This window comes from Pituophis catenifer, unplaced genomic scaffold (assembly GCF_029215685.1).
Source record: "Pituophis catenifer annectens isolate HBS135680 unplaced genomic scaffold, rPitCat1.0.hap2 SCAF_16, whole genome shotgun sequence".
Classification (NCBI taxonomy): Eukaryota; Metazoa; Chordata; class Lepidosauria; order Squamata; family Colubridae; genus Pituophis; species Pituophis catenifer.
The window spans coordinates 360,369-432,457 of NW_027256896.1; the positions used below are offsets into that span (position 1 = coordinate 360,369).

Genomic DNA, 72,089 nt, shown 5'->3' on the forward strand with positions numbered 1-72,089 from the left:
ATAAGGCTTATAAGACTATCGGAGTAATAAACAAAGTAAAACCAGAAAGAAAACTCTACCGGAACCTTTCAAAGACATGATCAATGAACTACACCTACATGACGTATGGAGAGAGGCAAACATGCAAACAAAACAGTATACATATTATTCGAACCCACACCAGTCATGGTCTAGGATCGACATGGCCTGGATGACCTCAGACCTCAGAGAGGAGGTTAAAAATATTGAAATAGCAGTGAACACCTGGGCAGATCATAACCCCATTAAAATAATATGGAAAGGACATCAAAAGCAAAGGAGGTGGATGATGGATACGGGAATAATAAAAGATAAGGAATATATACAGATGATCGAGAAAGAGGTTAAAATCTTCCTACAAATAAACACTAAAGAACAGACATCGCTTCAAAACCTTTGGGACACAATTAAAGCATACATAAGAGGTCTTACAATTGCGTATATGGCAAAAAAAAAATAAAGAGAAACAACAGTCAAGGAATAAGTTGTTAGAAGAACTTAGAATATATGAATTAGAATTGCAGAAGGAGCCCCATAACAAAACAATAAAAGGAAAATTAAATCTTATTAAACATAAAATCAATCTGATTACCCAGACAGAAATTGTACAGAAAATCAAATTAGCAAAACAAAAACATTTTGAACATGCAAACAAAACGGGGCGCTGGTTAGCGTATAAATTGAAAAAAGAAAAAGAAAGGAGAACAATATTTCAATTGCAGGACGAAACAGGACAAATATACCATACCAACCTAGACAAAAAACGTATAGTCAAAGATTTTTTTCAAAGTCTTTACAAGAAAGAAGAGATTCGGGATGAAGACATTAAAGAATACTTATGTAAAACAAACATCACAAAATTAGAGGAGTCCCACAGAGAAGCATTAAATAGACCAATTACGATGTCTGAACTGGTGGAAGCAAGGAAAAAGCAAAAAAACAACAAGGTCCCAGGCCCGGATGGAATACCAACGGAGTTTTATAAAAACTGTCAAAATGCAATCGATGAACTGTTACTCCAAGTCCTCAATGATGCATTATTAGAAGCAGAAATTCCCAAATCCTGGACTGAAACCATTATTACACTTATCCCTAAAGAAGACACAGACCCCACACAAGTTAAAAACTATAGGCCGATCTCATTGCTTAATGTAGATTATAAACTTTTCATGTTGGTTATAACGCAAAGACTGAAAACAATTATTCATAAATACATACATACAGATCAGAACGGTTTTGTTCCAAGAAGACAGATCAAAAATAATATAAGAACAATTATCAACATCCTAGAATATTACGAGAAAAGAGTTGATAAACAAGTGGCCTTAATCTTCTTAGACGCACAAAAGGCCTTTGACAATCTAAATTGGAACTTCCTCATATTGCAACTAGAAACCATGGACTTTGGTGCTACATTTTTATAATAAAAAATTTATAATAATGATATAATTTGTCTACAAGAAACTCATATTAGAACTCAAGATCAAAAATATTTGATAAACTCTAAATTAGGAACACATTTTATAGCTTCAACTTTGCAAAAAAAGAATGGTATGGTTATTTATGTAAACAAAAGATTGACAGCTAAAATTATAGAAGCAGATAAAGATGGTAGGTTTATAGCAATTGAATTGCTTACAGTAAATGGCCAAATTTTTCTGATTGGAATTTATGCTCCCAACCAACAACAGGATCATTTCTATAAAATGTTACACACTAAGATATTGCAATGGGATTATAGATCTATTTTAATTATGGGAGATTGGAATGGTGTAATTGATTCTAAATTAGATAAAAAGAGTTTGGCGAAATCTAGGATTAGACTACCACAGACTTTCTTTGATATGAAAGAAGATTTGGAATTAAAAGATATTTGGAGAATACACAACCCAAAAGAATTGGATTATACTTTTTTTTCTGATAGACATAGATCCTTCTCTAGGATTGACTTTATTTTGTTGTCAGATGATTTACTTGTTAAGACAAAAAGAACAAAGATTTTTCCAAGAACTTTGACAGACCATAGCCCAGTATGGATAAAATTGAGATGGGTAAAATTGAGAGACGATCATGGAGATTAAATGAAAACTTGTTTAGATATGAAAAAAATATAACAGAACTTAAGAAGCAGTTGAAAGAATTTTTTGAAATGAACTTGAATAAGGGTACTCCAGTTGAAATTGTGTGGGATGCGAGTAAAGCTTATATGAGAGGGGTACTCATTTATATGAACTCTAAACATAGATTGAATCAACAAAAGAAAAGATCTGAACTGGAAGCAGAAATAAAGAATAAAGAACAGCTACTTATTAAAAACCCAACAGATGAAAGAACACGTGGTGTTATTAAACTTCTGAAACATCAATTTCAAATGCTTATGGCGGAACAAGTTGCAACAAATTTACAATATGCAAGGCATAATACATTTTGTAACGCCAATAAACTGGGCAGATGGTTGGCCTATACATTAAGGAAGAAGCAGAGTATACGGACCATTGATAGTATTGATATTGGAGGGAAAGAAATCGTTCAACAAAAATTAATTAAAGAAGCTTTTGTGGATTACTATACTAAACTATATGCTAAAGACGATATGCAGAATGGACTTATAGAAAAATACTTAGATAATAAAAGAGTTACAAAAAATACTAATCAACAAAAGGAAAGAATGAATTATCCGATAACAGAGGAGGAGATAATAGCAGCAATTAAACAATTAAAAACAGCTAAAGCTCCTGGAACGGATGGTTTGACTGCAGTGTATTATAAAACTTTGCAAGCAGAAATGGTGCAACAACTCAGAGATCTATTTTGTAATATTCAACAATACCCCCATCTTGGACAACAGCTTATATTTCCTTGATACCAAAAGAGCAAGTAGGTCCTAAAAAACCGGAGAATTATCGATCAATATCTCTTCTGAATACTGATTATAAAATTTATGCAAAAGTACTAGCCAACAGGCTGATGCCAGTAATTCAAAAGGTGATTCATGATGATCAAGCGGGATTTATCGAGGGTAGATACATGAAGGATAATGTAAGGCAAGTAATAGACTTATTGGAATATCTTGAGAGGAATAAACAGATACCTGCAGTGCTGGTCTTTTTGGATGCGGAAAAGGCCTTTGATAGAGTGGATTGGAACTTTCTACTAAAGACTTTAAAAATAATAGTCAGAATGGTCCATTTCCAAAGAGATTATTGTTTTTCCTACTGAAATCAACTTTTCTTCTAATTCTTCAACCCTCTTTTCTGTCCTTTCCATTTTTTCCTCTACTTTTTGGATTCTTTCTTCATTTTTCCCAATCATCTCTTTCATTTCCTTTAAGTGTTGTTTCAAATCATCATGAAGAGACTGTATGAGATTTTTTAGTTCCAATGTCTCAGAAGTTTTTGTTTTTGTCAATGAGGGACTTGCTGCTGGATGTAGATGTGCTGTAAATTTCTTCATTTCAATGTTGTCAAAGATAAATTTGTAATCCGCTTATGTTTTATTTGTAATCCAAATATCTAATCCTCCCCGATGGTTGGATTAGAGAAAAATATAAGAAGAACAAAAAGAGAAAAAAAAACAGAAAAAAGGACAAGATTCAATCATCCCCTCAAAAACATTGCAACAGTGAAAAAGGGGAGAAAAAGGAAAAAAAACACCAAAAGAGAAAAAAAATTCCCAAAAGAAAAAATAAAAACAAAGATTTAATCCCAAAGAAGAAAAAAAATAAAACTTTTCTTCAGACTCTTCTTGTCTTAATCCACCTTCTCAACCATCCATTTCTTTTCAAATCCAGTAGCAAGAAACAGTAAACAAGAAGAAAAAAGGAATATCCATTCCTTATTCCCTTTATTGACTTATGAACAGTCCAAAAAAGAAAAAAAAGCAAAGACAGGGGGAAAAAACTATTCAGTACTTCTCCACCACAACAAAATCCAAAGTACTTCAAAGTGTTCAGAAAAAGTATATAATGGAATAAGCAAAAAAGATAAAAAGTTTAAAATATAAAAACAAAAGTAACCATCCAGTCCTTCTCTCTTGCACATATGTTTTCTTATCTTGTCAGTCCAAATTATCAAGATCAGACTTAGAGCTAAAGTTAATTCAAAGCCCTCTTGTCTTCTACCACTAGATGGCACTGCAGGCTAGTGGGGCAAGCCTAAGGGAGAGGAGAGGAGAGGCTTCTCTGGGGCTAGCCTGAGGGAGAGAAGGGGAGAGGAGAGGCCAATCATAACTACTCATTAATTTTCAAACTCTAAGTGTCGATTTATCAAGCCCAATCACATAGTTTCGTAGCGGAGCATGGTATTCAACTAGTAAATTAAATTAATTAATTAATTAATTAATTAATTAATTAATTAATTAATTAATTAATTTACATTCCCAAGAAGGTAGATCAAGATCCTATATACAGGATACATAGGCACCAGGAAAAAGGCTATAAACTAAGGGATGCACCCAGGCTCCCTCCCCACCAGAATGGCAGCATCCTGATAGGGATCAATGGGACCTGACAGATTGTCTCTGTGTCCAATCCCTCTCCCATCTTTATAGCCAACTATTGCAGTTCTTTACAAAGATGACAGATTTTACATTCTTTGTCCAAGCCATCCTTGGCTAATCTGAAAATCAGGACAAAACGACCACTCCAATGTAAGTACACCTGAAGATATTTGAACCTGTCTCATGGACTGTGGAAAAGATGAAGGCAACATCAGGGAAAACAAGAGGATGCCAAGCCATGTTTGTGCCAAAGTTAGCTCCAAGTGAAGAAAGAACTTAATCATTATTTTTGTCTTTAATTTCTTTAATGGATTACATTAAAGAAATATTGCAGTGGAATGGGAGGACAACTGAAGCATCCTGTCTTGCTAATCCATTTTGTCCCGGCCTCTTTGTGCATGTCTATGTGGAGCTAATTATTCTTACTTCTAACTCAACAAGAAGAAGTCTGTTATGTATATAGTTTTGGTGGGAGATTTAAACCACAATAGGTCACTTGTGATTGGTCAGCTCCCCGGCTGGCTGGGTATATAAGGAGGGCTGTTTGCCTGTAACTTTGCTGAAGTCTCACTATACATTAAAGAGCTGTTGTCACTACTTTGCTTCTGTCTCCTCAATCGCCCAATTTAACATTGGCGACGAAGGTGGGATTGAGGCACTGAGAAGCAAGCCGAAGAAGAGCTACCTACAGCAGATTTGGCCAGGCTGATGAGCCGTACACAGCAGAACTGCCACTATGTCTGCATTCGTACCGCCAAAGCCTTTTGACCCGGCTAGAGAGAAGTAGGGGTCATACATGATCCGGTTCAGCTGCACATTGGAAGCCAGCGACATGCAGGGCCTCCCTGGGAACCAAAAGACAGCCCTGTTCCTGAGCCACTGCGGACCAGAGGTCTTTGACATGGCGGAGTCACTTTCGGAACCGACTCCAGTCCAGACCATCTCGTGGGAAGTGCTACAAGCCACGCTCAAGGCACACTATGCCCCGATACTATCGAAATTTGTGCAGCACTAGGAGCTCCGGCAGCGAGTACAGCGTGAAGGAGAGCTGATCAGCGCGTACATGGCCGCCCTGCGTAAGGCACTGCGAATACCGGGATCTCGAAGACGCGTTCCTAGAGCAACTAATCTGTGGAGTGAGAGATATACGCTTACAGAGAAGGTTGCTCGCAAGACAGAATCTGACTCTACCCATCGTTCTTGATGAGTCCAGGGCACACGAGTCATCAACCAAGGCTGCGGAGACACTGCAACAACCAGCTAACCCAAAGGAAACCCCAAGGTTGGCGCTGGTGCACTGAGAAGCCACCCAGACCAGCAGGGAGGAAGAGTCGGAGGGGGACATCTTCCAAACTGAGAGGCAGACTCGGGGGCAGAAAGAGCAACATGGAAGCTGTTCGAGCTGCGGAGGGGCACACCAGAGGTTCAGGGATGCCATCTGCAGGCGTTGCGAGAAGAAGGGACATTTGGCGAGAGTCTGCAGGGCAAGCCTACCAGCCAACCACAAGCCCTGGGACAACTTCAGCCAATCAGAGCCGGTGCAGCACAAGCGGACCAATAAAGATGGCAACCAGAGGGAAAGGCGCGAATTTCAAAGCCACGAGATCTGCAGCACCTTGATTGGCCAGGCCAGCGCAACCATCGAGAAAAAAGTCCACACAACGGTCGAGATTGAAGGACAACCCTGCGAGATGGAGATCAACACCGGGTCGTCCCTGTCCATCATGTCCTGGGCTACCCTGAAGGCCGCCCTTCACAACATCAAGAAGAGCCAGCTCCAGATCCAACGAATCCGGCTGCGAGACTACCAGGGGAATAACATCCCTGTGGCAGGAGTCGGCACGTTCCAGGTCACCTATGGTGAGTACCGGAAGGAGCTACCCCTCACCGTGGTCAATGAGACACTACCGAGCCTCCTAGGGCTGGACTGGTTCAAGGCCCTAGGAATGGGATTCACCAGCATCCACAGCACCAGCGGCAGCACCCTGAAGGATGACCTCATGCAGGAGTTCCAGGACTTGGCGACCGGCTGGGCAAGTACATGGGGACCCCTATTTCCTTTAACCTAGACCCCAACGTACCTCCGATCAGACTGAAGGCTAGGCAAGTGCCTTTTGCGCTCAAACCCAAAATTGACTTGGTGTCAGCCTCCGCCTTTCCTGCTTTGGCTGCCATAAGAAATGGGAGGGGGAGAATTAGAGAGCGTGGGGGGGAAGCGTGCTAGAGGATTTTTGAAGAAACAAAACTTAATCTCCGAAGTGGCTATCAGGTCAACCGTCATCACGTTCCTGATTGATGACGATGCCAGACGTGCTTCCACCTGACCTCTGGAAGACCTTTGGATTGGGTGATTGATGATGGACAGTGGGAGGGGATGTTTTCTATATGCAATTTTCGCGCCTATTACTTTAGTTTCAGTTTTTCCTTGGTGGCGTTCACTTCATTTTCTAGTAAAAGTACATTACTCTATAAATAATGGAGTTTGGCTTATTCTTTCCTGGACTTTGAAGGAAACACACCTGACACTTGGAATTGGATAAGCTAATCAAGCAAGGGGTGTTAGTCCCAGTAGATCACACTAAATGGGAGACCCCAATAGTGACCCCGGTCAAATCAGACGGGTCTGTGCGCATCTGCGCAGACTACAAATGTACCTTAAATAAGGCCCTTCAGCAGAGCGCATACCCTGTCCCGATTGTGCATCATCTGCTCCATTCGCTGGGCCCTGGCAAGATCTTCACGAAACTCGATCTTGCGCACGCGTACCAGCAACTACCGGTAGATGGCGCTACTGCGGAAGCACAGACTATAGTCACCCACAGAGGTACATTCAAACGCACCAGACTCCAATTCGGAGTCAGCATAGCCCCCGGACTTTTTCAAAGTACCATGGAGCGTCTGTTACAAGGACTGCCAGAGGTAGTGCCCTACTTTGATGATGTACTCATTAGCGCAACAGACGAGAAACAGCTAGGGGACAGACTAAGGCGGGTGTTGGCCAAATTCAGGGAGGCTGGACTGTGTGTAAAACGGAAAAAGTGCATGATTGCAGTCCCCTCTGTGGAATTTTTGGGGTACCAGGTGGACGGATTGGGAATACACCCCACCGAGAGCAAGTTACGAGCCATCTAGAATGCACCCACACCAACAAACAAATCGGAGCTACAGGCTTTCTTGGGTCTCCTCAACTTTTACACCATATTCCTAAGAGACAAGGCCGTGGTCGCTGAGCCGCTACACCGGTTACTGGCCAAAAATGCACCTTGAGTCTGGGGGAAGGCTGAAGCTGCCGCATTCAACGCAGTGAAAAAACTCTTATCCGCAGACAGTTTCCTGATTCAGTATAATGCGATGCTACCACTTGTTTTAGTTTGCGACGCGTCCCCTTTTTGCGTGGGAGCCATCTTGAGCCATAGACTGCCGAACGGGCTAGAGGCACCCATCGCCTACTACTCTCGAACCCTGTCCAGCACGGAGCGGAATTACAGCCAGCTGGACAGAGAAGCCGTCGCAGCAGTGTCGGGGGTAAGAAAATTTCACAAATACCTATTCGGCCGACATTTCAAATTGGTCACGGACCATCGTCCACTTCTGGGCCTCCTGGCTGGGGATCAGCCCACCCCCGCTGCCTTGTCTCCATGCATGACACATTGGACCATCTTCCTGGCAGCTTACTCCTACCACCTTGTCCACCGGCCGGGACTGAGTTTGGGGTATGCTGATGCCCTCAGCCGCTGCCCACTACCGGACCTCTTAGAAGTCCCAACCCCGGAGGCACCAGTTCTCCTCATTGATGTTTTGGACTTGGGGCCTCTCACTTCAATGGAAGTAGTGAGAGCCTCAACTAAAGACCATGTGCTGAGAACTATCATGAGTTGGGTCATGAGGGGTTGGCCAGCAAAGACTGAGGGCGGGAAATTCAAAGCATTCTTTATCATTTTTTTTTTGGTATGATGCAAGGGGGGTGTTTGTTATGGGGTGACCGCGTCATTGTGCCCTTATGCTTAAGGGAGAAAGTTTTAAAGATGTTGCATGAAGGGCACCCCGGAATTGTGCGAATGAAGGGTCTAGCTAGAAGCTATGTATGGTGGCCCCAAACGGATAACAACATCATTGAGTGGGTGGGGAAGTGTAATCCCTGCCAGGAATCCAGGCCAGATCCCCTCACAGCACCAGTCAGGGAATGGGAGTGTCCCCAGGGGCCCTGGTCAAGGATACACGTAGATTTCGCAGGGCCATTTCACGGCCAAACCTTTATGGAGATCGTCGATGCCTTTTCGAAATGGCTCGAGATCATCCTCATGCAATCCACGACTGCTGAAGCAGTCATAAAAGCACTCCGGAAACTCTTCGCCACCCACGGATTGCCCTAGTATCGGATAACGGACCCCAGTTCACCCCAACACAATTTGAGGGGTACTTGGCATCCGGCACGCACTCTTGGCTCCATTTCATCCGGCCAGTAATGGATTGGCTGAGAGATTTGTGAGAACAGCCAAAGAGGCACTGGCATGGCTGGATGCGGGAGACTGGCAAGCCCGAATAGACAAATTCCTAGCAGTTCAACACACCACCCCTCATACAGCCACGGGGCACAGTCCAGCCCAACTCCTTCCTCCTCAGGGTAGGAAGCTCAGGTGTACCTTGGACCGATTACACCCCAACTACTCCCCGGATGGGTTTAGAGGAGCCGACCAGAGGTTACGGGGGTTTCAGATAGGGACACCAGTGTTCGCAAGAAACTACTCAGAGGGTCCCCTATGGGTGGCTGGGGTAATCTCTGACATCAAGGGCCCAAAATCATACACAGTAGACGTGGGAGATGGGAGGATCTGGCGTAGGTATATCGATCAACTGAGAAAGAGGTTGGCTGGACAGCCAGAAATGTACTCAGAAATGCCAAGCCCTGACTACCCAAGTTTTCCTATAACAGCTAGCTCAAGCCCAAGAAGGTCGGAAGACTTAGCTACAGAATCTGGGATCCAGCACCACCCCAGCGAGACGCCACTCCCAGCCGAGGAGTTCAATGCCCCTGATGTCCAGGAAGTTCCATTGGTGGAGCCAGGAGAAACAAAAGGCTCCTCCGACTGGCTCGACGCCACGCCTCAGACTGAACTGCGCAGATCAACTAGGGCCCGGACATGCCCTGGTCACCTGCACGAGTTTGTATACAAATGTATAAACTAAGTGCCTTCTGGGAGGGGAAGGGTGTTATGTATATAGTTTTGGCAGGAGATTTAAACCACAATAGGTCACTTGTGATTGATCAGCTCCCCGGCTGGCCGGGTATATAAGGAGGGCTGTTTGCCTGTAACCTTTGCCGAAGTCTCACTATACATTAAAGAGCAGTTGTCACTACTTTGCTTCTGCCTCCTCAATCACCCAATTTAACAAGTTCCTTGCTTCACTGTGTGCAAAAAGCCTTTCATTTGTACTATGTCCTATATACTATACCTAGGGCAAAAGATTGGCAATGGTATGTAAGCTCTGGGTTTTTCTAAAAGCCATGATGCTGCTTCTTTGGTGACAAATTATAAACCACTCTTGTCACCCAGCTGCAACAAAGAAAAGAGAGAGGTTTATGCTGCCTTGGAATATTTTTGTGTTTTCCACTAAGTTAATTACCTGGTCAAATTGTAGTTCAACATTTTTGTAGTTATTATGTGTGGTGTGGAAAAAGATAGTTAATCATCATTGGTTTACAAATCTTCAGTTCAAGAGGAAGACCATTTACAAAAATAGAATGGCTTTTTACAGAACCCATTGAATGTTCTGGTTTTGTACACAACATACATCGATCAATAAACTAACCAAATGCCCTGGTTTTACACAACACACTAAACACGAGAAGAACTGTTAAAGCCAACCAAATTCCACCTGCTGTTCAAATGCAACTGATAGGTTTGAAATTCATTTGATTATATTGCGTACAGAACCAGAGTGCTGACTTCATATGTAGGACAGCTGTATTCAGCTGGAATACAGCTGGATGATATTCAGTTCTGTTTTTACTGGGGTTTACCAGACTGGGCTGCAAAATTCAGAATAACTATCTCTAGATGGAAGCAACAAGTTAAAAGCTTCATCTTTCTTTGTTATCATCTTGTGCAGTCTATTTTTGATCATGTGAGTTGTATAATGATGGGAAGTGACCAAAAATTTAATACCAATGCACGTATTAGGCTTCCAGAAGGTCCTATTTTGTTTTAAACAAAAACAGGCAATATTTTAATATAGGAAATAGATTAGTGCTGCAGAGGGAATGCAATAAATGTTGCTTTTAGCACAGAATAATGAAATATTTGATTAAATAAATAAAATAAATAAATAAATAAATATAAGTCAAATTAAAAATAATAACTACTACTACAGTGAAATTATACACTAAATCTACCAATACATTAAATCCACCAGTAGCTGAGTGCAATGATATTAATTCATACTACAGAATTTTACATCTACAATTTTAGCAGCACACCTTTGGAGAGGAGATATACAATGGTATTAAAATTGGGTTTATCTGTGGTCTTCCCTATTTAAAGGAGTGAAATAATAAAGTATGGGCACCAAGAGGAATTGAGAACAAAGGAAACCAAAAAGCTGAATGACATCTACTGAGATGTCTGTTTGTACTAGTTCCTCTGTGTTTTGTAATAATGTTGTAACACGTCCTTGGGTTGATAAAGGATTGAAGGAAGCAAAGCCTTTGAAACAATCATGTCCCTCAGAGAAGCACTGATGGATGGAAGATCACTGAGCCATACAGTGAATGGACAACAGTGAATGAATAGCTTCTGTTGGGCTGGCCTCTCTGGCTGGAAGCCACATGCCTCCACCTTTTTTTCTTTCGTCCACTGCTGGCTCGTGGAAATTGGGGTCCATTTCTCAAAGGCTTCCTTTTCTATTTATTTAGCTATTTATTTTAGCAATTTAACCTGTCTCAATAGATAAAAGTATGAATGCTGAGTAATCTTTATAAGGGCCTTAAGAGCCCCTGCCTGTAGGTTTACAATGAAAAAAACCAGCATAAAGGAAGAGAGGAAGAACAGGGAATGGGGAGAAAAAAGACATCACAAAAGTCAATCCTATAAAAACTTTCATTTTGCTGCTGAATGTTGATGGTGAAACACAGTAGCTGCTGCAGTTTTACCAAAAAAGTCATCCCTCATGTTAATATAATCTGTGCAGTATATTTAAATAAAAACATTGCATATTCTATATTTAAATGAGTGCATATTTTAAGATCAGTGCATACTTGAAAGAAAAAGAAAAATCAGTGCATATTTTAGAATTAGATTAATTTAGATTGGATTACAGAAAAATCAATATATATTTTAAAGAACATTAAATCATTTGGCAAATAAAATATTTTCTGCACATCTATTATTATCACATGAAAGGATTCATACTAAAAATAACTCCATTCTTCTTCCCTCCCACCTTCCTCTCTCCCACCTTCCTCTCTCTTTACTCCCACCTTCTCCCACCTTCCTCTCTCTTTACTCCCACCTTCCTCTCTCTTTACTTCACAAGCAATAGAAAATAATGACACCAGTCCTAGATTTTAAAAGAGCTGATTTTACAAACTCAGAGAGAACTTGGAGAAGATTCCTTGGATGAAAATCCTTAAGGGGAAAACAACTCACAAAGTTTATGAAACTCTGAAAAATATGATCATAAAAGCCCATCACAGCACACAATAATACTGAAAAAGAAAAACAAGAAATCGAAGAAGAAACTAGCATGGCTGCACAAAGATCTCTTTGACAAATTGAAAGACAAAAAGGACAAGTACAAAAAATGGAAAGAAGGACACATAACTAAGGCAGAATATCAGCAGATAGCCAGAATCTGCAAAAACAGATTAACAGAGTTGGAAGCAACCTTGTATTTATTTTTTTATATATTTATTTATTTCATTTGTTTGTCAAACATGTACAAGATAACAAGTATAGGTATGAACATAAACATGAACAAAGGAAGTAAATACAGATAAATGGGGACAGTAAGACAGGGACGGTAGGCATGCTGGTGCGCTTATGCACGCCCCCTTTACAGACCTCTTAGGAATGAGGTGAGGTCCATGGTAGACAGTTTGAGATTGAAGCTGTGAGGTTGTGAGGCTGTAACAGCGGAGTCAGGAAGAGCATTCCAGGCATTGACCACTCTGTTGCTGAAGTCGTATTTTCTGCAATCGAGTTTGAAGCGATTTACTTTGTGTTTGTATCGTATGTATTGTAGGTCATCTAGTCCAACACCTGCCCAAACGGGAGACCCTATACCATTTCTGACAAATGACAGTCCAATTTCTTCTTGAAAACCTCCAGTGATGAAGCTCCCATAACTTCTGAAGGCAAGCTGTTCCAGAGCAGAGTGTAAGACTTTATTTTTCTCTGCAGTCCTAAATTGCATTAACAGAGGGATACAATCAAGATCAAGTGAGGTATTAATACCACTTTTTAAAGCCTTAGTAAGACCACACCTAGAATAATGCATCCAGTTTTGGTCACCAAAATATAAAAAAGATGTTGAGACTCTAAAAAAAAAGTGCAGAGAAGAGCAACCAGGATGATTAGGGGACTGGAAACTAAAACATATGAAGAACGATTACAGGAACTGGGCATGGCTAGTCTAGTGAAGAGAAGAGAAGAACTAGGGGAGACATGATTATAGTCTTCCAATATTTGAGGGGCTGCCACAGAGAGGAATGGGTCAAGTTGTTTTCCAAGGCACCAGAAGGCCAGACAAGGAATAATGGATGGAAACTGATCAAGAAGAGATTCAATCTAGAAATAAGGAGAAATTTTCTGACAGTGAGAGCAATCAACCAATGGAACAGAAATTACATTTGGAAGTTGTGGGAGCTTCATCACTGGAAGCTATAGGATCTGCTCAGTGGTGGGTTCCTCCTGGTTCGGTCCGGTTCGGCCGAGCCGGTAGCGGTGATGATATGACGTCACCGAACCGGTTCTCCCCCCCACCCTGCCCTTGTTATTCTTACCTTTTATTTGGTCCCACCCCCAATCTATTGCTGCCTCCTGAGTCCCAGCTGATGGCTAGAGGAAAAAAAACTGTTTTAATTCTTGCCGCGGGGCTTCAAAGAGCCGCCCTATAGCCAATGGTGGGATTCTGCCGGTTCTAGGAGCTGAACCGTTTGTTAAATTGCTGGCTTGCCCCGCCCCTCCGCACCACTATTTATTGCCAATAAATAGTGGTGGGTGAGGGGCGGGTGAGCCAGCAATTTAACAAATGTTTCGGTGTTTTTTTTGTAATTTTATTGGCCCGTGGAGCTTCAGCATAGGCTAATTAGCCCTTGATTAGATCGGCTCCCAACTCTCAACTGATTTGTCTCAGCTGTTTTGCTCAGGGCTCTGCTGCTTCCTTGCAAAGAGTCCTGGAGCAGATTTTTTTTCCCCTAGCTATGCTGAAAAACAAAACTGAAAGTAAAGCAGGCTGTTGGCTTTGCTATTGCTGAAACGTTGGAAAATTAGGCAGGCAGATTTCTTTTCTTTTTCCTCACCAAAAAAAGTAGGTGCAAACAATGGGAAATTTAGGGAAAAAGAGGAGAGTTCAAGATTTTAAAACACAAAAGAAAAAAAGCTCTATTTAACTAGGGAGTTGTAATAATTGAGATACTATTAATTGTATATTGTGTTGAAAGCAGAAATGGTTAAGTTGTGGTTTGGAGGAATATATGGGGGAAATTATTTGGTTTATTATTATTGGTAAATATAATTAATGGATTTGTAAGAAATTGGATTGCATGGAAATAATTGGAATATTCATGTTTATATTGATTAATATACAAAAAAGATAGTTATATAACTAATTGATTTATATTAAAATGTTGAATTTATATTAAACAACTGTAATATTACATAATTCACCAATGTGAGGATGGATATAAAAATAGATGACAATGGGAAGGGGTATAATATAGAATAGAAGGGAAAAATTGAATTTGATTAAGATTAGAGATGAGGATGAAGGGTAATATTGTTTTTTTTACAAAAATAGATGAGGAATAAATATGGCAAAAAGGAAATATAGAAATTGTAAATTTAAGTGAAATGACTAAACACTGTTTAAATTTGTGAACCGGCCAAATACTCTGTTCAAAGAAAATACATTGTATGTTTGTATGAGTCTTTCTAATTATTGTTATTTATTCATATTTGTTCTCTTTTATTCTTTAAAGTTTAACAATTCATTCTTTAACTTAATATCTTTATATTTGTTTGGGGTTGGCTTTCTTCCCTTTCATCTTTTTTATTGTACAGCAATCTTTCTCCTCAAACCTACCACCCCTCTCTTTCCTTCTTACTTTCTCTTCCTCCCCCTCTTCTTCTCCTCCCTACTTCCTCTTCCTTTCTCCTTCTCCTCCTCTCTTCCTCCCTCTCTTACCCTCACTCCTACTCTAATTTCCCTTCCCTTCCTTCATCCCTCTCTATTGCTGTATCCTTTTATGCATATGGACTACTCAGAGGGCTGAAAAAGTTATTTCTGACTGGTCCTCGCACTTTTGACCAGTCCTCGAACTTACGACTGTCCTCACATTTTACATTTTTGCCCTATCTTGTCACCATGGTGAAGAGAAGCAATTGTGAAATGAGTGACACGGTTGTTAAGAATGCTACAATGGGCTTCCGAGGAAATTGTTGGGGTAATTAAACAATTAAAAATAGGTAAGGCTCCGGGAACAGATGGACTAACAGCTGCTTATTATAAACATTTACAATTTGAAATGCTAGAACCACTTGAAATTTTATTTAATAAAATACAGGTAGGAGGAGGAGTACCAGCTTTTGGAAAACAGCTTTTGTCTCACTAATTCCAAAGGAGGATCAAAATTCCATTAAAACTGAGAATTTTAGGCCAATTTCACTTTTGAATACCGATTATAAGATTTTTGCTAAGATACTAGCTAATAGACTAATGCCAGTTATGCAACAAATAATTCATAATGACCAATCAGGGTTCATAAAAGGGAGACAAATGAAATATAATTTTAGACAACTTGTAAACCTGCTGGAATATTTGGAAAAAAATAACCAAGTCCCTGCAGCGTTTATATTTTTGGATGCAGAGAAGGCATTTGATCATTTGAACTGGCAATTTTTGTTTAAAATAATAGAGAAAATGCATTTTGGGGAATATTTTACACAATCAATTAGAGCGATATACCAGCAACAAACAGCACAAATAATAATTAATGGAGGTTTAACAGAGGTTTTTAGAATTGAGAAAGGAACAAGGCAGGGGTGTCCTCTGTCCCCATTGTTGTTTATCTTGACTTTGGAAGTGCTATTGAATAAGATACGTGACTCAGAAAAATTGAAGGGTATTGTAATTAGACATCAAGATTATAGATTAAGAGCATTTGCCGATGATTTGGTTGTTACCTTATCCCAACCTATAGAGTCGGCTCCATATATATTGGATATAATTGATCAATATGGGAAAGTATCAGGATTTAAAGTTAACTCACATTAGACAAAGATGATAATTAAAAATATGTCTATATTTGAAAGAGATGAACTAGTAAGAATAACAGGGTTTGAAATAGCGAAAAAGGTTAAATATCTAGGAGTGTATATAGCAGCCTCAAATACAAAATTATACAAAAATAACTATGAGGACCTATGGCAGAAGGTACAGAAGGATATGGAGAATTGGAAAAAATTACAGTTGTCTTTATTGGGAAGAATTGCAGCAATTAAAATGAATGTGTTACCTAGATTCTTATTCTTGTTCCAAATGATACCTGTGCTTAAGAAAGATGAAAATTTGAGAGAATGGCAGAAAGGTGTTAATACCTTTATCTGGGCTGGGAAAAACCCAGAATAAAGATGAAAATTATACAAGATACACGTGAAAGGGGGGTCTCAAAATGCCTAATTTAAGATTATATTACGAAGCAGCGGTCTTATCACAAATTAGTGATTGGTTTAACTTAACTGAGGGGAGAATTTTGAATCTAGAAGGTTATGATTTATTATATGGATGGCATGCCTATTTGTTATATGACAAAAAAGTGGATAAAGTATTTAAGGCCTATATACTTAGAAATGCTTTGTTGAGGGTTTGGAAAAAATATCAATATAAGTTAAATTATAAGATACCTGTATGGGCAAATCCTAGACATGCAATAGAAAATATAAGTATAGAACAAAAACAGGAGGTGATTACTTATAAAGAGCTTCTTATTGTGGAAAGGGGGGTAATGTATTTGAAATCTTTAGACACATTGAGAGAAGAAGGTATAATTTATACATGGTTTCAGTACGTTCAGCTTCAAGCTAGATGGAAGGAAGATCAAAAAACCGGCTTCGTGCAAAATGAGGAGAATTTGGTAAAACAAATTAGAGACCAAAAACAAATGCATATTAAAAGGCTGTATAATGCTTTATTGGAAATAGACTCTGAGACGGAACTGGTTAAAGATTGCATGATTAAATGGGTGCAAAATTTTCAAGAGCCAGTGATGATGGAGACTTGGGAAAAGATTTGGATTAGAAATGTGAAATTTACACAAGCACAAAATTTAAGAGAAAACTTTTATAAAATGTTTTATAGATGGCATTTAGATCCAAAAAAATTATCATGTATGTATCCTAATGTGCAAGCTAAATGTTGGAGATGTGACTGTGATGATGCAACTTATTATCATATATGGTGGACTTGTAAAAAAATCAAAGCATTTTGGATAAAGGTTTGGTGGGTGATGCAGAATATTTTTAAAAAAAGACTGAAATTTACTCCGCAGTTGTTTTTATTGGGTATAACTACGGACTGTACAGTTGCAGAGACTAAACTGATTTTGAACTTGATAACAGCAGCAAGATTGTTGATAGCACAACATTGGAAGAAGGACTTTTTGCCTACTATTGATGACTGGATATTGAAAGTAACTAATTTAGCTGAAATGGTTAAAATTTCAGCATATTTGAAGGATCACACACAAGAAAGGTATATACAGGACTGGAGAAGATGGATTGATTACATTCAAAATAAGTATCAGACTAAAAAATATCAAATAGCTTATGAATGATTTTTTTTTAAACTGTATAAGCGCTATATAAGTGATATTAGAAGGATTATGTTTAAGAAGTAGGATTTTATCTATGGGGGGGTTAAGATTTTTTTTTTTAGGGGGTGTTAGTTTAATGGTTGGTTAAGCAATTTAGTTTATTGTTAAAAGTTAATAGAAATACCTTGTGTTCTGCTCTGGGAAGTCGGGGAGGGGGAGGGGGGGTTGGGAGGGAGGGTTGTGGGGAAACTGTGTTTCTTTCACCAATAAAACTTTTTCAATAAAAAAAAAAAAGAATGCTACAATGGGCATAAATGATGACCAGTCATAAGTGCGAAGACTGGTCAAAAGTGCGAGGACCTGTCAGAAATCACTTTTTTCAGCCCTCTGGGTAGTCCTTTTGTGCACATGGACTACTCAGAGGGCTGAAAAAAATATTTTTGACTGGTCCTCACACTTTTGACCAGATCTCGAATTTATGACTATCCTCACATTTTACGTTTTTTGCCCTATCTTATCACCATGGTGAAAAGAAGCAGTTGTGAAATGAGTGGCATGGTTGTTAAGAATGCTGCACGGGCATAAATGTGAGGATGGTCATAAGTGTGAGGACCAGTCAAAAGTGCGAGAACCTGTCAGAAATGACTTTTTTCAGCCCTCTGAGTAGTCCCTATACACATAGCCATAGCCACCCGGTCACATGACCAGCTAGCCACGCCCACCCAGTCACATGACCTCCAAGCCATGCCCAGAAAATAAGCCATGCCCACAGAACCGGTAGTAAAAATATTTAGAACCCATGGCAGGTGGTTGGACTAGATGACCTACAAGGTCCCTTCCAATTGTGTCTTTTGTTCAGACTGGCTCAGACAAAGAGCTCTCACCACATTTCAGCCAACAGAATACTAAAGCAGAATTGCTTTAACTAAAATTTGCTGTCCCCACAGCTGATTCCTCCAAAATCATCTGTTCCGACTTGATACCAGGTGGTTGTGTCCTAATTTAGGGTTTGCAGGGCAATGCTGAGCAAATCCCCTGCATAAACTTTCTGGCTTGGTGGTCTTCACTACCTGCTAGCAAACCATCACTCCTGTGATGGGCAGATGAGGTTGATAGTCCTATAGGCTTTGCCATTTGCCCAAACCCAAACCCATTGTTTTGACAACAAATTCAGCAGTAATCTGCAGGAATAGGATAGAGTTTAGTTTACCCACTATCTGCTCATTAAAGTTTCATTGGCTTGTTTGTTGATTAAATATATATGCTGCCCATCTCATTATCAAACAATTCTAGGCAGCCTAAACCAGTGGTGGGTTTCAACGTTTTTAGTACTGGTTCTGTGGGTGTGGCCTAGTGGGCGTAGTATGGCTTGGTGGGCATGGCAGGGGAAAGATACTGCAAAATCCCCATTTCCTCCTGATCAGCTGGGACTTGGGAGGCAGAGAATAGATGGGGGCGGAGCCAATCAGAATTTTTACTACCGGGTCTCTGAACTACTCAAAATTTCTACTACCAGTTCTCCAGAACTGGTCAAAACCTGGTGAAATCCACCTCTGGCCTAAAAACTTGGATCCACATTGCCTAAATTGCCTAAATAGCTGGGTCCATGGACTTGGGGAGGTGATGGCTAGAACAGGAAAGTTCAGTTGGAAACTGCCAGCTTTCTAGTTTCCCAAAGCCAGTGTCTGTGGAATGGGAGTGCCCAAGGACCAGAGGAGAAAGCCCAGGAGTGAGCAAGAGGTGCCAGGCTCATCCCACTTTCATATGGTCAATTGTTCACGTAGCATCAGTGTAAGGACCAGCTTCTCCCCCCCCCCCGATCTTCCAAGAAAGTATGAACTCTTGAGAACTTTGTATTTCAAAAGGAACCTTTTATTGAAAGGGATGAAAGCAAGTCAAAATGCAAAGCAGGCTGGGGTCCCACAGGGCATGCAGTTCAGGATAAAGGAAATTAGGAGGGGTCCCCACTGTCTGATGTGGATTCCAACCAATCTGCCACTGTGAAGATGAATCATACCAGCTTCTCTGAGAAACAGTTAAGAAGAGCTTCTCAGGGTCATCTTGCAATCCACTCGGCATTCCTGGCACCAGGCAATGGTTAAAAATCAGGTTAATGTTTATACAAAGAGGACCAGGCAGGAAATAGGATACTTAGGATACATAGGAAAGAGAACTAAATGTAACAAATCCAAATCCCCCCTTCTTCTACGAAGAATGGCAGATACACGGATCTGACAATCAGACTATTGGTTGCTGGGGAAAATGCCTCTAACTTTGGAGAGCTAAGCATGACTATCCTAGCTATGGGTCAGGGATGAATTGAAGACAACACCAGAAACACCTGGCAGAAAATAAATTGCCAGGTGCAAGCATGGGAAGGTCTTACATATATATTTCTCAAGTCTGGGGAAGTCTGTTAAGAACACACTGAAAGTGATTTATGAGCCATTGCTGAGTCATTCAAAGTGCTAGAAACACTTCTGTCACAAACAGTGTGACATATGCCAGCATATACCACAGTGGATTAATGCCATAATTTAAAAGGCAGGGATGGGTGATTCCATTTTATCAATGTCATCTCAGAACAATACCTTAGAAGCCTGCCTTGTTTTCATAGAATGAGCAAGTTTTGAAATGTTCTAAAGATCAAACTTTCTGCATTCCACACAGGGGCAGAAGCGGAGTCAAAAAGTTAAGATGAGGGATGGGACTCTGCAATCAGAGCCCTACCCACTTTTTGTGACTGTGGTGTGCTTCCAAAGGTATAATATTTCATTGTATTTCATTTTCCCTCAGACCTCCTAATGTTTTTCTATAGCAGATACCTTACAGTTGGACTTTTCAAGGCGATAATCCCAATTTACATAAAATGAACTGTCTCCACTAATGCTTTTGATCTATAAATTAGCTTTTTCACAATAACACATATTTCTATCATACTAGGACTTCAAGGAAAGCTTTTTCATATATATCCTATATCATTTGATCTGTTGTTATTTAATATATAGCAGTGATGGCAAATCTTTTCAGCACTGAGTGCCCAGACCGGAACACATGTGCACGTGCACATGCCAGAGCACCAGAAACCCGAAGACCAGCTGGCCGGTGCCCATGCGTGAGCCAGTCAGCTGGTCTTTGGGTTTCTGGCATGCGTATGCATGCTAGCCAGCTGGTCCTCACGCACGCCAGAGCACCAAAACCCGAAGACCAGCTGGCTGGTGTGCGAATGCCTGTTTTTTTGCTGTTTCTCGGGCCTTTTTCAGGCTACTTTTCGGGCTGTTTTCAGGTCATTTTTTGGGCTGTTTTGGCTCGAAAAACAGGCCAAAATGACCAAAAAACAGCCTGAAAGTGCCCAAAAAATGCCCAAAAAACATGCCCAAAAAGCCCCCCAAAATGGCCTGAAAACAGCCTAAAAATGTCCCAAAACAGGCCCGAAAAATGGCCTGTTTTTGGGGCATTTGGGGGCAATTTTCAGGCCATTTTCTGATGCTCCAGCACCTGCGAAGACCAGCTGACTGGTGCACATGTGTGCAGCAGAAACCAGAAGAGCAGCTGGAGACAGTGCACATGCCCACTGAGTGCCATAGGTTCACCATCATGGATATATAGTAACAAATAATGTTTTAAGAATGATGAATGTGTCAACTGTCCGACTAGTGAACCCAAAATAAGGAAACACTCTTGGGAGCCTTGAATTCCTGAAAGTAAAACTTTATTAGATACACCATATTGGTGTACCAAAGAAACAAAAACAGCTCTGGTTTTCCCGCGCCAATGCTTGCCTAGTTAAACAATAGCTTCCTCTTCTCCCCATCCCTGGGTGATCACAGGGAACAACAGTCCATCTCTTTCTCCAACACAAGGTGAATACCTTGATGGTTGCTAAGCTCTCACAATCTCTGCATACATTCTCAGCATTCTATTTCCCCCTTCCTTCCCCCCAGTTCATTGGCAAGTTGAAAAGCATTATGGTTTAAAAGAAGCAAAGTGATTCAATCTTGACAGAATGATGAAATGAAGCCCTTTTTTTGGTACTTTTGCAGAGTCCGCAATGTCAGGGTAAATGTCTAACAGTCTCACAATCATAGGTCCAGAGCCCTGCAAGGGTTAACTGATCACACATCCCATCATCCCTATAACCACACCTTACCTTCTGGCTCCTCCCCCTGTGTATAAGAGCTTCCACCACGTGGAGATCCAGCAGTTCCAGATGTGTACCTGTATAGGAAAGACCAAAGGTCAGTAAGTGTTAACCTCATAAGACCTGGGGGCAAACCAGGCATGAAATAAAAGATATTTGGAAAACCATATTTACTTGTCCTGTGAGTTACTGGGCTAGATCCATTCTTTAACATGCAAGTGGTCCAGAGACTCCAACTTAACACTCCCCAAATCTCTTCTTAGAACATGGTGGCTCATATTCTTCACGGCACAATCACCTTATTCTGAAAAAGCATCTGGGAGAAACTGAGCTGTATCCCCAGGATGACTCCTTAAAGGAAGTTTATTATGGCTGAGTTGATATAGTGTGTTAAGACAAGCTTTGCTTTCATCATAGTTTGTTAAATAACCCACAGTAGCTTGCAAATCACAATAGCTAAAGATACTTTGCTATAGGCACAGCCTGGGCTTTGCCACTTGTTCTCTCCTCTGCCTTTCCCTTGGTTTCCTGGGGTACAGGGTGACTCAGGACACAGGTCTAAAACATCCCGTCCAATTGTCAAATCGTTTGACATTTCATAAGCACTGGGCGTGGCTGCCTTTTCAAGTGAAATTAGAGGCAGAGATCACATCCTGATTTCATTTGTGAAAGCGGAATGCCCAGATTTTATTTCTGTCAGCCAAACGTGTGAAGAGGCAGCAGAGGTATGTCTCATGCTTGAAAGATTTGTTTTTTGCTTTTTTTCTCTGTGTTCTGGGAATGGAAGGGGTGCCTTTTGCTTGAGAGAACTTTTGACTTCATTGTTTGGGACTAAGCAAGTCTCAGCTCTTAGTTCAGTTTTTATTTTAATCTGGGAATTAGAGGGTTTAAATAACAGGCACTCCTAATATTAATTAAAATTTGGATGGATTTGCATAAGAATCATGATTTCTTTAAGAAAAGCAAACGACACACAACATTTCTAAAACTACTGCTTTGCAAGTTGTGGTTATCTGTAATTTTATTTTTGGTCAATTTATCAGTTGCACAACAGTTCTAACTAATTTCCTGTCGTTTATTTATGAATAATGAGTACATATTAATTTGAAGTTTTCAGAAGAATTCCTAAAAGGAGAACAGAAAATTGTCCACATCAGTTACAAGGAAATACAGTACATGCAGGTTTATTGGCAAAGTCAATTGGCAAAGTAGCAAAGTTCCATTCCCCTTAAACAGCTGGGCTGGGCTGCGTTCCTCAGATTATTCAAGGTGCTAGAAGTAAATCAAACAAAGGTTCTCTCGATTATGGGCAGATTGATTTTCTCTCATCCAACAAATAAAGTTCTGAAAAATTTGTAGCTTCTTGCTAGAAAACTTTTCCAAAATCTGGATGATCTAGCAAGAAATTCCTACCAAGAGCAATGTACCAACCTGCTTCAGCATGTTTTTAATTTCTAGAATTTATGTAGCCAAATCATGGTAAATGTCAGTGTTGCACATAAATACAGGGTCTTTTAGTATATCTGTGACACACTTCCTCTATTTGGCACTGGAGATATGAGTGAGATATTCTGGTTTAGAGACAGAGATGCTAAAGTTTGAATAGATAATTGCTTGAATGTGATTTGATGTCTCAAAATTTGTCCTGGATGTCAGGTCTTTCACAGTAACTAGTAGTTACAGCTATGGATTTGTAGAAGTGCTGTTTCATGTAAAACAGATGTAATTAAATAAAATACACATTTATTAAATTTGAATGTTGCTTGGCTCCTAAGAACTCTGGATGGCTCATAAATAAAGTAAATGCAATAACAAATGTAAATAACAAATCAAAGACGGCAAAGGTGATAAGAACTGGATAGAAATGAAAAAAGAAAAAACCCACCCAAGCCAAGGGGCTTTAGTTACCCTCACCCAAAGGCTTCCACAAAGAGCCAGATCTTCTTCAAGTCCCTTCAAAATACCAGCAGGTTGGATGCCATCCAGATCTCGGGTGGAACCTCATTCCAGAGGACAGGGATTGCTATCAGTTTCCAGTGGGTTTTTTTTTCAGCTTTATTTGAGTCCAAACATTTGCACCAAAGCACTGACATTTGAGATTATTTGTTCACCTGTACATTTTGACCTTTAAATTTCTTATCTGCAAAATAAATATTTTTAATTTTTCAGTTTATAGATGGAAAGATAAATTGGGAGAAAACAGAAGCATAGTCAAACATTCATCTGAATAAGAAGAGATAAGCACAAGCCAAGAAAAATGTTTTCCTGATGAGTCATTTAGACCTTCTCCTATCTTCAGGGCAGACTGATAGTTAATTTGTTAAATTTTCCTTACATAGACATTGTCAAAACACGCAGGTCTGTATGGAAGACATAAAGTTCATTGATTATAGGAGAAGGCATGACAGAGTCTGGGGTGAGGTCAAAAGTGGGATCAGTCTAGAATCCCTATGTAGCCACAAACTTACTAAGTCTAGCCCACTGTGAATTTTGATGTCCCTTATCTAACTTCTAGGAGGCACAATTTAATGATCAATCTGCTCCAAAGAGCATCAGCAGCATCTTGCCAAATTTAAACCAAGCAGGGAAATTAAAAGACAATTATTACTGATGATAAATTATTCCTTTGTTTACTTTTCTGCATATATTTACCTACGAAGAAGGATCTGTTTGAAATAATGCCAGAATCACCCAGGATGCTTTGCTGCCTTTTTATGGCTGGTGAGTATAATTATGCATGACTGCTATAAAATCGTCATTAAATGCTTCCATAGCTGTTCTGTGAAATTCTAATCGATTCTATTTTCTGATTTAACATCTTCTCCTCTGAGATATGTGCATGCTAATGTTGAATAATGTTAGGTTCAGCTTGCAGCGTACTCCTAACTTGTTGGTCAGGCAATATCTGTTTCTTTAAGAAACAACTGAGCCACGTAATCAGGGTTTGCTGAACCCTGTAATTAGGCTACAGTGCATAAATAAGCAGCACAGAGAAGCGTTCCTTCTTCCTGGTTCTTCCTGCTTCTTCCGGATTGATACCTGATTGTATCCTGTTGCTTACTACGTCTGTTATATGGTACTGTATACCAAGAGTTACTAAAGTCTGTTTGCTTTGGTAAGGGAAGATACTTACTGGACTGATATTACTGTTTATGACCTTGGACTGTTTTACTTACACCGAGACTGTTTGTTATCTATAAAGTATTATTCTCACACGAGCTGGACGTTTATCTCCTTCCCTGTGTGTTTCTGCTCTGCTCGTTGCACAAGCAACAAATACTTTTTACACACACCCTAACATTGGTTATGGGCCCAGAACGTTCCAGGGCTCTTTAATTTGTTTTTGTGGAAGTGAGAAGTGCAGGCAGTGGGTGTAGTAGTCAAGATGATGGCTTTTGAGCAAGGTACAAGTTATTCTACTATAACCCGGTTGGATGGAACAAACTATGTTACCTGGTCCACAAAATGCTGTCTACTTTTGCGAAAAGAAGGACTGTGGGACATGGTTAATAATCCACCGGACATAACTGCATTGAATGCTGATGACGAAGAAGATGCCAAAAAGATAGCGAAGTTTCACAGGGACAACGAGCGTGCTTTATGCATCATTGTCCTGACACTGGGAGACCAGCAACTTGTCCATTTCCGGGGCGAAGAGTCTGCTGCGAGGTGTTGGTCAAAGCTAAAGAAGCTCTACGTTCGTGACTCTGTGGGCGTCCATATCTACTTGACACGGATATTATTTCGCTTACATCTTCAGAAAGGAGGAGACATGATGGCTCACCTGGACTCCATGACAGGGCTTTTCCAGGAGCTACATGAGAAAGACCTTGTGTTTACTGAACTGCAGCAAGTTTATATTATTCTTTCAACGTTGGATGACAGTTATGACTCTTTTGTTTCATCATTAGAAGTATTGTCTAGAGATGAACTAACATTGGCCAGTATAACTGGTAGGTTACTGGATGAGGCCAAACGTAGGCAAGAACGAGACCAGTTAAGGATGCAACAGCAACCAAAAGTGGAAGCTGTATATGAGAATGTCAATATTGTTAAACGCTGTTATGCATGTGGGGCTAAGGGGCACATTGCAAAATATTGTAAAAATAAGAAAGTGTCTGCTAGAAACTCTGCTAAACCCAGGAAAGGGTGTAATTTAGCAACCAGTTCATCTAATAATATAAAAGATGATTGGTGGGTGATTGATAGCGGTGCCTCTCAATCCATAACAAAAAACAGAAAACTGTTTCTAAATATGAAGAAAAGTACTAAAAAGGTCAAATTAGCTAATGGCTGGAATGTGACTGTAGCTGGGGAGGGACTTGTTCAATGTTCTATTAGTAAGCACCCTTTACCCATGCTTTATATCCCTAGTTTGAAATATAACCTTTTATCTGTAAAGTCATTACTACATTCTGGGTTTACAGTAACTTTTAAAAACAACAAATGTTTGCTGGAATGTGAAGGCACTGTAGTTACTGCAGAATTAGAAAACGACTTATTTGTTATTAGGGATAAGTCATTACTGTTAATTCAGTCAAAAGCTAAATTTGGAAATGTAAAGCCTCATGATGAATGCGTACATTTATTACATAGAAGGCTTGGTCATCTGAATTTCAGGTTGTTGAATTTGACTGTTAAGCAGTCTAAAGGCATAAAATTAAGGGCTTGCAGCAAATACCTGAACTGTAATACTTGTAACCAGCATAAAAGCAAAGTTACACCTGCAAACCGCTGCAATGGGTTTAAAACAACTAAACCTTTGGAGGTAGTCTTTTTAGACTTAATAGGGCCAAAGAAACCCAGTTTAGGGGGAGCATGCTATATTTTGAGTATAGTTGATCACTTTACCAGATATGGTTTTTGCTACCTTATGAAGTCCAAAAGTGATACGTTCCAATGTATCACAAATTGGCTTCGTTTTGTAGAAAGGAAGCAGAGGTTTAAGGTGAAATGCATTGTTACTGACAATGGAACTGAGTTTACTAACCATCAGTTGGCTAAGTTTTTGAAGGATGCTGGGATACAGCATAAACGTTCTGCCCCTTTTCGGCCGGAACATAATGCATATATTGAACGAAGAGGCCAGACCCTACAAGCTATGACTAGGACTATGCTGGCTGATGCTTGTTTACCTGATAAATTATGGGGAGAAGCAATATTATGTGCCAATCATATTTTAAATAATGTGGTGCACTCCTCTACAGGAAAAATACCTTTTACTTTATGGCATGGGAGGAAGCCTGATTTAAGTTATATTCATACTTTTGGTGCACCAGCCTGGGTGCATATACCAGTTAGTCAGAGAAGGAAGGACCAACAGAGAGCAAAGAAAATGATTTTTGTTGGTTATGAGGCTAACCATAGGTCCTATAGGTTCTGGGAAAAAGGAACAACAAAAGTTTTGTGTAGCGCTAGTGCTAAATTCCTAGAACATGAAGGCTGGGACAGGTTAGAAAAAGCAGACTATGGTTTTACAGATGTGGATGTTAGGATAGACCATATTCCTGATGATAGTTCATCTGAGATGGATGATAAACCATCTATTAAGGTTGAAGAACAGGAACAGGAATCAGGGTTAGGGGAGGATGAACCCAATATACCTGATGTTAGTCCTGTTATGCCTAGACGATCTTCCAGGGACCGGCATCCACCAGATCGCTATAAAGCCACAGTGGTTTGCCAAGTAGATATCGAACCATCCAGTTATCATGATATAAAATTATATCCAGAAAAGGAGCAAAAAGCCTGGCAAGAGGCAATGGATAGAGAAATTGATTCTTTGAAGAGGCTTGGTGTCTATGAAGTTGTAAGAATACCACCAAATGAGAAACTTATAGGCTGTAGGTGGGTCTATAAGGTAAAGAAAAGTGTAGATGGGGTAGTAACCCATAAAGCTCGGCTTGTTGCACAAGGGTTCTCACAGACAGATAGAGACTATGATGAGGTTTTTGCTCCAAGTTTACGAGCGAGCACTTTGAGAACGATGCTTGTTTGGACAGCTAGAAATAAATGCTCTATTACTCATTTAGATGTTGAGACAGCTTACTTGAACGCTCCGTTAAGGCATACAATATATATGAAGAAACCTCCTGGTTATGATACACAGGATAGAACTGAGTGTTGGAGGCTACAAAAAAGCCTATATGGTTTAAGGCAATCAGGTTACGAGTGGAACCAATGTATAGTGCAGGAATTACATAACATTGGGTTCTATGAGGGCGTAGCAGATAAATGTCTGTTTAAAAAAGAACAGGATGGATGTGTTTCATTCTTGTTACTCTTTACAGACGACATTGCCATAATTACCAGAACTGACGCTGAGGCCAGAGAGATTATCGGTCAGTTGCAAACAAAATTTAAACTTAGAAATCTAGGACATATACGGCATTATCTAGGGCTGGATATCCTGAAAACATCTAGAGGATTTAAAATATCACAATCTAATAAGATCTGCAAATTGTTGAAAAAATATGGGATGGGATTATGTAAACCTGCCAAGACTCCTATGGCACAGGAATTCCAGCAGGATAGTTTGCAGAGTCCACAGTTCAGTAAAGAACTGTATCAATCATTAATAGGTAGTTTGTCGTATTTGAGCAACTGGACACGGCCTGATATAGCTTTTAGTGTTAATCAACTAGCACAATATAGTTCAGAGCCTACTGATAGGCATTGGCAGGCTGCTAAACGTGTTCTTAGGTATCTTAAAAGAACATTGCATTTTGCTATGTATTTAGAACCAAATGCCAATATGATATTAAAGGCATATGCTGATGCCAGTTTTGCCAGAAAATCTACGTCTGGAATAGCAATCATGTTGGATAACTGCCTGATTGGATGGAAATCAATTCGCCAGAAACACATCAGTTTGTCTACCATGGAAGCGGAGTTTTCTTGTCTATCACTTACATGTACTGAACTGATTTATTATAAACAGTTGATGGAAGATATTGGATTCAAAATGGATTATCCTATTACGGTTTATGAGGATAACCAGGCAGCCATTAAAATGGCAACGAATCTTGCTGTAAAGACAAGGACTAAATACACTGATATACGTTATCTGAATGTTCGGCAATGTGTTAAGGATAACATGATTACATTGGAATATTGCGCATCAGAGGACAATATTGCCGACAACTTTACTAAAGCGCAAGGTGCCATTAAACACACCAATTGTTGTGAAAGAGTTGGATTAAGAATCTGAAATGTAACTGATACCACTGTACAATGTATGATTTGGATGTGCATTTTTGTTTCTGTACCTATTGTGTATTGTCCTGCCCAATGGGGAGAATGTTAGGTTCAGCTTGCAGCGTACTCCTAACTTGTTGGTCAGGCAATATCTGTTTCTTTAAGAAACAACTGAGCCACGTAATCAGGGTTTGCTGAACCCTGTAATTAGGCTACAGTGCATAAATAAGCAGCACAGAGAAGCGTTCCTTCTTCCTGGTTCTTCCTGCTTCTTCCGGATTGATACCTGATTGTATCCTGTTGCTTACTACGTCTGTTATATGGTACTGTATACCAAGAGTTACTAAAGTCTGTTTGCTTTGGTAAGGGAAGATACTTACTGGACTGATATTACTGTTTATGACCTTGGACTGTTTTACTTACACCGAGACTGTTTGTTATCTATAAAGTATTATTCTCACACGAGCTGGACGTTTATCTCCTTCCCTGTGTGTTTCTGCTCTGCTCGTTGCACAAGCAACAAATACTTTTTACACACACCCTAACATGCATTCTAGAAACAGGGGTTTCTAGCTTTTTCCCCATCACACCTCCCTTTAACACCTTGCCTAAAAACACAAAACGAACACAAATGAACAATAAAAATGCAATGAAACTAGGGAAAGTGAATTTATTGTAAAACTGTACAGCTAAATGATTCTTCACACCTCTCCGGATTTTGTCTGCAGCACCCCAAGGAGATCCTTGCTATTTGGGAAACATACTCTAGAGCAGCGATTCTCAACCTGGGGGTCGCGACCCCTTTGGGGGTCGAATGGCCATTTCACAGGGGTCACCAAAGCCCTCTCTCACCCCCCCCACGCCTTCACTCACCCTCACCCTCTGCTCTGTTGGATCGCCGGCTGTTCGCTTACCCCGCCCACTCCCAATCTATTGCTGCCTCCTGAGTCCCAGCTGATGGCTAGAGGAAAAAAAACTGTTTAAATTCTTGCCACGGGGCTTCAAAGGGCTGCCCTCACCTATAGCCAGTGTTTAGTCTGTGTTTGTTAAATTGCTGGCTTGCCCCGCCCCTCCGCACCACTATTTATTGCCGATAAATAGTGGTGGGCGAGGGGCGGGCAAGCCAGCAATTTAACAAATGGTTCGGTGTTTTTTTGTAATTTTATTGGCCCGCGGAGCTTCAGCATAGGCTAATTAGCCCTTGATTAGACCGGCTCCCGACTCTCAGCTGATTTGCTCTCAGCAGTTTTGCAGAGGGCTCTGCTGCTTGTTGGAGCAATTTTTTTCCCCTAGCTATGCTGAAAAACAAAACTGAAAGTAAAGCAGGCTGTTGGCTTTGCTGTTGCTGCAATGTTGGAAAATTAGGCAGGCAGATTTCTTTTCTTTTTCCTCACCAAAAAAGGTAGGTGCAAACAATGGGAAATTTAAGGAAAAAGAGGAGAGTTCAAGATTTTAAAACACAAAAGAAAAAAAGCTCTATTTAACTAGGGAATTGTAATAATTGAGATACCATTAATTGTATATTGTGTTGAAAGCAGAAATGGTTAAGTTGTGGTTTGGAGGAATATATGGGGGAAATTATTTGGTTTATTATTATTGGTAAATATAATTAATGGATTTGTAAGAAATTGGATTGCATGGAAATAATTGGAATATTCATGTTCATCTTGATTAATATACAAAAAAGGTAGTTATATAACTAATTGATTTATATTAAAATGTTGAATTTATATTAAACAACTGTAATATTACATAATTAACCAATATGAGGATGGATATTAAAATAGATGACAATGGGAAGGGGTATAATATAGAATAGAAAGGAAAAATTGAATTTGATTAAGATTAGAGATGAGGATGAAGGGTAATATTGGTTTTTTACAAAAATAGATGAGGAATAAATATGGCAAAAAGGAAATATAGAAATTGTAAATTTAAGTGAAATGACTAAACACTGTTTAAATTTGTGAACCGGCCAAATACTCTGTTCAAAGAAAATACATTGTATGTTTGTATGTGTGTTTCTAATTATTGTTATTTATTCATATTTGTTCTCTTTTATTCTTTAAAGTTTAACAATTCATTCTTTATCTTAATATCTTTATATTTGTTTGGGGTTGGCTTTCTTCCTTTTCATCTTTTTTATTGTACAGCAATCTTTCTCCTCAAACCTACCACCTCTCTTTTCTTTCCTTCTTACTTTCTCTTCCTCACCCTCTTCTTCTCCTCCCTACTTCCTCTTCCTTTCTCCTTCTCCTCCTCTCTTCCTCCCTCTCTTACCCTCACTCCTACTCTAATTTCCCTTTCCTTCCTTCATCCCTCTCTATTGCTGTATTCTTTTATGCATATGGACTACTCAGAGGGCTGAAAAAGTTATTTTTGATTGGTCCTCGCACTTTTGACCAGTCCTCGAACTTACGACTGTCCTCACATTTTACGCTTTTGCCCTATCTTGTCACCATGGTGAAGAGAAGCAGTTGTGAAATAAGTGACACAGTTGTTAAAATCCTACAATGGGCATAAATGTGAGGATGGTCATAAGTGTGAGGACCAGTCAAAAGTGCGAGGACCTGTCAGAAATGACTTTTTTCAGCCCTCTGAGTAGTCCCTATACACATAGCCATGGCCACCCAGTCACAGGACCAGCTAGCCATGCCTACCCAGTCACATGACCTCCAAGCCACACCCACAAAATAAGCCACGCCCACAGAACCGGTAGTAAAAAAATTTAGAACCCACCCCTGGTTGGGGGTCACCACAACATGAGGAACTGTATTAAAGGGTCGCGGCATTAGGAAGGTTGAGAACCACTGCACTAGAGGAAAGGGAGCTTTTATTCATGCTTTGTATGTTCCAAGTAAATTACTGAACACAGTGTTGTCAGAAAACACAGGAAGAACATATTTAAGCAAGAGGTTTTATTATTCTTTTAAAAATGGTATAGCAAACAATATTCCACTTAATTGGCTTTGCAGAGAAAGGCAATCTTATTATAATTTTTCAAATCTCTTTAAGACAAACCCATGTCTTATATTTTAGGTTGTGCAATAATGCTCACTCCCAGTGGTGGACTGAAATTCCTGGTAAGTATTGTATTTCTGTACGGTACTTATATTGCCTACAGACATCTATATTCCTCTGGAATCTGTTTAGGATCTAGACTCTTGATTTCTGGAGTCAAAGAACCAAACAGTGTGAGGTGTTTGACTGTGCTTATTTACTTATTTAAATGATGTATACAGCCATCCATCTTAAACAGCTCTGAACAGCTCAGAACAACAATAAAACCAGTGACTATACAGAGAAACAATCAGACAAAAAATTACCCTTAATCATTTCCTTAGGATGCCTCACAGAAAGCTTCATTATCCTCATTCCATTTTTCCCATCCCATCCCATCCCTTTAGTACAAAGCAGATCTTGATGTCTATGGAGATTCACAATCATCCAGGTCATGGTTGTCCCAAAGGTGCTTTACCAAAAGCCAACTGGACTTCCTTGTTTTTCCTTGCAGACGTTTCACTTCACATCTAAGAAGCTTCTTCAGAAGAAACTTCTTGGATGAGAAGCAAAACATATTCAAGGAAAAAAACCCAAGAAAGCCTAGTTGCCTTTTGGCAAAGCACCTTTAGGACAGGTCTTGATGTCTCCTGAAGGGGTGGGGACCTGCCCAATTGCTGGGCAGAGGGTGTTGTAAAAGGTAGGGGCATCCACAGGAAAGACACACTTCCAAGATTCCACTAATTGGCAGGTTTTCAGGGAAGGGATGTGGAATGCACCTACCCTTTCTGATCTATTCAACAAGTGGGAGAGGCCATCCCACAAATAACCAGGACCCATTCAGGACCTAAAGGCCCTGGGAATGGACAGTAACAACTGGGAAACCTTGACCTCCAATCGTTCAGCTTGGAGGCTAAAGACGCAGCATGGCCTTCTCCAATTCGAAGAGACACTTGTTCGGCAGGCTGAGGCAAAGAGTCAGTCCTGGAACCAGTGAAATCTGGGGGCTGGGCAGGGGACAGAATGTATCTGCCCTTAGTGTGGAAGGGATTGCCACTCTCGAATTGGCCTTTTTAGTCACTCTAGATGCTGTTTTAGGACCTCTTTCCAGAGCACGATACTATAGTCTCTTGAGACTGAAGGATGTCAATGAATTCAAGACTGTAAAGGTATAACCAGTGCCTTGAATTGAACTTGGAAGGAAATTAGGAGACAGTGCAGCTCACAAAATAGAGATATAACACGGGCAAATCTTTGAATACCGTGCTGCATTCTGGACCAGGTCCATAACATAGGTGGGCCGAGCTCAGAGTCACAAAGATTCTGTTCACGTCCTCAGGATCAACAGCTCAAACTCCTTACAGATAACAGGGCTCAGATATGTTTCAGTCACTCAGTCAGCCAGGCAGAGTCTTACGTCAAACAAAGTCCACTATAAATAGATTCCACACCACTATTCATTATTTCTAGAATAATAAGACAGTTTGGGGTTCCATGAACTTCAAAGGTTATTAAATAATAAGAATTTATTATTAGGAAAACCTCCCTATGATTAAACAGAATTAGGCTTGTCCATGTTTTTCATTATATGATATGGTATTTGCTTTCTTCTGGGATATTTTTAAATTTCCTTGTCCTGACTAATCTTCCTTCCAAATATTACTGAGGGTCTGACACTGCTTAGCTTTCTAGATTAGCCAAGATGGTCAGAGCAGCTATCTACTAGGTTCCTATTCCACACAATTTTTTTGACAACATTCCAAAATTATTCTCAAGTAACAGCATCTGTTAGGAGTTAGATAAGGGTCAACAGAGTGGATCCACTCATGGCTACATAGGGATTCCAGGCTGATCTCGCTTTTAATTCCACCCCCAGGTTCTGCCACTCTTTCTCCTACATCTTCTGAGGAACCATGGTTCTGTGCACTTCTAACTACCATAGATAGCACCATGTACTATATATTTTACATATGAGATTCTTCTGAAAGCCCTGCATGTTTTATTTGTGAGTGAGGAGAGGCAACCCAGGGATTTCTGTGGCATTCTAAGTGTCCAAATTCCTCACTTGTGAAATTGAAGAGAGATGGGTATGGGGGCACAGGGGGCTTAAAAGGATACCACTTCTCCTAAACAAAAGCAAAAGTGAACAATCCAAATGTTTTCTTTCTGGTGCTTTATTTGGCCATACACAAAATGACAGCCATTCCATGATAGCGGCTGCCACATGCTCTCAATAGTATAGATAGGCCAGAAACTGTCTCAAAAAGATTGGTTGATCCTGCTTACACCCATGATTGTGCATTTCTAAGCCTGCAAAATTTAACTGATAGATTAATCAGTTAAAATTTGATATTAGCCAACTATTACTAATGAGGAATAATTTAATTGATGAGACAGGAAATCGAAGAATATTTTTAAACTGTTGTGTGTTTATGATTACTGTAAAACTTGGTCTTACTTCAAACAGTTGCTCAGATCTATTAACTATTAAATTAATTTGTTTTTCACCATCTCAAAATAATACCTACATTATTCTTATAGGAAATTGAATTAACTGAATTAATTAATTAGAAATTGCTTTATTTAATTATTGTCCATGTTTTATTTTCTACTTAATTTTTGGTAAAAAAAAAAATTAGAATACATCTGGCCTGGTGATCAGCAAAGAAGAGGCCAGAATTTCAAACCACTTGGTCTGTGAGATGTCTGGAGATTCTATTGCAGTAACTGGTGAAAAATTGCTAAAACAATTAAGTCAGTGCCAGCACTTGACTCCAGATCAAATTAAAGCAATTCAACAAATTTTCAGCGGTGGAAATACTTCATTCGGGTAAGACCAGTTTTTCGTTTGGGGCAGTTTTCTGAAAAGAGATTATTTATTACCTGTTTTTGGCTGGCCTTGGAATTAAGCCTCCTTTTTGTGTGTGTATGTGAATGTAAATTACACAGTTGCCTTGTCAGTGTGGGCCAAAGTTACAAAAGCTATACACTAAAAGCTCCAGTAGTTATTTCCTTCCTTCTTTGGTGTTCTTACTCACCTCTTGGCTTTTGTGTCTCTCTCTAAGTGGCCTGGCCCCAGACTATCTGTTTTAAGACAACACTGACACACAGTATTGCTTGGGAAATGTTTAAGTGTTTTGCCCAAGTCTTTGTTTGGCACTGCCTGGAAATGCCAGATGTTGCCCTGAGTGTGATATCTGGGATGAGTTGGAGCCTGTGACTCCTGATGATGTGGATCAGATTGTGGGTAGATTGAGCACCACCACGTGTTTGCTGGACCCGTGTCCCTCCTGGTTACACGAGGCTGGCTCCAGGCAGTAATTAATGCTTCATTGAGAGAGGGAATCTTCCCCTCTGCCTTGAAGGAGGCGGTGGTAAGACCCTTCCTCAAGAAGCCTGCCTTGGATCCAGCTCTCTTTAAGAACTATCGTCCAGTTTCTAACCTTCGTCTTATGGCGAAGGCAGTTGAAAGCACGGTGGTGTGTCAGCTCCCACAATTCCTGGATGAAGCGGATTACCTGGACCCGTTGCAGTCCGGCTTCAGGCCCGGTCACAGCACGGAAACGGCATTGGTCTTTATTTTATATTGTGGCTTGTGTTTTATTGTTGTGAGCCACCCTGAGTCCATTGTGAGATAGGGCGGCATATAAGCCGAATAAAATAAATAAATAAAATAAATTGGTCGCGTTGATGGATGATCTCTGGCATGCCCAGGATAGGGGTTACTCCTCTGTCTGGTCTTACTTGACCTCTCAGCGGCTTTTGATACCATCGACCATGGTATCTTACTGCGACGGCTAAGGGAGTGGGAGGCACTGTTTTTCAGTGGTTCTCCTCCTACTTCTCGGGTCGTACGCAGTTTGTGCTGGCAGGGGGGCAGAGTTCGACCCCTAAGCCCCTACCTTATGGGGTGCCGCAGGAGTCAGTTCTCTCACCTCTCCTGTTCAACATATACATGAAGCCACTGGGTGAGATCATCCAGGGATTCCGGGTGCGGTATCATCAATATGCTGATGATACCCAACTTTTCATCTCCACCCCGCATCACCCCAACGATGCCCTTGACGTGATGTCCCGGTGCTTGGAGGCCGTACGAACAGACTTAGACTCAACCCCAACAAGCCCGAGTGGCTGTGGTTACCGGCACCCTGTTTTGTCCACTATGTTCCATTGCTATCCCTGGGGGGCAGGTGTTGACCCCCTCAGAGAAGGTACACAATTTGGGAGTCCTCCTAGACCCACGGCTTAGCTTGGAAGATCATTTGACTGCCAGGGAGACCTTTGTCCAGGTGCATCTGGTTCACCAATTGTGCCCCTTTCTGGATCAAGACGCCTTACTCACAGTTGCTCATGCCCTCATCACCTCTCATTTGGACTACTGCAATGCACTTTACATGGGGTTGCCCTTGAGGAGCACTCGGAGACTTCAACTGGTGCAGAATGCGGCCGCGCAGGTTGTCATGGGGGTGCCTCGGTACTCCCATGTCACACCACTCCTTCGCGGTCTGCACTGGCTCCTGGTTGTCTTCCGAGTGCAATTCAAGGTGCTGGTGATCACATTTATTTAGTATTTTTTAAAAAAGATGCTCAGGTGGCTGGGTGAACCCGTTCTTGTTGCTTTATTGCTTTGTTGTGTCCTACCATGCAACATTTTTTCAACTTTCAGTTGGCTTAAAGCCAACTGAAGATTTCCTTGTGGCTTTCTATTCAAGGACACCCAGGCCTAACAGAGACACCTTTTTAAAAATCTTAGCTAAGATTGAAAAGATGCTGCCATCTTTTGTGACATGATGGAAATTGCAGATTTTCAAATGTAAACTGCAGCATATTGTAGTAATTGAAATATAGTAAATGATTCATTTAACATCAAATCATCCTGCATAAATATTCTGTACAACTATCCTTCTACAATATCTTAGTACTTAGTACTTTTAAACTCCTATAACAGAAATATTCTATAAATAGAAACTCTCCTGAAAATGCCAGTCACCCTTGATCAGGTGAGATTAAAAACCTTGTGGTTGCATCTGCACAAAATAAAGGGGATCATTATGTATTGAACTCAAAGAAAAAAGAAGAAATATAAATCTAATAAATAAATACGTAAAATATATTTAAGTTAGTTAATTAGAAACTTCCTTTCAATCGTGTCTGATTCTTGGAGACTACCTGGACAAGTAGGGATTTAGTGCAATATAAAAGATGCAAATAATTTTTCTGCGGACCAGCAAAATTTCCTCGCGGATCACCAGTAGTCCACGGACCACCAGTTGATAACTGCTGAAGTAGACTACAACCTACTTCTAGGTAAGAAAGAAAACTGTGGGATAGAGTGTACTATCACTGGATGGACTCATAATTGGCTGACCAACTCCATTCTGTAGTCCTTAATGGAGCCACATCTACATGGAGGGAAGTATGTAGGGGGTACTTCAAGGTTCTCTGTTGGGCATAGTAATCTTCAACATCTTCAGAAATGATCTAGATGAGGAGATAGAAATAGATTCATCAAATTTGCAGATGACATCAAGCTGGGAGAAATTGCTAACACTTTTGAAAGATAGGCTCAAAATTCAGAAGGGTTTTGACAGACTTTAGCATTGGGTCCTCTCTAATAAGATACAGTTCAGCAGTGAGTATTCTACGTTCGATTGCCTCCTACCTAGGACCGAGAGAAAGTGACTGGTCCAAGGCAACCCAGCTGACTTTGGGCCCAAGGCAGTACTAGAACTCCCATCCTCCAGTTTCTAGCTTGATACTTCACTACTGCTATACACCAAACTGGTTCTCTATTTTTGTTTTGGTATTACACAAATTCAGCCTGCTTAGTCAGAATATGGTTCAATATCCTCGGCAAGCCCAATCTCGGTGCATTTCATAAACTTGTTAGATATGTTTGGGGAATGCTACCAAATGAACTTGCTATTTCATTCAGAAGTGGGTTGTTGACATCACTTTTCTCCTAGGCCTCCTTCTACATGGACATCTTCTGTTCTGGATCAACTGAGTCAACTGATTCTAATCCTGGATCCCAGAATTCTGCAAAGTATTCCTAAGGTTTGTTAGAAAAAAACCAACAGAAGAATGATTGCTTTTCCACGAGGAGAAAGGAAGTCAAAAAACCCAAATGATCTTAGAAGTAGAATCAGTATGTTTCAGATATCCATGACTGAGCCACAAATCTGATAATCTTTTGAATCTGAATCATTTCCAATTGCACCATTTTCAATAGAAACCTGTGAATGTCAACTTCAAGGAAAGGTCTTTTGTCACAGGCTGGCAAATGGTAAACCAGCAATTTCATAATTAATAGTATTAAAATTAGAATTAGAATTAAAATGTAATTAATTAAAATTCAATTATTTTAATTAATTTAAATTTTAATTTAAAATTAAAAATTTCATTAAAATGTAATTTAATTAAAATTTAATTAGAATTAAAAGCAGAAGAAATAGATGAACTTTTTGCTAATTAGTAAACAAATGTATGTAGAAAACATACCACAATAGTAGTGGGAACTTTAATTTCCCTGATATCATGAGAGACAAATTCTGCATCGTGCAGTATCAAACAAGTTCTTGATGAATCTAGCTGACAACTTTGTTATTCAAAAGGAAGAGGAGGGAAATAGGAGGACAGCTGTCTGTTAGTAAGATAGCTAAATCTTACTAACAGAGAAGAAATGATAGAGGCGGTTGAAGTTGCAGGAACTTTGGGGGAGAGTGACCATGTCATATTCAATATACTGCAGACACAAGCAACAAAACATAATCAAACTTGTGTCTTAGCCTTTAAAAGATCAGATTTCAACAAACTTAGAGAGAGCTTGGGAAAGATTCCATGAGTGAAAATCCTAAAGGGAAAAACAATTTCAAGAAGCTTGGGTAACTCTGAAAATTATTATTATAAAAGCTCAGTCCAGCACAATTCTTTTTCCATTGAAAAAGAAAAGCAAGAAATACAAGAAGAAACCCACATATTTGCACAAAGAACTCTCTCTCATTTGGCATAGGATCTCCTGCTTGAGCCAAGGGTTAGACGAGATGACCTCCCTTCCAATTCTGAGAAAGATTTCTCCAAATTTCCATCAGTAATTGCTTTAAGATGTCAAGTTTTTTGCCCACCTGTAATTTCTCCTAGCTGCCTTTAACATAAAAAACAATAACAAAGTAAAAAATAATCTTTACATTAATGATAAACTTTCAAAACATTTCATCCAATAAGAAAGTTAAGCTAGAAATCTCTAGATCACGGGCTAAAGAAAAAAAATATAAATGTTCTCGGCATCATATTGTTTTGTATCCAATTGAAATCCTATATTAAGTGAAGCAAAATCTTCAGCTCCATAAGTTGTGAAGTCCTTGGATTTTGATGCAACCTATCCAGTGGTGGGTTGCTCTGTCCAGTTCTTTAGAACCGGTAGTAAAAGCGGTGGGAGGCTCTGCCCACCTGGACATGCTAATTGATGATCTGCGCATGTGCATTGCGAACCAGTAGTAAAGGTAAGTAGAACCCACCCCTGAGCCAATCCTCTATTTTAGTGTCAGGATTCCAACCGATGCCCTAATCAAATCATCAGCCTCAAGCACGGCCTCAAAAGAAATCCAGTTATTTATTAGTAGCTTCATGTCAGCACGGATCACATGAAGCCAACTCTGACTTCACTTAATTTGCGCCTTGGCTCTGAACCTGTTTCCTCCCTCCCCCAAAGATGTGTCATCAGTCACATTCCCCAACAAAGCAATTTCGGGTTGTAGAAGTCACTCCCTCTGACCACTGTGGGTTTCTGTGGAGATGACCTCGGTTTATCAGTTGGAATGTGCTTTGTTTTGCTGCAGCTGTGAAGTTCATTTTCCCATCCCCCCTGCCTATGAAAATTTGAGAGCAGGCCAGGGATGCTTTGCAAATTGACATTTAGGACATAGAAATACCAGTTGTTGAAACGCAGGTACCTCGGCTGATGGAAAACACATCTGTTCCTTTATTCCAGGAATTCAATTCCAAGTCACCCAAGGTGCACTTGACAATGGGAGCAAAATCCTGCCTCTATTTACCATAATTAGTATGGGATTTCTCAAACCTTGCACTTTCCATCATCTGGTGTTGTTCTTTCTTTCTGCAGAATGTTTTAATGCCTTGGTTACAAAACTCCATTCTCCATTCTGATCTATCACAAAATCAGCTGGTCCGTATTAGGAAAACCCTTAAATCCTCCAGGACAAAGCGTGAGATCGGTATGTAAAATGTAGAGTTGCTCCCCAATAGGGTGTCAAAACTGGTTCTCATACAGCAACAGCAGATTGTCTGCAGAAGGCAGATATAAGATTGCATCTGGGAGGGGCAGATGAGATAAAAAAACAAGATGGTGGCCCTGGTTGTGTGCTTGAAGCCACACCCCTTTTTCTGTGAGGGGTGGGGCTTCTCAGTCAAGCCACCATCTTGACATTTTTAACTTTCCTGTGAATTCTCCTGAAATGCACTCATTTTCATACTCCACCCAATGCAAGGAATTATAGGTGTTAAAAGAAAAAAAGTATTTGTTTCTTTGTATCCTGCCAGTAAATGCTCAGCTCCATCCAGTCACCCAGACTCTACTCCAAATTAAGGAGTTACAGGGTCGTAAAAACCTTCCGCCGGGCCCTCAAGACGCTTTTATTCCAACAAGCTGGGCTGGCCTAATGTTTAAATTTTTAATCGTTAACTCTTAATTTTTAAATGTCCAAAACGGGTGGTTTTATTTTAATTAGATATGGGCCAAATTATTTAATATTTCTTAAATTTTATATGTGCATTTTATTCTGGCTGTACACCGCCCTGAGTCCTTCTGGGAGAAGGGCGGTATATAAATTAAATTAATAAAATAAATAAATAAATAAATAAATAAATAAATAAATAAATAAATAAATAAATAAAAAGGCAGTTTTTAAATTGTATCCCGCCTTTATTATTTTTATAAATAACTCAAGGTGGCAAACATATCCAGCACAGTTTCCTCCTCCTATTTTTCCCACAACAAGTCTATGAGGTGGGTTGGGCTAAGGGAAAGGGACTGACCCAAGATCACCCGTGTTTTTTCACGGCTGAGGTAGAACTTGAACACACCGGCTTTAAACACTAGATTATGGTTTCATGGACAGACTGCACACACCTGCCCGCCATCTGAAATCCAGAACAGCATATTGCAATATGTTGGGTGAGAGAAATGGTGTGTGGTGTAACTTTCAAAAATTAAATAAGGCTGCCAGCCTACTTTTTAAGCATACCTTACTCCAGATTCAAAATGAATGGACTTCTCAGTTCATCCTATTAGCACTCTCTCTTTTTAACTCAATTTTTGGGAAGATTTCTAATTTGGATTTTCTTTTCCACTGATTCTTTCTTAATAAATTTATTTATTTATTTCCAATTTATATACCGCCCTTCTCCCTGAGGACTCAGGGCGGTGTACAGCCAAAATAAGAACATAGAATACAAATATTAAAAACAGTTAAAAATATATATAAATTTGGCCCAAAAATTAAGAAATCACAAACCGATTAAAACAATTTAAAAATATAAATGATCAATAGAAACATTTGCCAAGATATTTAGAAAAACGTGTAGGTTTTCCTTCTATTTATACAATCTGGAGAGACTTGAAAATTCTGTAACTGTGGTTAACTTGTGATTTTTCTCTTAGAAGACTGTCCAGAGGATAAAATCATCCCAGAAGAGATATTAAATGATGACCTGATTGATGAGCTTCTACTTTATACTCCTGAGCACTTAAAATTGTGCTTGACTAAGGAAAACCTAGTGAACAATATTAGTGCCTTCTCAGACTACCCTTTCACAGATGAACAGCTGACAGCCGTCAAGGATAAACTGGATGAGGTAATAAACATGTCAATTTTTTTAAAAAAATAGCACTCTTAACTATTTATTTTTCATCTATTTATTGTTAAGATTTAAAAAGCTGTCCAACTTAAACAATGTGACTGAAAGGTAAAATTATATAAGTAAAAAAAGCCATATATAAATACAAAATATAAATATAAAATGGCAACCAAAGGGTCTAATTGGCCTCTCATGAAGCCAGGTCTCCAAGGTTTTCCTAAAACAAGGAGAATTTGAACCTGCCATATATTGATTAAAGAAAAGAATGATTAAAGAAAAGATCCCATAAGATGGCAACATTTAAAAGAAGGAAACTGGAGCATGCCAGATGTACTTGAGAGAAGGCCATGCCTCAAGTAATCTGCAATATAAGTAATCCTATGCCATGTAGGTTACTTTAAAAACATTACTTGTTTTTAACAAGAGCCTTGGTGGCACAGCAGACTAAAGTGCTGTTAAGTAGCACCAGCTGCCTGCAATTACTGCAAGTTCAAATCTCACCAGGCTCAAGGTTGACTCAGCCTTCCATCCTTTCGAGGTAAGTAAAATGAGGACCCGAATTGTGGGGGCAATAAGCTGACTTTGTATAAAAAAGAACACCGCTTAGTGGGGGCCGAAAGCCCTACTAAGCAGGTAATATACAAAAGTATGACGGCTATTGCTTAACACATTGTAAGCCGCCCTGAGTCTCCGGAGAAGGGCGGCATATAAATCAAACCAATAAACAAGTAATTCTGAACCAACAGAAGCTTCCAGATAGTTTTCATGGCCCACATAGTCCAATTAGGAAGTGACTAAGGCATGAGTAACTGTGAGCAAGGCCTCCCCATCCAGGAATGGGTGCAACTGGTACCCAAGGTGCAGTTGTACAAAAGACCTCCTTGGCTACAGCTGCCATCTGCTCTTCAAGCAGGAGTTATAAGTCCAGGAGAACCCTTAGATTGCAGACTAAGTCTTAATAGAATAGTTGCCACCCCACCCATAGAGAAACAAAATGGAAACTCTGCAGCTCCTGAATCAGGAGGACCCAGAATCCATAGCCACTCAGCCTTGGCCACTGAGTTGAGCCATTATCTGTTCTTCCCAATCCAGACCCTCATAGTCTTCAAACACTGGAAAAGAATTTCAATAGTTTCACTTGGACAGCTGACATCTATAACTGAGTATCATCTGCATATTGATGATACCTCACCCCAAACTGACAAATGACTTATGAAAATATTAAAATGTGTGGGGGTGGGGGAGAAGAGTCCTGAGGTATCCCACAAAGCAGGGGCCTAAGACTCAACCACTCCCTTTCCATCATCACTGATCAGAACAAGTCTCAAGACACCATAAAACGGTGTCCTCTACTTCCAATCCCCTTAGCTAATTCTGAAAGCTGCCATGATCAATAGTATTGAAGGCCAGCAAGAGATCAAGGACAACTCCCATCCCTAACTTGCCATCAAAGCTTCTTCATACTGCACCCAGGTCTTAATCCTGCCTAAAAAGGGTCCAGATAATCCACATCCTCCAGGCTCTCTGAAGCAGGAGGCCAATCACCTTCTGAACAATTAAAATTATCCAGATCAGCTGGATCAAAGGATGGCCTTATGAGGAAGTGATACACTACTCACTCTCTCTCTCTCTCAGAGCAAGCTCTGCCTTTCATTCTTGCAACACCTGATGATTGCCAGGAGACCTGTGGTCCTTAGTGGGTCAGAAAAATGACAATAGCAGTCACAAATGTGATTGAAATTCCAATCTTTTTATATATGTCACAGCACATTCTAAAAGGAACAGGGCTTTCCACTGAGCAGTCATAGTTACCAACTTGCCTTATTTTATGCCCATCCCATAAATATACTGATGACTACTAGAAATCCTTCTGCAGAAACGTCTTCATGAGGCCACACCAGAACCAGCTCCTGGATAAATGTGTGTATCAAAGAGGTGATACCAAGTTAACTTGCATTTTTACACAGTTATTTGCTCCTTACAGATATTTCCTAAGGGATATCCTCCTGCTGTATTCAGTAACCTTGGACTCCTTGAAAAACGAATAGATACAGAGAACATCAAGCAATGGACTATCAATTCATCAAGCACAGTTCATGCTTTATTGAATTCTGTGTCCAGTGATGAACTGGTAATTATGAAGATAATATGGGACTTTTAATATAAACATTATCATGCACCCAGTCTATCTGGGTTTTTTTTTTTTTTGCTTCTAAATTTAGCGCTTATAAACAACCATCATTTTCTTTAAAGAGAAACAGATTATAAATTCCTGGCCATTTCTCTCTCCTTGTTTACCCCCTTGTGAGTGTGCTATATTCTTGTCATTTTACTTTAGGTGTCCTAGAATATTCTAGGCAATGGACTAATCTTTTTTTATTGTGCTGAGTTCCAGAGGCATTGGCTAAGAATTCTGGGCATTATAATTCATAGAACTGTAAGGTTGGAAGGAATCACAAGGATCATCTAGTCCAGTGTTTCCCAAACTTGGCTATTTTAAGATGCATGGACTTCAACTCCCAGAATTCCCCAGCCAGTATGCCTGGTTGAGGAATTCTGGGAGTTGAAGTCCATACATCTTAAAATAGCCAAGTTTGGGAAACACTGATCTAGTCCAATATTCTTCAAAGTACAGCAAAGGCAGTTAAATCAGCATGGAGAATATTTAGATCCTTATGATTCCTTCCAACCTACAGTTCTATGAATTATAATGCCCTGAATTCTTAGCCAATGCCTCTGGAACTCAGCACATACATGCATACACACACATTTACATTTACTATTTCAACTTACATGTGCAGTTGAAAAAGACCAATCCTTCCAGATGTATGAGGCCAACTTGCCACTCTTCAGGTCTGTTGGGAATGTATTTGGGAATACATTCCAGTGTATTCCCAAATTCTAGAAGTGGCTGTTTTAGCACATTTGGAAGGCATACATTTGGGAAAGCTAAAGCAACATAAGATTGCAGGTGGCTTGCTTTCGACTCTGGAATTATTTGTTTTAGAGAATTGCAGTTATTCAGCGTTACATTGAATCGAGAGTGCAAATTGATAGTGATTTTCTGAATGTGCTTGGGCCATATATCTGTCTCTTGAATGAGGACCAGCTGAGCATGATAACTGAAAGGATCATTGGGTGAGTGAATTCTTTCAACATCTATTTATTTATCTTCTTTGTATCCCAGCTTTATTAGGTGGGGTGTGAGGTGTGAGGTGAGGTGAGAAAAAGTGACTAGTCCAATGTCACCCAGCTGGCTGTAAAGCACTGTGAAGCAATATATAAGTCTAAGTGCTATTGATATTGCTATATCTTATTGATGAGGTCAGAGCTACATGGATGAGGAAGAGCTCTCCCAAAGAAAGTCAAAAATAAACTGAACATCTGATGTTGCTCCTTTTAGCTAGTTCTTCTGGTCAGCCGCTTAGGTGTTACTAAAAGCACTATTTTTGAAAATTTTGTGGAGAAGTGAAATTGAGGCAAGAAGGAAGTATTGTGAGAGCTGGATCCCTTCCTTTTTCTTACCTTGCCTTTTCTTGGCAGGATGGCCACTCTGCTTGACCCATCCAATTGCACATCAGCCGTCAAGGATCATCTGTATCCCAAAGCCAAGCGGGCTTTTTCAGATCGTCACTATGAATACAGTGAATATTATAAACGAATCAGGCCATTTCTGGGTAAGCAGAAACATAGATAGAGGGGAGGTGTAAGGTCTGATAATATGTTTAAGCCACAGTGAGCCAAAAATGAAACTTAAATGGAGGCTTGAATAAGAATCAGCATTTAATCTTGATCAAAGTTAAAGACCAATGGTCAGCTGTTCCAAACACATACCAAAAACATGCAGGGAAGAGCTACAGTTCAGAGAACATGTAGCTCCTTTTTATACAGTTAGAAACATAAGTTAAAATCCCCCATTCTGGCCTCTTAATTTGGGTTGGGATCCTTTGCCCTACAAAGGATCCTCTTCATTAGCTTTGTTCTCAAAATTGGCCACTTGGTCAACACAGATCAAAGGTGAGTGTTAGCATCTCCAATCTAAGATATGTGCTGGGCAGGAAGCGAAGAGATAAGACTGATATGGGCTCTGATCAAAAGGCAAGAACATCTGTTTTGACAAATTCCAGATACTTTACAGACTCTAATAAAAAGCATATTTTCGTTACAGGAAGTTAGTTGCAGGAAATATAAGGGTCTAATGTGGCATATTTGTGTTACAACTACAAAGGCACAATATTTATGTATGTGTTACAAATCCCAAAGCATAATATATATGTATTACAAATCCCAAAATATATAATATATATGTATTTGTTACAGGAAACAAATATTTATAGAATAACAAGTTTCTACTAATTCTAGTATTATATTCTAGAGTATGTTATATTAAAAAGGTAAAGGTTCCCTTCACACATATGTGCTAGTCGTTCCCGACTAGGGGACGGTGCTCATCTCAGTTTCAAAGCCGAAGAGCCAGCGCTGTCTGAAGCGGGTGGGTCCAGTCAGTGATGCTAGAGGAGGGGACATTTCCAGATGCTTTTAAGAAAGTCAGCAGTGTGTGGCAGTAGCCAAAAAAGCTAATACAGTGCTTGGTTGAATAACAGAGGCATAGAATCAAAATCATGTGAAGTATTAGTACAGTTTCATAAAGCCTTAGTAAGGCCACACCTGGAATACTGCATCCAGTTTTGGATTACACATTACAAAAAAGATGTTGAGACTTTAGAAATAGCGAATGACTTTTAGAACGGCTGCAGGATTTGGGTTTGGCTAATCTAGAGAAAAGAAGCGTGGACATGATAGCAGTCTTCCAGTACTTGAGAGGTTGCCACAAAGAGGAGGGAGTCAACTTATTTTTCAAAGCACCAGATGGCAGGACAAGAAATAACGGATGGAAACTAATTAAGAAGAAACTTCCTAATAGTGAGGGCAATTAACCAGTGGAGCACCTTCCCTTCATTCATTGTGGCTGCTTCGTCACTGGAGGTTTTTAAGAAGAGACTGGACACAGTCACTTGTCTGAAATGGTCTAGGGTCTCCTGCTTGAGCAAGGGGCTGGACTAGAAGAGCTCCAAGATCCCTACCAGCTCTATTCTAATTGATCTCTGGCGAGAGCGGCATAAGGGTACTGCAACCATCCTCTCTCTTCTTGACCACTCAGCAGCTTTCAATACCATGGACCATGGTGTTCTTTTGGGTTGGCTGTGGGGGGCTGGGCGGTACAGTTCTGCATTTATTCGGCTCCTTTCTCCGTCTCCATGGCTGGTATTGACAGAGAATGAGAAGTCTAGCCCTCAGCTGCTATTTTGTGGTTGCCACAGGGCTCAATACTTTCTCTACTTCTTTTCAACTCCTTATACGAAACTGCTGGGCAAGATCATCCATCTCCATGGGTTGAGGTATTTGCAGTATGCTGATGACACTCAATTCTATTTCCATTCTTGGTGACCCAAGTGATGCTGTGGTTGCCCTCTTGCTGTGCCTGGAGGCTGTGGGGAGCCTGGATGGGGGAACCACAGGTTTTGACATAAATAAAGAGGCTGACGTCTCTCTATTCCCACCACCATCATTTTACATGGATTGGAAATTTACATTTTATGACTAACACTACTTAAGAGTTTTTCCATGACTTATGTCATATGAAACACTCCTTTAAGTAGTTAGTCATAAAATGTAAAGATACAGCTGTGAAACCCCCAATGCTCACCATGTGTATTGGTTTGAAATAATTTAGAAAATGTGTAGCTATTACACATGTATTCAACCTGTTGAAACTATTTGAAGAAAAAATTCCCATTGCTCTTTCATTCGAGAAGACCAGTAAAAAATATCAGCTAAATTCTCCTACTTGCTTGCAGGAGGTGCTCCTAGTGAAGATCTCAGGGCACTTAGCAAAAATGATGTCAACATGGACATTAAAACTTTTTTGGGCCTGAAAAGCAGCTCTCTAAAGGTGAGTGGACTTTAAAGTAAAAGGTAGCTGAAATCAGTTTTCCCCAGCCATTCTGACAGGGTAATTATGGGAGGTTCTCCAAGAATCCTGAAGACAAACAATTTGGATGGAGGAAAATGCTGATGAAAGTTAAAAGAATGTATGGGCGGAACAGGTCAATGCCACATTTCTCAGGCTTTGAAGTTTTGTTTAGATTTCAAAGCTTCCATTTTAAATATTTTAAATTTTGAAATATTTAAAATTTTTAGTGTTTAAAAAATTACCTTGCTAGCTCTAGTCAACCAAGTCAACATTCTAATCAATGTTTGTTAAGTGAGACATTTGTTCAGTGAATTTTGCTCTATTTTACTACATTTCTTGCCAACGTTAAGTGAATCACTGCAGTTATTAAATTAGTGATATGATTATTAAGTGAATCTGGCTTCCCCATTGACTTTGCTTGTCAGGTTGCAAAGCTGATCACATGATCATGGGACATTGCAACTGTCATAAATATGAGTCAGTTGCCAAGCATTTGACTTTTGATCATGTGACCATGGGAATGCTGTAATGGTCGTAAGTGTGAAAAATGGTCATAAGTCATTTTTTTTAGTGCTATTGTAACTTTGAATGGTTACTAAATTAACTGTTGTAGTACTTTTTAGCAAGATGAAGTATATAGACCAGACTATCACCCTTAGTTGCACATATCACATACTAATTGTAAGGATGTAGTCCATCAGTTACGGCAAATTTTGGTCAGCTTGCCACAAATTCAGCCATAGGATACTTCTACTCTAACCATGTTCACACTAGAATCTACATCACTCCCTATTCTAAGATATTTACCTCTATTCTAATAGAAGATATCTAATCTGGCTCTGTTAAGAAAGGACACTTTTAGTAAACCACAAAACTTTGGTAATAATATGAATTATTCTCTGAGCAGAAATGCTTCAAAAATCTCACTTCAAGGAGTGTGCTCATAAAACCCAGATAAGTGTGAGACTGATAGCATGTGTATCCTGTGATGAGTAGACACACAGATGAAAACTTTACATAATGCTTTATTGTAACACACAGGTCCCCAAGAAAAGGCTGTTGCCCTGGCTGGGCAGGGCTAATTCCAGCCTCCAAGCCCTTCCACGTGGGCACAGCCACCTCCAGAATTCTTGGGGACTCAGTCCTTACAGCTGCCAAACAGCTGTTAAAGTTCATAATGTAACATACAGTCCATGCTCCCCTCTAAAGGATCTTGCATTTTTTGGGATTATGAGCTGCTTCAGTGTGGATGTTCCTTTTATAATTGCTACCAAACTCCAGCCAGAACTCCAAGTTTTGCTCTTAAACTGCTCAAGTTGTGCTCTCAAGCTTAGCTCCAGCGAGGGATAAACCAAGATGGGCTGCTTACCCTGACTTGTGGCTTAGCAGTTGAATATCAGCCTATTTGGTTGCCTTTTAATGTGCACTTGCCCAGAGGTCTCTAGGTAGAGGTCATCTCATCTCATCTTTGCCTGCTCAGTCCACACACTCCAGTTGCTTTTCCTTTTCTAAGCTGAGGGCAGTGGTGGTGTTATGTAAATAGGTTTGTTTGGCGGGAAGTTTGAATTAACTGACCTTCAGCTAACTGGCTGACCACTACAGCTGCAAGGTATATAAAGGGAGCTGGCTCCCTGGGTTAGTTGCTGGATTCTCACTATACAATAAAGAGCTGTTGTCACTCACTACTCTGGCTTGCTGTGTCCTCATTCACCCAACTAACATTGGCGACGAGGATGGGATTTTGAGGCCAGAAGCAGAGGAGAGCTGAAGCCATACTCGAGAAAAAGAGCTGAAGCCACGTTCAGAGAGGGGACCGGAGACCGCATCCGAATCCAGCCAGGCGAGCGAGCGGAGCACAGGAGAATCCCGAAACGATGTCTGCCTACACCCCGCCAGCGCCTTTCGACCCCAAGGAAGAGAAGTGGGGATCCTACATGTCGTGGTTCGAGTGCTTCATGGTGGCAAACGACATGCAAGGGCTACCGGACGTTCGAAAGAAAGCCCTGTTCCTGAGCCACTGCGGACCACGGGTCTTCGACACAGCCGAAGCATTGTCGGAGCCGAATTTGGTCCACAACATTTCCTGGTCGACGCTACAGACCCTGCTGAAAGACCACTATGCACCAACGCCATCGAAGTACGTCCAGCGGTATGATTTCCAGCAACGGCTCCAGCAGGAGGGCGAATCGATCAGCGAGTATGTCGCTGCCCTGCGTAAGGCCGCAACCCAGTGTGAGTACCGAGACCTGGATGAAATGCTCCTAGAGCAACTAATTTGCGGAGTGAGAGACAGCCGGCTCCAGAGAAGACTGCTCGCGAGGACAAACCTGACACTACACATCGCCCCGGACGAGGCAAGAGCGCAGGAATCGTCAGTAAAGGCTGCAGAGAAACTAAAGAGCTCCCACCTAACCAGAACAACGCAGAAGACGGCGCCTTTGCACCGAGAGGCTGTAAGCACCGCGAGCGAGGGGGAGTCTGAAGAGGAGGTCTACCACACCGAGCAGTCCCGCACAGCCCGGAGGGAGCCCAGAGACGGATGCACCAGCTGCGGAGGGTCCCACTCATGACAAAACTGTAAGTTCAGGGACGCCATTTGCCGTTCCTGCGAGAAAAGGGGCCACATCGCTCGGGTCTGCAGATCCAAAACACACCAGAGCTACAAACCACGTGGCCAAACCTTCCAATCCGAGCCAGCGCCACACCGGAGGCCCAACAAAGATGGCAGCAGCCGGAAGGGCGCTAAATTCGAAGACGCTGGGGCCTACACCATACGCATCGGGCAGACCTGTACCTCGCCCGGAGAAAAGACCTACACCACGGTCGAAATCGAGGGACGGGAGTGCCAGATGGAGATCGACACAGGATCGCCAATATCCATCATGTCAAGGGATAACCTGAAGAAAGCCATCCCCAGCGTACACAAGCGACAGCTCCAGCCACAGCGACGCAGACTGAAGGACTACCAAGGGAACCGCATACCCGTCGAAGGAAGAGGCGAGTTCCAAGTACAGTACGGGGAGTTTACCGAGAAACTACCCCTCACCATCGTCAGCGACAACCTCCCAAGCCTCCTGGGCATGGACTGGTTTAGAGCCCTAGGCATGGGATTCACCGGAGTAAGGAACGTTCGAAGCACCCTGAAAGACAACCTGATGCAGGAATTCCAGGACGTGTTCGACGAAAGGCTTGGCAAGTATGTGGGGACCCCGATTTCATTTAACCTCAACCCCAATATTGCACCAGCAGGAGGGCGAATCGATCAGCGAGTATGTCGCTGCCCTGCGTAAGGCCGCAACCCAGTGTGAGTACCGAGACCTGGATGAAATGCTCCTAGAGCAACTAATTTGCGGAGTGAGAGACAGCCGGCTCCAGAGAAGACTGCTCGCGAGGTCAAACCTGACACTACACATCGCCCCGGACGAGGCAAGAGCGCAGGAATCGTCAGTAAAGGCTGCAGAGAAACTAAAGAGCTCCCACCTAACCAGAACAACGCAGAAGACGGCGCCTGTGCACCGAGAGGCTGTAAGCACCACGAGCGAGGGGGAGTCTGAAGAGGAGGTCTTCAGCCTAAAGCCTAGGCGGGTACCGTTCGCCCTGAAGCCCAAAATTGACATTGAACTGGACAAATTAATCAAACAAGGGGTGTTCGTTCCAGTCGACCACACCAAATGGGAGACCCCAATTGTTACACCGGTAAAGCCGGACAGATCAGTGCGCATATGACCTGATTATAAATGCACAATTAATAAGGCCCTGCAGCAGAGCGCCTATCCAGTGCCCATCGTCCATCACTTATTGCATTCCCTGGGTCCCGGCAAGATCTTCGCAAAACTCGATCTTGCGCAGGCGTACCAGCAACTGCCGGTAGATGGTGCTACCGCAGAGGCACAGACTATCGTAACCCACAGAGGGGCCTTCAAGTGCACCCGCCTGCAATTGGGAGTAAGCATAGCCCCCGGACTGTTCCAAAGCACCATGGAGCGGCTACTACAGGGAATCCCCGGGGTGTTGCCCTACTTTGACGACGTGCTCATTACTGCCGACAATGAGCAACGGCTAAGGGAAAGGCTGAGGGAGGTCCTAAGGAAATTCAGGGACGCGGGACTCAGAGTAAAAAGAAACAAATGCATGATCGCAGTCCCCTCAGTCGAATTCCTAGGATACAGGGTAGATGGCACCGGCATACAGCCCACAGAGAGCAAGATCAGAGCAATCAAAGAAGCGCCCACCCCCAAAGACAAGGCAGAATTACAGGCCTTCCTGGGACTATTAAACTTTTACGCCATTTTCCTTAAGGACAAAGCAACAGTGGCAGAACCCTTACATAGACTGTTAACTAAGAAAGCCACTTGGAAATCGGGGAAGGCTGAAGACAGGGCATTCGCCGGCATTAAAAAACTGCTATCAGCTGAGAGTTTTCTAATCCAGTACAACGCAACGCTTCCCCTTGTTCTAGCATGTGACGCGTCCCCGTTCGGGATGGGAGCCGTCCTGAGCCATAGACTCCCGAATGGCCTAGAGGCGCCCATCGCATACTACTCCTGAACTCTGTCAAGCGCCGAGCGAAATTATAGTCAGCTGGACAAGGAGGCCCTCGCCGCCGTTTCGGGAGTAAAGAAATTCCACGAGTACTTGTTCGGAAGAGACTTTGAGCTAATCACCGACCATCGACCGCTCCTGGATCTCCTCGCGGGAGATTGGCCAACACCGGCAGCACTATCACCCAGGATGACACGCTGGGCCATCCCCATCTTGCTGATAGACGTTTTGGACTCCAGACCCATAACATCAGCCGAGGTTGCGAGAGCCTCAACCAAAGACCACGTGATCCGGACAGTCGCAAGTTGGGTCATGAGGGGGTGGCCGGAAAAGATTGGGAGCGGGGAATTTAAACAGTTCGCGGGAAAACGGGACGAGTTAACAATGCAAGGGGGTTGTTTGCTATGGGGCGATCGGGTTGTTATTCCCTTGTGCCTACGGGAAAAAGTTTTAACATTTTATTTTTATTTTTTTTATTTTATTATTGAATTTCTATACCGCCCTACTCCCGAAGGACTCAGGGCGGTGCACAGCCATGAAATAAAACACATAGATATACAAAATTTAAAATCGAATAAAATGAATTAAATAAATTTGGCTGAATTAATACCCATAATTTAAGATACCCATATTTTAAAATCCATTAAAAATTTAGAATTTACACTTAAAAGGGAGAAGATTTAGGCGAGGCCAGCTTGATGAAATAAAAGCGTCTTCAACTCGCGGCGGAAGGTGCGCAGATCCGGAATCCTCCGTATCTCTGGGGGGAGCTCATTCCAGATCGTCAGTGCCCCCACAGAGAAGGCTCTCCCCCTAGGGGCCGACAGCCGACATTGTTTGGCCGACGGCACCTGGAGGAGCCCCTCTCTGTGGGAGCGTACTGGTCGGTGGGAGGCTGTTGATGGTAGTAGGCGGTCCCGTAAGTAACCAGGTCCCAAGCCATGGAGTGCTTTAAAGGTGGTAACCAGAACCTTGAAGCGCACCCGGAAGACCACCGGGAGCCAGTGCAGCTCGCGCAGGAGAGGTGTTACATGGGAGCTCCATGTTGCTCCCATAACCACCCGCGCGGCCGCACTCTGCGCCAGTTGGAGCCTCCGGGTGCACCTCAAGGGGAGCCCCATGTAGAGAGCATTACAATAGTCCAGACGAGAGGTGACGAGGGCATGAGTGACTGTGCGTAACGAGTCCCGATCTAGAAAGGGACGCAACTGGCGAATCAGGCGAACCTGATGAAAAATCCTCCCGGTCACAGCCGTCAAGTGCTCTTCTAAAGACAGCCGTGAGTCCAGGAGGACGCCCAAGTTACGAGCCCTTTCCGTGGGGGCCAATGATTCGCCCCCAATAGCCAGCGATGGCGCCAGCTGACTATATCGGGACGTCGGAAACCACAGCCACTCGGTCTTGGATGGGTTGAGCCTGAGCCCGTTTCTCCCCATCCAGATCCGTACGGCCTCCAGGCACTGGGACATCACTTCAAGGGCATCGTTGGGGTGGTCCGGGGTGGAGATGTACAGCTGGGTGTCATCAGCGTACAGATGGCACTTCACCCCGAAACCACGGATGATCTCGCCCAGTGGCTTTACATAAATGTTGAACAGAAGGGGCGAGAGAACCGATCCCTGTGGCACCCCACATATAAGGGGCCTCGGGGTCGATCTCTGCCCCCCTGTCAACACAGACTGCGACCGGTCAGAGAGAAAGGAGGAGAACCACCATAAAACGGTGCCTCCCACCCCCAACCCTTCCAGCCGGTGCAGCATGATACCATGGTCGATGGTATCAAAAGCCACTGAGAGGTCTAACAGGACCAGGACAGAGGAACAACCCCTGTCCCGAACCCTCCAGAGATCATCAACCAACGCGACCAATGCCGTTTCCGTGCTGTACCCAGGCCTGAAGCCCGACTGGAACGGATCTAGATACGATGCTTCATCCAGGTACTGGGGTAGCTGTCGCGCAACCACACTCTCAACAACCTTCGCAACGAAGCAAAGGTTGGAGACTGGACAATAATTAGCCAATACTGCCGGGTCCAGGGAAGGCTTCTCGAGGAGAGGCCTTACCACCGCCTCTTTCAAGGCGGCGGGAAAGACACCCTCACCCAACGAAGCATTTATAATCCCCTGGAGCCAGCCTCGCGTCACCTCCTGGGAAGCCAGCACTAACCAGGAGGGACACGGGTCCAACAAACATGTGGTCGCGTTCAATCTGCCCAGAATCCTGTCCACGTCATCTGGGGTCACAGGATCAAACTCATCCCAGATAACAGTCTCAAGACCTGTCTCCGTCACCCTCGCTGGATCTATCCCGTCAGAGTCCAGACCTGCCCGAATCTGAGTGATTTTGTCATACAGATACTGAACAAAATCCTCGGCTCTTCCCTCCAAGGGGTCCTCCCGCGCTTCCTGGTGGAGCAGGGAGCGGGTCACCCTAAACAGGGTGGCCGGGCGATTATCTGATGACGCAATAAGAGCAGTAAAATGAGTACATTTTGCTGCTTTTATCGCCACTAGGTAACTCCTAATATGAGATCTTACCAGTGTTCGGTCAGATTCAGAAAGACTAGCCCTCCAACAGCTCTCTAAGCATCTTTTCCGGCGCTTCATCTCCCTCAGCTCCTCGGTGAACCAAGGAGCCAGGCGAGATCGGCGCCGGGTCAGAGGCCGCAAAGGCACGACTCGATCCAGGGCTCCAGCAGCCGCCCTATCCCAGGCGGCCACTAGGTCCCCAGATGAGGCGTGAGCCAGAACCTCCGGGATTGGCCCAAGCTCCATCTGGAACCTATCAGGTTCCATCAGGCGCCTGGGGCGGTACCATCTTACCGGTTCCGCCTCCCTGCAGCGGGGTGCTGCGGTTTGAAGGCCAAGGCGAAGGAGTGAGTGATCTGACCATGACAAGGGCTCGATGACTATATCCCCTATCTCGAGATCACTCAACCACTGTCCAGATACAAAAACCAAGTCCAGTGTGTTTCCCCCAGTGTGCGTAGGGCCATGAATTAGTTAATTCATGGAAGCCATGAACTCCCGAGCCACCTCAGATGCCTCACCCACGGATGGCAGGTTGAAATCCCCCATGACCATAAGTCTGGGGGTATCAACCGCCACCGCGGCAATAACGTTGAGTAGCTCGGGCAGGGCTGCCGTCACGTGGCAGGGAGCCAGGTACGTGATCAGCAAACCCATCTGAACCCCGTGGCCCCACTTCACAAGGAGGGACTCACAACCAGCTGTCTGAGGTACAGTGGTCTCCCTCGGCCTAAGGCCTTCTCTAATAATAACCGCTACTCCCCCGCCCCTCCCCTGTGACCTTGGCTGATGGAATGTGTGGAAACCTGGTGGGCACATTTCTACCAGAGGGACCCCTCCCTCTGGGCCCAACCAGGTCTCCGTAATACCTGCCAGGTCCGCTCCCCCCTCGTAAACAAGATCACAAATGAGGGGGGCTTTATTTACTACAGACCTGGCGTTGCACAACATCAGACGAAGGCCCGGGCCCTGAAGGTCTGTACTACCTGGAGAACGGGTGGAGCCTTGGGGGCCGGAGCACTCTACCGCTTGAAGACAGCGGGTGCGTGCTCCCTTAACATGATATGGCCCCCTGCTCCCACCATATCTACCCCTCCCACACACAGTACCGATGGTGAAAACATAGTCTGGACCAGCTCGACCCCCTCCGGATCCCCCACCACCCCCGCCGAACATCCTGGCCAAGCCCGACTCTCCCCCTAGTGGGTTATCCCCCAAACCCACAATCCTAATTCCAATCCCACCCCCCTCCCCCCTCCCAGAACCCCTTAAAAGTTTAAACAAGGACAATTTTAAAAAACCCCGCAGCCCCCTCTTTGCGGCATGCCACCTCTCGGGACTCCAGAGCCCGTCATCGAGGTAGGCCCTCGATAGAATGGAGGGCCAAGCCTGCGAGAGGGGGGAGTCTCGCAGACCAAGAAGCTCCGCTGCTGAGTACATTAATCATAATGGGTAACACGACCATATCCTGAGGGTGTATATAAAGGACCGAGGAGAAGACAAAGGAATGGGGGATCTCAGAGACATATTTGCAGGACCAAGTCCCCTGTCCCCTCACAACAGAGGACATAGTCCAAAGCCAGGACGACCACAGTTCCAAGGGGGAAATAGATCTAACCACCCTCTCATGGTGGTTAGGTCAGCTGGACAACCCCCTCTTGTGGTGGGGTGGCAGCAATGAACCGATGCATATAGACAGCGTCCGGGGGTCAGGTCCAAAAATCGCCCTCTCAAGGCGTTTTGTCCGGTGGTAAACATTGTTGCATGAGGGGCACCCGGGGATTGTAAGAATGAAGGGGCTAGCCAGGAGCTATGTCTGGTGGCCCAGCATGGATACAGACATTACCGAGTGGGTGGGGAGATGCCAAGAGTCCAGATCAGATCCACCAACGGCACCCGTGAGGGAGTGGGAAAGACCCCAGGGACCCTGGTCCAGGATACACATTGACTTTGCTGGCCCATTTCACGGACAGACCTTCATGGTCGTTGTAGATGCATTCTCCAAATGGTTGGAGATCAAGCTAATGAAGGCCACTACCACCGACGCAACCATCAGGGAGCTAAGACAATTATTCGCCACCCATGGGTTACCGGACATCCTAGTGTCAGATAACGGGCCACAATTCACCGCGACACAATTCGAGGGTTACTTAGCAGGACTAGGGATCAGACATGTCCTTTCGGCCCCATTCCATCCGGCTAGTAACGGTCAGGCTGAGAGATTTGTGAGGTCAGCAAAGGAGGCCCTTTCACGATTAAGCCCCGGAGATTGGCAGGAAAGGGTAGACAAATTCCTAATAGTACAGCATTCCACACCCTGCACAGCCACAGGCCGAAGCCCGGCAGAGCTATTAATGGGGCAGAAACTCCGAGGAATGCTAGACAGGCTTAATCCCAATTATTCCCCAAAGTTTTCAAGGGGGGGGGGAGAGGAAGATTAGAGAGTTTACCATAGGAACACCGGTACACGCCAGAAACTACGGACAGGGCCCACTCTGGGAGGCAGGGACCATCACAGAAATCTCGGGGCCCAAATCATACAGGGTAGACATGGGGGACGGGAGAGTTTGGCGCAGACACATTGACCAACTGGGAAAATGAGTAACCGCAGACACCGATGACAGATTCGACGAACCAATCCCTGACCATGACTACCAACCAGAAACACAAACTACAAGCCCGAGTGGAGCGGAGGACTTAGCTGAGGATTCTGGTATCCAGCGCCAGCCCATCGAGGTAGTCCAAGCCGCCGGAGAAGTCGCCGCCCACAAGGAAGTCCAGGAGGCCTCATTGGTGGAGCAGGGAGAAACAGAAAGTCCCTCCGACCTGCTCGACGCCGCTCCTCCGACTGAACTGCGCAGGTCAACTAGGACTCGCACACGCCCTAGTCACCTGAGAGACTTTGTATGCAAATAACACCCCAAGTGACTTCTGGGAGGGGAGGAGTGTTATGTAAATAGGTTTGTTTGGCGGGAAGTTCGAATTAACTGACCTTCAGCTGATTGGCTGACCACTACAGCTGCAAGGTATATAAAGGGAGCTGGGTCCCTGGGTTAGTTGCTGGATTCTCACTATACAATAAAGAGCTGTTGTCATTCACTACTCTGGCTTGCTGCATCCTCATTCACCCAACTTAACAGGTGGGTTTCAAAAATTTTACTACCGGTTCTGTGGTTGTGGCTTGATGGGCATGGCATGGCTTGGTGGGCGTGGCAGGGGAAGGATACTGTAAAATCTTCATTCCCTCCCCAATCCAGGGGAAGGTTACTGCAAAATCCCCATTTCCTCTTGATCAGATGGGATTTGGGAGGCAGAGAATAGATGGGGTGGGGGCAGTCAGAATTTTTACTGCTGGTTCTCCGAACTACTCAAAATTTCCACTACCGGTTCTCCAGAACTGGTCAGAACCTGCTGAAACCCACCTCTGGCTGAGGGTATGGGTGGGGGATGTGTGCTGCCTTGTCTGCCTATGGGTATTGGCTGAAAAGGCCAAGATAAGTGCAGCCAACTGATGACCTGGGAAAGTGGCATGGATACCTGTAGCTGAGTCTTTGCTGGTTGGTTCTTCTCCCTCAGCAGGCTGGGGGATTTGGGTATTTCTCCTCCTCTCAAGATTTGGTGGTGAAATGCAATGACTTCAACTGTGGGGAAAGCAGAAGCATTACTGCTCACTTGCAGTGATTTCAATGTTAACTTCACCCCTTCCCTGAAGGAAGTCAAGTGTATGTCCTATATGCGTGGGGTGGGTGGGGGTTGGGGGTTGAGAAAGCAGCAAAGTGAAGATTGCTCCTAACTGGTTTTGTTCTATTTATTCTGTAGGAATTAACCCCTGAAATTGTGAAAGGCCTGCTGGGCACAAATCTAAACAACCTGAGGGACAATCAGAATATCCCACTTGTACAAGAGTGGATCCAGAAGCAGAAGCAATCTGATCTGAACAGCCTTGGTCTGGGACTCCGAGGTGGCCTTCCTGAAGGGTTTATTATTCTTACAAGTAAGACCACACATGCCTCTACTTTTAGATTAATACATAGAAGGAAGATACTGGATATCAGGGAGGAACAAAAGGAAAATGCTTTCTGGCGGCACGGGGTGGTGCACATTTTTATGCAGTTGTTCATTCTGGTTTTGTATGCTACCCTTCTGGTAAGATGGTCAGGATAGCTGGTTAGTGCTAACTAGCTCATGGAAGATGGAAAGGGAAACAACAGAGAGATAAAAGTGAAACTGTGTGGAACTGAGGAGGATATATTAGTTTAGGGGTAATCATTCTACTTCCAGGAATCTTGGAACTTAAGCTTTATGTTGCTTCTTTTCTTCTCTGGGCCCATCAGCACCACCTTTTGCCAATTGTTTTCCTCCAGGTCGTATCTGCCTAGCCATTCTCCTGCCCCTGCTATCAATTTGATTCTTTTTCTGAAACTCTTCTGCTCCTAAAAATAATAATGTGGGGCTCCAGCTAAGCTTTCTGCTAGACTTCTCTATCAAGGCTCAGGTCTGTCAGCAGCAGGGAGAATTTTTAGCAGAATGTGTTGATACTCTGGAGATTGTGTTTCAGCCTACACCCTTTCCAATCAAGATGATGCTTCGAGCATGGCTGAAACTTTATTCTTAATAAGCATGGAGAAGGAAAAGGACGTCAAATCACAGGGCGGGAAGGGAGCTCAGAAATATTCTAGTCCAACCCCCTGATCAAGGCAGGAGAAGTTCTACCATCCTGGTCAAATGGCTGCCCAGCCTAGTTTTGAACATCTCCAGTGATCGAGCACCCACAACTCCAGGAGACAAGTTGTTCCATTGGTTAATTGTTCTATCAGAAAATTTCTCCTTCCTTTTAGGTTGGTTCTCTCTTTAACAAGTTTTCATCCATTACTTCTTGTCCTGCCTTCAGGTGCTTTGTAGAATAAGACATTCACCTCTTCTCTGACAACCATTCAAGCACTGAAAGACAGTTATCATGTCCTTCCAATCCTTCTCTTCAATAGGCTAGATATACCTAGATCCCTCAACTGTTCATCATACAGTTTAGCTTCCAAACCCTTATCTTTGGTGCTCTACAGTACTACATTTGATTGTTATTATTTTTTTGACAGCTGCCATACAACCCTGGCGCATTCTTAATTGATGGTCCACTAAGACAGAGGTCCCCAACAGCAAAGCTCCTTCCATGCAAGTGGAGGACTCGTGCATGCATCACTTGCACAAATGGAGCTATGTGCATGTGCGTGCACCTGCCACCACCACGCTGGGTTGGACTGCCAAGTTGGAAAGGTTGGGGACTGCTCCATTAAGACACCTAGATCTCTCTCACAGTTACTATTGTAGAGCCAAGTACCACCTATTCTGAACCAACACATTTTATTTTTCCAGATTAACTGCAGAACCTTAATTTTCCAAACTGCATCTTGTTGACAGCTCAAGTCTATCAAAATTCTTCACTTTATCAAAAAAGAATATATGGCTTGTCTGGCATGATCAGTTTTTAACAAACCCATGCTGGTTTCTAGTAATCACCTTGTTCATTCTAGGTGTTCGCAAATCCTCTGCTTGATTATCTTTTTCAGAATTTTCCCAGGTATTGATGTCAAGCTGATTGGCCTATAATTTCCTGGATCCATTTCCCTTTTGAAGATTTGTACCATGTCAACTCTTTTCCAGTCCTCTGGTAGTTCCCCTGTGTTACAAGAGCTCTGAGATTACACTCAGTGTAATCTGACTCCGAGATTACGTCTGTCAGCTCCTTCAGAGCCCTGGGATGCAGACCATCTGGTCCAGGGTGGATAGGTTGGGCTTTTTCTTCCTTTTGCATAAAGGAATTAAGCATTCCTGCTTTCTCTCCGCTGCCAGTCACCTTCTTGCCATCTGCTTAATGGACCTACTGTTTCCTTGACTTCCTTTTTGTGCCTTACATATTAAAAGAAACACCTTTTTGTTATTTTTGGCATTAGTTGCAAATTTAGCTCATTCTGGACCTTAGCTTTCCTGAATCTCTTTGCAGATTTGGGCTATTTGTTTTAGTTATGTGCCTCTCTTTCCATTTTTTATATTTGAACTTTTTGCCCCCTAATTTGTCAGAGCGCTCTTTGTGCAACCAGGCTGGTCTTGTAGTTCCCCCCCCCCAAACTCTGCTTCAAGTGGGAGATTGAACAGGTTCATGACCAATTTAGCTGACACCTTTGTCATCCAAAAGGTAGAGCAGGGAACTAGAGCATCAGCTATTCTAGTCTTAATTCTTACTAACAGAGAAGAAATATAGAGAGGGTTGAAGTTGCAGGAACTTTGGGTGAGAATGACCATGTCATGTTGGAATTCAATTGACACAAGCAATTTAAACATAATCAAACCAGCGTCTTAGACTTTAAAAGGGCTGATTTCAACAAAACTTAGAGAGAACTTCAGGAAGGATTCCATAGATGAAAATTTTAAGGAGAAAAACAACTCAAGAAGTTTGTGAAGCTGAAAAATTTGATTATAAAAGTCCAGGCCAACACAATACTACTGAAAAAGAAATTCAAAAAGAAACCAGCTTGCACAAAGAACTTTATGATAAATTGAAAGACAAAGGATAAGTATAAAAAATGGAAAGAGAGACACATAGCTAAGGCAGAATACCAGCACATAGTCTGAATTTGCAAAGATGAAGCTAAGGCTCAAAGTGAACTAAGTCTGGCAACAAATGTCAAAATAATAATAATTTAAAAGTTTCTTTCAACATGTAAAAAACAAGAAAAAGGTCAAGGAAATAATATTTTCATTAATGGGAGAAGATGGCAAGGAAGCGATGGGGAACAGGGAGGAAGTAGAGCTGCTTAATTCATTTTTCATTCAAAAAGAAAAAATAGGCCAACCTACCAGAAAAAGACAGACTAGGAATAAATTTAAATAGTTAAATTTAAATAGAAAATAGTAAGAGAACACCTGCCTACCAGCACTGGGATTCAGCCAGTTCGCACCATTTCAGGAGAACCAGTTGTTAACTTTCTGAGCAGTTTGGCAAAGTAGTTGTTGGAAGAAATCATTAGGGAAGAGAACCGGTTGTTAAATTACTTGAATCCCACCACTGTTGTCCACTCTAGATGTTCAAATCACAAGGACCAGGTGGTTTATATCCCAGACTTCTGAAGAAGTTGGCAGTCATGATCTTGGAAACATTGAACCATATCTTTCAAAGATCTTGGAACACCAACCAGAAGACTGGAAAAAGCTGATGTGGTTTTCATCTTCAAAAAAGGAAGAACTAGATCCAGGAAACTATTGATCACTCAGCCTGACATCAATACCTGGGAAAATCCTGGAAAATTAAGCAACAGATCTGCCAACACCTAGAAGCAAGCAAAGTTATAACCAGAAGCCAAGATGGGTTTGTTAAAAACAGATCATGCCAAACAAATCTCATTTCATTCTTTGAAAAAGGATTTAACTGATAGACCAGCAAAATGCTGTGGAAATAGTATACTTGGATTTCAGTAAAGCATCTGGCAAAGTAGTCCACAACCTACTACTTGGTAAATTAGAAAAATGTGGGATAGACAGCATCACCACCAGATGGATTCATAGCTGGATGACAAATAACATTCAATATGTGGTCCTTAATAGTATTACATCTACATGGAGGTAAGTAACAGTGAGGTACCCCAAGGTTTTGTCACTACTCTTCAATATGTTCATAAGAGAGAACAGAAGGGGAACTCATCAAATTTGCAGATGATACCAAGCTGGCAGGAATAGCCCCAGAACATAGGCTCAAGATCCAGAAGAATCTTAACAGATTTGAACACTGGGTATTCAATTGTGAGAAAAAATAGTTTTGCATTTAGACAAGAAAAACAAATGTATAGGTATAAAATAGGTGGAACATGGCTCAATACCAGTAACCATGAGAGGAATCTTGCAGTGTGCAGCAACAGTCAAAAAAACCAATACAACCACAGGCTGCATTAACACAGGAATAGAACTGAGGTCACGTGAAGTATTAGTAACACTTTATAATGCTTTAGTAAGACTACACTTGAATACTGCATTCAGTTTTGATCACCACAATATAAAAAAGATATTGAGACTCTGGAAAGAGTGCAGAGAAGAGCAACAAAGATGATCTTGTGAAAAGGAGCGGGGCGACAGGATAGCAGTGTTCCAATATTTGAGGTGCTGCCACAAAGAAGAGGGGCTCAACCTATTTTCCAAAGCACCAGAAGCACCAAAGAACCAACAGATGGAAACTAGTCAAGGAGAAAAGATACCTAGAACTAAGGAAAACTTTCCTGATAGTGAGAACAATTAACAGTGAACAACTTTATTCCAGAAATTGTGGGGGCTCCATTGCTGGAGGTTTGTAAGAACAGATTGAACAGGGGATTGGACACTAAAAGACCTCCAAGGTCCCTTCCAACTCTGTTATTCTGTTATTCCTTCCAACAAGAAACAGTGAAATCCTTCTGTGATTATTCAAGGGAAAATTCATCCTTACACTGGATATTTAATGCCAAACTCCCAAACAGAAAGCCAAATTTATTCCAATCTACTGCATGGATCCTCAAGGTAGTGTAGAATTGACCATGGGTATACTTTACAATGATGGAATCCGATATGAAAGAGTTAAATTATTGGAGAAACTACTATGACAATGAAACATTTCTCTGAAATGGTATATAGGGTTTCTTCCCTGAGCAGGGGGTTGGTCCTTTCCAGCTATTCCTATTATACTCGATTATTTCCCTTCAACTTTCAAAAGAACAAATTTGAGACATGCCTAAAGCTTCCATTCACATTGATCCTAACCAGAGAGCAACATTTGAACATGAAAGAAGATTTATGCACAAATTGCCAAATGAGTTGTCAGCAACACCGAAAGTGAACCAAGATTCACATTATGTTGAAAGAATAAGGGGCTGGTTTTCAAATGATTTCAGAATCCCATCACTCCTAAGACAACTTTCAGGACCTTCTTTCCTCTTGGAGATTAAGGCTGGCATCATTAGCTCCGAATAATAAACAAGAAGCTAATGGCAATGCATTGCTATGTGTATCAAATAATCAACAATGAGAGGAGTGTGTCTATTCCAACAACAACAAACAAAAGCTTGACTGAAGCCTTGAATGAGGAAGATCTTAAAAAAATTAGAAGGTGCATCATTCTCTCTTCAACATTTGTTGATGGACCAAGACATTCAATGAGCAATGTCAAGTTGCCATAATGTGGCAGAAATATGGCAATGCTTCATTTCTCATTATTAATTTTAAAACCATAAAAATTAATAGTAATCCACCTGTGGTCATTCTGTTTCTCTGCTTAGGTAAGGAAATATCTCTGAAAAATTGACCCAATGGGTCACAGTTGTCTAATCTATCAATATCACTGTGAGGATGTAATGCACGGTCAATAGTTAAGAGTTTTCTTATTTTTTAGTCCCAATGTCCATTTCATTCCAGCAAATAATTTCAGCAAGGTATCACAGGTATCGACAGCTTTGAATTATTTTTAGCACTTTTCCACTCTTTGGATATATTCTTTACTAATCCCAATTTTAACTTGTCCATGCTTGATGCTATCCAACTGTAAAATGCCCGGGTATTTGTAGGCTTCATTCCATTAGCTCCTGGGTATTTGGCCACAGCATTTCAATTCCATTTACCACACTTTATTGCTACTGTAGCCCATTTCTCTAGGCTAAGTTTCATAGCTGTACTAAAAATTCATATAGTGTTTGTCAATGACTGGATTTTTATTTCTGATCTTATTTGTTTCTGCAAGGGCACAAGAAGCAAGACTGAGCTCTGAAAATGCACCTTCTGCTACATGACCTTTTGGCTTATTGTTTCAACCAGGCACCACCTATTCAAGTTCATCTCTGCAAATGAAGAGCTCAGCAAATAAAAATGAATAAATCTAGTGTCTGAGAATGAAATACAAGAATTGTTTGATCCTATTTTTTTAATCTCCAAAATAGAAGCACACACCCACAGATGCAGTTTTAGAGGGTTAAGTTCATGAGGAGAAAATGGAGACATCTACACACAATAAATTATTATTGAAAATTTATCTACACAGGTAGAGAGGTAAACAAGAAAGAGACATCCTTAGCTACTATTACCCTTAACAGAGATAAAAACATGGTCCCCAACCCCTGGGTCACGGCCCACTAATGGGCCTTTAGGTAGTGCGCACACTCTCCATTTGTACAAGCAGTGGGCATTAGTGCCACCACTTGTGGTACACAAGTGTGCATGTCTGCCGTTTGCACAGACCCATCCCCTCTCCCCACAGCTGGTCCACAAAGCCAGACAGGTTGAGGAACTCTGTCCCAGGGTTACCAGGCATCTGAAGAAGCAAAGAAGGGTGTGGACAGTTGGAAAGAAAGAAATGGAGGGAAAGGACACACTCCATTGTTGAACTTTCTTGGCAACAATGAATTTAGGCCTTCATATATATGGTATTGCTTTTCCAGTATCTGAATTTGGTTTTTTTCTATCACAATATTTTTCCAGCCAATCTTTGTTTTGAAGAACATACACTAGGGATGTCATGTGATCTACATACTCTGCTGATCATAGAGTTAAAAGGGTTGGATTGAAGCTTGAATGCCAGAATCAGATTAAACAATTTAAATCTGTTAAGTTTGTTCACAAGGAGGAAAAGAAAGAAGTACTAAACAGTACACAAAAACTTGATTGGCTGCTGTTGTGAAAACAGTCCAACTGCCTTCAACAAACAAATAGTTGCAGATGGGTCAGGAATTTGCTGGGATGGGATGGGATGGGATGGGATGGGATAGGACAGGTGGCAGGGACCTTGGAGGTTTTCTAGACCAGCCTGCTGCTCAAACAGGAGACCTTATACCTTGATGAACCTTTTCAGCACAGAGTGCTGAAACGGAGGTGTGCATGTGCGCCTGCACATGCATACTGGAAACTGGAAGAGCAGCCACCCAAGGCACATGCACATGCTGGGAAGATGATCTTCCAGTTTCTGTCATACGCATGCGCACTGGCCACCTGGTCTTTTGGTTTCTGTATGCACGAAGACCAGCTGGCCGGTGCGCATGCATGTGCCAGGAACCAGATCATCTTCCTGGCTGCTCTTCCGGTTTCCAGTGCTCCCGTGCACATGAAGACCAGCTGGCCGGTCGCCAGAACCCGGAAGAGCAACAAGCGACGGCTCACATGCCCAGAGAGATGGCTCTGTGTGCCACTTCCAGCCCTATATCATTTCAGACAGATGGTTGTCCAGTCTGTTCTTAAAAACTTCCAGTGATGAAGCACAACTTCTGCAAGCAAGCTGTTCCACTGGTTAATTGTCCTCTGTTAGGAAGTTTCTCCTTAACTCCAGGTTGCTTCTCTCTCTCTTTTTTTTTTTAATTGAAAAAGTTTTTCAAATACAAATTTTCCCCCTTTTTCCCCCCCTCCTCCCTAACCCCCCTCCCCCTCCCCTTCCCCTTTGACTTCTTCATAGTAAAACCCAAATTCATAACAGATTATATCATACTTTACCATCCACTTACTCCATCTCCATATGCTGACACTTTCTTTCTAATAAAATTATCATATCCCCCTTATACTATACTATAATATACATTTCAAAGTGACATTCTATTATAACATTGTCTAATAACTCCTAATTTAACATAATATTATTATATCTCCCAATTTAACAATTTCCGCTCATGATCTACCCTTTTACTACCCCCCATACGATATAACATTTCAGAACATACTTCCACTATAAGACTATACAATAAATCCTAATTTAACATTCAGTTCAGCTACCCATTTCCTTCCCCCCCATCATTATGTCTCTAACTCAAATCTTTTACATATATTCACATCTAAACATAATATCCCTTTTTTTTAAACTAAACAATCAATAACCTAACCTATCTCCACCCACTTTCCTACAAAACTACCATGATTGTTCTTAATATCTTTATTCTTCTGCCCACTCCACTAGAAAAATATTCCCTTATGTAAATAAAATCCTAAAAGAAAAAAATTTTAGGCTTGTAATCCATATAATATCTTCTGTAATGTCTTTCAACTGGATAATAAACTCCATCGCCCATGTTAGGGTAATATCGCATCCTAATTCCAACAGTATTTTCAGTATCTTCAATTACCATCTGCCCCCATCAGTAACAAATATCTTCAAATTGCAAAAAGAAAAAAAAAAGAACACAACAACCACCCGAGTGACTTTATATTTATATTCCATATAATGTCTATAGAGGTGTCTTTTATCCAGATTATTAATTCCAACCACCATAATAGGGTAACAACCAGATCTTCTGCGTGCCCCAATCCAGTAGATCTCTTGCCATGTAACTCAGCATACACGTAATATATTTATCAAGAAATCCAAAAAACAAACAAGATATTTCCAACCATTCGATTTAAGGCCTTTTTCACATCCCAAAAAATTCAGCACTGCAGAGATCTGTCACTCTCCTCAGGATAAAATAAACCAATACTTTGCCCATTATCTTTTCGTATATTCAGTCCTCTCATAAGTAACTGGCATTACACTGTTGTTTAGTTTAAAAGTTTTTGTTTTTGTGAGACCTACTTCTTCTTTTCTTGACTTTTTGTGGGTTGGATCTCCATCCTAAATTCCTTTCTGTAGATTGTGTATCGACTATTTGGTTTTCATGCTGATCTATAACTTGATCTTGTTGGTTTTGTTTTTGTGGCTGAAATCTTTCTGGTTCTGTAAATTGTATATCGACTGATTGACTTCCATGCTGGTTTGTGGCTTGATAAATCATTGCGTTAGGGTCCGGAACCACCTCTCTTATATTAAATAATCCAGCTGAGACCTCTGAGAGAGAATCCAAAAGCGGCTCATCTGTGGAGACCTCTATAACTTGTTGTTTCTTCATTACTTCCATCTCCTTCTGCTTTTCTTGAGTTTCTGTCTCTTGTTGATTTTGCTTTTTAAGGACCTTGTAGTAAAATTCTTCCGCTTTTTCAACAGTATTTAACTGATATCTTACTCCTTGATATCTCAATATTATACCCACTGGGACATCCCACCTGAATGAAATATTTTGTTTTCTTAGCTCAGTCACCAAAAGTCCAAATTTCTTTCTATCTCTTAACATCTTAGGCGGCAATTCTTTATATATCCAAATTTTTCTCCCATACAGTTGTAGAATAGAATTAAAGGATTTTTGCACAATGTCATTTCTTATTTCTTTATCTATAAAATAAATCACCACATCTCTAGGCAGTTGCCTTTGCTTTGCAATCCAAGAATTTACTCTATAGGCCTTATCAATTTTACAGAATACCTCTTCAGGATGAACCTTTAAGATCCCAGCCAGAACTTGAGCAGATGTTTTTCTTAGATCATCACTGTTATTTTCCTGTAAACCTTTGATTCTGATCGCAAATTCTGTCAGCCTGTATTGCATCATTACAACTTCTCTTTCAATTCCTTGCTTTATATCTTCTGCATTATAAGTCTCGTGACCAGCTTCCTCTTTAGACTTTACTTCTAAACTATTGTCTTGAATATTTATTAAATCCTTTTCAATTCTTAATATTTTATTGTCCAAATTATAAATCTTATCATCAATTTTCTCCATTTTAGACTCTAGCACTTTAATATTTGTATCCAATTTTATAACAACTTCTGAAAAACCATTAGTCACTGTTACAATCTTTTGTTGCAAGTTATCATACTTTAGTTGTATCATTTCTTTAATTTCCTGCCTTAATTTTTCAAATTTCTGGTTCACTGTCTCATGATATTTTGCCATTTCCTCCTGAATAAATTCTTTTAAATTAAAACCATTCTACAGAGTCTGTAAGCTCAGAGCTTGTTCAAACAGTTGTGAGTGGGAGAGCACCCCCCCCCCTTTCTTGTCTATCAGGCTTTATTAGTAACACCATCCTGCCAACAAACTTTTTTTTTTCCCAAACAAGATCAAGTACAAATCTCCAAGAAGAGAGGAACTTAAAATAACTAATTTTCTTCCAAATTGTAGCCAGCACTATATATTCCGCTACTTTGTATCTGTTATGGAAGGACTCTCACTTTCGGCTTTCTTCTACTTCCCAAGCCTCAGCGGTCGCCATTTTAAAAAAAAAAATTTCTCTTTCACTCTGAAATGCTTATAAATTCATTAAGGATACTTGCAATTTAGGGTCCCAAGTCCAAGTCTCATCTTTTTTAATAAATCCATCTGTTAGGTTCGTTGATTAATCCGGTTCCAGCGCCTAGCTCTGCAAAAAGGCAGAGTGCGCCCGATGCCCGGAGCAACGGCAAGGGGAAATAGGGAGCCTCAACCTGCTCGTCCCCAAGAGTTAAAAAAAACCTCTGGAGACTTCGCAGAGGGCTCTACCTGCCCTCGCCTGCTCAGACTCACATTTCCGTCAGGAAATGGAGTTTTTCGAGCCGCCTTTCAGGTGTAAAGGCGGCTCTTTACAGGCAACGGGGCGGCGGTCACGGAGGACCATCTGGCGGTGCCGGAAGCCAGACAGGAAGTCCTCCAGGTTGCTTCTCTCTTTGATTAGTTTCCAACCATTGTTTCTTGTCCTGCCCTCAGATGCTTTGGAGACTAATTTGATCGCCCTCTTCTTTGTGGGAGCCCCTCAAATAATGGAATACTGCCACTCTCCTTTTTTTCTCTAGACTAGCCAAACCCAAATCCTGCAGCTGTTCTTCATGTTTTAGTCTCCAGGCCTTTGATCATCTTAGTTGCTCTTCTCTGAACTTTTCTCAGAACCATCAATGTGCCCTTTGCTTACAAAGGCTGAGTTTTCATTTTATGCAAATCCATGGTTTGTTTAACCAGGTTGTAGAATTTACACATCAGCCATTTGAAAATCACACTTCAAACAGCAACTTGTGTTTGTCACAAATACTTTTTAAAGTTCCCAGTTAGACTGTGAATCAGTTTGAATAACTCAAGAGGCACAAAAGCAGTGGACCCTGGACAAGGTATAAAGGGATGGAGAGGTGTTTTTTTAAATAAAACCAAAAGTGTTCTATAACTGCAAAAGTTAGTCTATATGGAGTGCTTCCTATTACCTCTATCCTATATACTTTTTTCTAGTTCTATTGCTTCTGTGCTGATTGCTTCTAGTCTGATAATGAAAATTATCTCCATATATTACTATTGCTATTATAATTACCTCTCTATCAGTGGTGGGATTCAATTTTTTTAACAACCGGTTCTGTGGGTGTGGCTTAGTTGGGGGTGTGGCTTGGTGGTCATGCGACTGGGTGGGTGTGGCTAGCTGGTCGTGTGACCAGGTGGGCATGGCTAGCTGGTCATGTGACCGGGTGGGCGTGGCTATCTGCATAGGGACTACTCAGAGGGCTGAAAAAAGTCATTTCTGACTGGTCCTCGTACTTTTGACCGGTCCTCGCACTTATGACCATCCTCACATTTATGCCCATTGTGGCATTCTTAACAACCGTGTCACTTATTTCTCTTCATCATAGTGACAAGCTAGAGCAAAAATGTAAAATGTAAGGACAGTCGTAAGTTCGAGGACTGGTCAAAAGTGCGAGGACCAATCAAAAATAACTTTTTCAGCCCTCTGAGTGGTCCATATGCACAAAAGGACTACCCAGAGGGCTGAAAAAAGTGATTTCTGACAGGTTCTCGCACTTTTGACCGGTCTTCGCACTTATGACTGGTCATCATTTATGTCCATTGTAGCATTCTTAACAACCGTGTCACTCATTTCACAACTGCTTCTCTTCCTTATGGTGACAAGATAGGGCAAAAACATAAAATGTTAGGACAGTCGTAAGTTCGAGGACTGGTCAAAAGTGTGAGGACCAGTCAAAAATAACTTTTTCAGCCCTCTGAGTAGTCCATATGCATAAAAGGATACAGCAATAGAGAGGGATGAAGGAAGGGAAATTAGAGTAGGAGTGAGGGTAAGAGAGGAAGAAAGGAGGAGAAGGAGAAAGGAAGAGGAAGTAGGGAGGAGAAGAAGAGGGGGAGGAAGAGAAAGTAAGAAGGAAAGAGAGGGGTGGTAGGTTTGAGGAGAAAGATTGCTGTACAATAAAAAAGATGAAAGGGAAGAAAGCCAACCCCAAACAAATATAAAGATATTAAGATAAAGAATGAATTGTTAAACTTTAAAGAATAAAAGAGAACAAATATGAATAAATAGCAATAATTAGAAACACACATACAAACATACAATGTATTTTCTTTGAACAGAGTATTTGGCCGGTTCACAAATTTAAACAGTGTTTAGTCATTTCAATTAAATTTACAATTTCTATATTTCCTTTTTGCCATATTTATTCCTCATCTATTTTTTAAAAAAAACCAATATTACCCTTCATCCTCATCTCTAATCTTAATCAAATTCAATTTTTCCCTTCTATTCTATATTATACCTCTTCCCATTGTCATCTATTTTTATATCCATCCCCACATTGGTTAATTATGTAATTATGTAATACAGTTGTTTAATACAAATTCAACATTTTAATATAAATCAATTAGTTATATAACTATCTTTTTTGTATATTAATCAAGATGAACATGAATATTCCAATTATTTTCATGCAATCCAATTTCTTACAAATCAATTAATTATATTTACCAATAATAATAAACCAAATTAAAGAGCCTTGGTACTACAGTGGTTTAAAGCACCCTGTTATTAACACAGCTGCCTGCAATTTACTGCTGGTTCGAATCTCTCCAAGGCTCAAGGTTGACTCAGCCTTCCATCCTTTCTAAGGTAGGTTAAATGAGGACCCAGTTTGTGGGGGCAATAAGCTGACTTTGTATAAAATATACAAAAGTATGAAGGCTATTGCTGAGCACATTGTAAGCCGCCCTGAGTCTCCGGAGAAGGGCGGCATATAAATCAAATTTAAAAAAAAAAAAAAAAAATTTCCCCTATATATTCCTCCAAACCACAACATAACCATTTCTGCTTTCAACACAATATACAATTAATAGTATCTCAATTATTACAATTCCCTAGTTAAATAGAGCTTTTTTTCTTTTGTGTTTTAAAATCTTGAACTCTCCTCTTTTGCCCTAAATTTCCCATTGTTTGCATCTACCTTTTTTGGTGAGGAGAAGGAAAAAGAAAAAGAAATCTCTCTCCCTGCCTCATCTTGTCATCTTGCAGCAGAGCCTGCTTTACCTTCATTTCCCTTTTAGCTAGGGAAAAAAAAAATCTGCTCGAGCACTCTTTGCAGCAAGCAAAGAGCTTGCAAAACAAGAGCTTGCAAACGAGCCTGCAAAACAGCTGAGAGCGAATCAGTTGAGAGTTGGAGGCCGATCTACTCATGCTAATTAACCTATGCTG

The 72,089-nt window shown here is 41.6% G+C and overlaps 1 protein-coding gene across 1 annotated transcript; it reads left to right on the top strand.

Moving 5' to 3' along the window:
- The first annotated feature begins 5,578 nt into the window (after window positions 1-5,578).
- On the top strand, window positions 5,579-59,211 carry MSLN (mesothelin). The gene is made up of 15 exons (XM_070955314.1): window positions 5,579-5,591; window positions 5,821-6,552; window positions 7,841-8,040; window positions 24,347-24,407; window positions 31,923-31,966; window positions 34,523-34,713; window positions 37,850-37,940; window positions 40,006-40,117; window positions 41,563-41,756; window positions 43,744-43,890; window positions 44,767-44,897; window positions 45,303-45,436; window positions 47,618-47,712; window positions 58,623-58,797; window positions 59,168-59,211. The coding sequence occupies exons 1-15, from the start codon at window positions 5,579-5,581 to the stop codon at window positions 59,209-59,211; spliced, it is 2,364 nt and encodes a 787-aa protein (XP_070811415.1).
- The last annotated feature ends 12,878 nt before the right edge of the window (window positions 59,212-72,089 follow it).

Coding starts and splice junctions, on each gene's coding strand:
- MSLN (XM_070955314.1), top strand. Junction 31,967..34,522: donor GTGGTGGACTGAAATTCCTG/GTAAGTATTGTA, acceptor AAAAAAAATTAG/AATACATCTGGCCTGGTGAT. Junction 34,714..37,849: donor GGTGGAAATACTTCATTCGG/GTAAGACCAGTT, acceptor CTTTTCTCCTAG/GCCTCCTTCTACATGGACAT.